Source organism: Zea mays, chromosome 6 (assembly GCF_902167145.1).
Source record: "Zea mays cultivar B73 chromosome 6, Zm-B73-REFERENCE-NAM-5.0, whole genome shotgun sequence".
NCBI classification, from domain to species: Eukaryota; Viridiplantae; Streptophyta; class Magnoliopsida; order Poales; family Poaceae; genus Zea; species Zea mays.
The window spans coordinates 32,288,622-32,360,480 of NC_050101.1; the positions used below are offsets into that span (position 1 = coordinate 32,288,622).

A 71,859-nucleotide genomic window follows, 5' to 3' on the forward strand; every position below is an offset into this window, starting at 1 on the left:
TGCCAATACTGCACTGTTGTAGTTGGTCTTGACAGGTATGAAGTGGGCTGACTTGGTCAAACGGTCCACTACTACCCAAATGGAATCGTAGCCGGCTCGGGTGCGAGGCAATCCGACTATGAAATCCATACCAATTTCATCCCATTTCCACTGAGGGATCTGCAACGGTTGCAACAATCCAGCTGGTCTCTGGTGTTCTGCCTTAATTCTTCGACAACTATCGCACATAGCCACATGCTCTGCGATTTCTCTTTTCATTCCGTACCACCAGAATTTCTTCTTCAGATCCTGATACATCTTCTCACTGCCAGGGTGAATCGAATAAGCTGTCTCATGAGCTTCCTTAAGAATCAACTCCCGAATAGACTGGACATTGGGAACACACAAGCGGTCTCTGAACCATATCACGCCTTCTGCATCTTCTCGAAAATCTTTGCCTTTGCCTTCTAGAATCAGTCGCCGGATCTCACTGATTTTCTCATCATTTTTCTGCGCTTCTTTGATTTCGCGCTCCAAGGTAGGTTCCAATTCAACTGTGACTCCTCGCGAATTGTTCAGAAACCCGAGACTCAACCTGTCAAACTCTTTGGCCAACTCATAAGGCATCGGACGAGCGACCATCAGATTGACTTGACTCTTCCTGCTCAAAGCATCTGCCACTACGTTTGCTTTGCCTGGATGGTAATGAATCTCCAACTCATAGTCTTTGATCAACTCTAACCATCTTCGCTGCCGCATATTCAACTCTGACTGAGTGAATATGTACTTCAGACTCTTGTGGTCTGTGTAAACATCGCATTTCTGTCCATACAGATAGTGCCTCCATATCTTCAGTGCGTGAACCACTGCTGCCAACTCTAGATCATGGATTGGGTAGTTCTTCTCATGAACCTTCAGCTGTCGGGACGAGTAAGCCACAACTCTTCCCTCTTGCATCAACACGCATCCCAAACCTGTGTAACAAGCATCACAATACACAGAGAAGGGCTTGTGCACATCAGGCAAGACTAGGACAGGCGCTGTTGTCAACTTCTCTTTCAGCGCTTCAAAGGCCTCTTGGCATTTCTGGGTCCACTTGAACTCAACCTTGTTGCCTAGCAACGCTGTCATTGGTTTCGCAATCTTCGAAAACCCTTCAATGAATCGCCGATAATATCCGGCCATTCCAATGAAGCTCTTGATTCCTCGAGCATCTGTTGGCGCTTTCCAGTTTAGAATGTCTGCCACTTTCTTCGGATCCACAGCCAATCCTTCTTTGTTGATTATGTGACCCAAGAACAGGACTTCACTAATCCAGAACTCACACTTGCTCAACTTTGCATACAACTGGTGCTCTCGCAATCTCTGCAACACCATCCTCAAATGATCTGCATGCTCTTCTTCGCTTTGAGAATAAATCAGAATGTCATCAATGAATACCACCACAAACTTATCAAGGTAATCCATGAATACGCTGTTCATCAAGTTCATGAAGAATGCTGGCGCATTGGTCAAACCAAATGACATCACCGTGAACTCATACAAACCATACTTGGTAATAAATGCCGTCTTCGGAATGTCCGAAGGTCGGATCCTGAGCTGATGATAACCTGACCTCAGATCAATCTTGGAGAACACACTGGATCCTCTCAACTGGTCGAACAGATCTTCTATTCTGGGCAAGGGGTACTTGTTCTTGATCGTGACTTCATTCAAAGCTCGATAATCGATGCACATCCTCTTGGTGCCATCTTTCTTCTCCACAAATAGGACAGGGGCGGCCCAAGGCGAGGTGCTTGGCCGGATGTAACCTTTCTCTGACAGCTCATCAATCTGCTTCTTAAGCTCAACCAACTCTGGTCCAGATATTCTGTAAGCTCTCTTAGAGATGGGGGCGGTTCCAGGAAGAAGCTCTATAGCAAATTCAACTTTCCGCTCTGGTGGCATACCCGGTAAATCCTTTGGAAACACATCTGGGAATTCAGACACAACCTTGATACTCTCAATTGGGTCTGCTTCACTGCTATCGACAGCCATCTGATAACAACTTCCTTTCTTTGGCTCAGGCGGGACTAACTCGGTCACCACTTCCTTTCCTAGTGGGGACACCAACTTGATTGTCCTTTTATCACAACTGATAACTGCCTGATACTTATCTAACCAATTCATCCCTAGGATGACATCTATTCCCTGAGTACCCATTACTATAAGGTTGGCGGGAAACGCTATCCCCCTTATTTTCACACTTATATTCAAACAAATGCTATCAGCTCGAATTCTACCACCGGCTGAGTCAATTTGAATAGGGGTTGACATGGTAGTAATTGGAAGATTATGTGCTTCTACCCATGATGCAGTAATGAAAGAATGTGTTGCTCCAGTATCAAATAACACTTCTGCAATATGGGAGTCGACTGGGAACATACCTACTATCATGTCGGGGGTCTCCTGAACTGCTTCAGCCTCCAAGTGATTCAGTCTTCCATGATTATAGCGCGGCTGAGAGCGATTGCCTGCTCCAGGCTGAGGCACATTCTGCTTTGCTGGGGCATTGGGGCCTGACTGCTGCTGGGCTGCCTTCTTCGGACATTGCATCACCCAATGGCCTTGCTCTCCACAGTGGAAACATGCCCTGTTTCCAACCTGAGCTGGTGCTGCCTGACTGTTCTGCTGATTTGCTGGGGCAGGAAGGCGAGGTGTGTGCTGATTCTGCCTCTGAAACTGACCTCCTGACTGGTTGCTCTGACGATTCTGGTACTGATGCTGAGGATACTGCCTTTGGAACTGCTGATACTGCTGACGCTGCTGATGCTGCTGAGGTGGACGCTGGTTCTGCCTGAACTGCTGAGGTTGATTGCCTGAGAAACGAGGGCGGCTGCTGCTTCCAGGCTGGGGTCCACTGATCTTGCGCTTACGATCTTCCATCTCCTTGCGCTTTCTCTCCGTCATGATTGCTCTATCAATCAGGTGCTGGAATGTCGGGAAGGTGTGATTCATCAGCTGATACTGCAGAGGGTCAACCAAGCCTCTCAGAAAACGGTATTGTCGCTTGGCATCGGTGTTGACATCTTCAGGAGCATAGCGAGACAATTGCAGAAACTTGTCCCGGTACTCACTGACAGACAATGGCCCTTGCTTGAGGGCCAGGAACTCCTCCTTCTTCACTGTCATCAGACCTGCAGGCACATGGTACTGACGAAAGCTACCTCTGAATTCTTCCCAGGTGATGGTGTCGGGGTTGGCATGGGTGGCGAGGTAAGACTCCCACCATGACTGGGCTGCTCCTCTCAACAGACGGGGACCATACAGAACTTTCTCCCTGTCATCGCACTGAGCGGTATGCAGCTCCCGCTCCACTGTGCGCAGCCAATCTTCAGCATCCATGGGGTCAGAAGAATGAGCGAACGTTGGTGGATGACCTCTCATGAATTCAGCACGCTTATCTCTAGGCATCTGAGGCATCTGAGGCTGGGGTGGAGCCTGCTGCTGCTGCTGCTGCTGAATAGCGGCCAGAGTCTGACCGATGGCTTGAACTGCCTGAGTCTGCATCAGAAACATCTGCTCAATCGACATCGGGGGCGGGGGCGGCAGCTGCTGCTGCTGAGGCACCTCTTCCTGTTGAGCGGCTCGCTCCTGCTGAGCACGCCTTCCTCCTCTGCGCCTGTTCTCTGACATCTGCAGAACGCAACCACACATCAGAACTGATCTGGCAAAGCTTGCAGCATAAGAAAAGAGTATAGAATTCTCCAACAGCACTGAACAGATGAGCATCTTCACTGATCTCCAACACAGACCACACAGCTTCTCAGATAAAGAGGAAAGTAGAATAAAGGTTTTTCCCAACTATATAACTAACTTTATTGACATAGTATGTAAACCAAAATGCAGGGGATACCCACACTCTGGTGACAATCATTACAAAGATCCAAACCAAACATAGTTCATCATGACAAACATAAATGCACAGGATATAGCAAACTGCCCTGTCTAACTAAAACTAACTAAGACCGAGACTAACGCTAAGACTGAAGCTTCCATGTATATATTTATTTCGTATTAATTACAAGATCCAACTCTAACGATCTATGGTTCTAGATTGATCTTGGTCTTGCAGTCGGGATTGCCATAAGACTGGTGTCCACGCTGAGGTGAGCGGTACGGGTGCTGAGTCCCAACGGGAGCGGGGGAACCACCATCCAAGTGACGACGTTCCGCGCGCTCAGCCCGCAGCAGGGCGATCTCAGCACGAGCCCTACTCAGCTCGTCTAATGCATGGTCCAGCTCCGTGTTTAGCACGGCGGCTAGGTTGACTGTGCTGCTCAACCTAGGATTGCCCTCACTGACAGGTGAGACAATCACGCCTCCTGTGCTGCCAGATGAACGGCGGGGGTAATACTTCAGGTCAAGGCCGTCAGCTGCCCCACCGAAAACCGAGCAGTAGTGCGAAAGCGCACGCCGTGCAGCATCTTGCATGGCTGCCTCAGCTGAGTCCCGCTCAGAGATAGAATAGTGCTCTGAGCAAGCCTCCGCTCCCTGGAGACTGTTCTCCGGGCAGCGCACCAAGCAAGTTGCCTCCCAGCGATCTGGGTAGACCCCGCGACTGTGCTGGTAGACCACACAGCGATACTCGACGGACCAAGTATGCCGGTCAAATGCCCGACGTAGCAGGGTGTCGAGCGCATCGTGGAAGTGACACCCGCGAGCGGCGTCGCGAGTGATGGGTCGAGCAACCCATCCTTCCGGCTCAGGGTTAGCAGAGAAGTCGGTGTCGTGGCTCGAGCTGTCGTCGCCATCTCCGTCGTCTGGGTCCCCTCCAGCAGCTACTCCAGAAGCTGGGGCGCCCAGTGGTGGTGCAGGGGGCGGCTCCAGAGGAAGCACAGGGGAGCAGCTCCTCACAGACTCTATCTCCTGGTGGAGCGAGAAGGAAGAGCTCTGCTGCTCCTGTCGTCGACGTTCCTGCTCCTCACGCAGGCGGTGGTGTAGTCTCTCCAAGTGGCTGGACTGTCCGGCCACAGGACGGCGAAGCGGACGCTCAGCAAGGCGGGAGGGTAAGAAGGGGATGACTGACTTTCGTGCAGTGTGTCTAAGTCGAGCCATCTACAAAAGACATCGCAAGCAAAAGGGTGAGAATAGAATTAATATGACCAGCAAGTAATGAATCATAAATAAATGAAGGATCAGAATAAAACATAATTTTCAGCAAGGTATAATATGTAGTAGAACATAGGTTTGGTCAGTAGGACCAACTTTTGAAGGGATACCAAAGTCAAGGCAGGGACAGAGGTCTAAAATCCTTAGAACGACCATTCTACTCTAGGTTAGCGGTCCTACAGTCAGCACGGCTTTGATACCACTTATGTCACACCCGGTTTTTTTTAGAAGGTAAACCGAATGCGAACCATGTACGTGCCAGGATCAGTTATTCACGTACACAGTAGTTACATAATATGGACATCATCACACAGTGCTCAAAATAGTATTAATAAGGGAAATAGTAGTCGATTACATCATACGTCTGAGACGTCCATATAGTTCTTACAATAAATCAAAGTGCGGAAAAGAAACGTAGATAACGCGGCCTTCACAGGCAGCCGACTGGGGGTTGCCGCTAACCCACACCTAGAACTCGTCGTAATCTTGGAACTCCTGGAAGTCTCCTTCCACAGCTTCATCTTCGCCTGAGCAGTGGTTGCAATGCTGACAACCTGGGGGGGGGTTTGGTGTGTAGAGCAAGGGTGAGTACACATCAACATACTCAGCAAGTATCCTGTTTGGCTGTAGTGGACTAGCTTTATGTGGGGATAAGTCAAGCAGTTGCTTTTAGTTGGTCAGGTTATTACTTACTAGTAGAAAGCCAGGTTTTAACATTAACCCAAGTTATTAACCCAATGTATCCTTTCCAAACGGAAAGAATACCACTTACCAATACCATAATCATAACCAGAACCATCAATCTCATTGCCACCTGTACCACAATGTCTCTGATCAAGTATCACTAATCTCTGGAGCTCCCTTGGCCGCTCATAACCGTGAGCACAGCTGATATATCAGTTTCATAACACTCTGCAGAGGTTGTGCACTTTACCCACAAGCCGTGATTCCCTCTTGCCTCGGGCCGATCAAACCCTTAAACACTACCAAGGTGAATAGGCAGGGTTTCACTACGTAGCCTTTACAAAGATTCCCCGGGGCTGTAGCCACCCGTTAGGTTTCCTAAATGCACCGCACTCCTCCCCAAGGGGCGAACCCAAACTTGGCAGAGCGAGCCGCATACACCGAGCCCCATTGACGGCACGACGGCTAAGTGAACTACATCCCGGATCCTCTAATTATTCAGCTAAGGGCACCCCATTCCACCCTCATGGTTGCACTGTTTTCCCGGGCGGTCATCCATAGAACAGGTCCTTACGGAGAGGCACTCGAGAAACCGCTCGAGTCCCCTTGAAAACCACAAGTATAATCATAAAGAAGAACGGGAAAACAGCGTATCATAGATAATCACATCATGTTCATTGATTAGAGTTGAGCAATAGCATCAGACTAAGTAGTAATAATCCGACCCAAATAGGTAAACAAGGACATGGATAACAAAAGCTAGTCAATCCTTAGGTATAAATGTGTAATGCGGGAGGTGAATTAAAGAATGAATAGGACAGAGATAGGTCAAAGGACACTTGCCTCCACCAACCGACTGCTGCTCAGGGGCTTCTCCTGCGAATTCCTTGGGCTCTTCGACCGGATCGTTCTCTATGCGAGCGCAAACATACATACATCCATCCACATATTTAATACAAAAGAACAGTACACCATACAAGATAACAAATAAAGTGAATATGCACCAAGTATGACATTCGATAACGCATTTGTTATGGTTAGAAAGAAACGGGAAAGGTCTCGCAGGGGGTTAAATCTTATGCACTAATGACACAATTGGTTTTTAACAAAATAATTCTGTTATATATATTTATATATACTGATGGAAACCTAATCACTTTTAGTTGATCAACATTGCACAGGGTAAACAATTAACTACGTGAATCAATAACATAACGGAATTTTAAATTAAACTTCCTATTTTCCCATAGCATGAACAGTGATTAGCCTACTTAAAATACAGTAATTATGATCACAGAAAGTAAATAAAATAAAATAAAAAAAACAAAAAAAAACAGAGGGGGGGGCGGTTGAACCGGCCCTAGGGGCGGTTGAACCGGCCCGGGGGCAGGCGGCCGAGCTGGGGCGGCCGAGCACGGGGGGCGGCCGAGCTGGGGCCGGGGGCGGTTGAGCCGGGGCCGAGGCCGGCTGAACCGGCCCGGGACAGGGGGGCGCGGCCAGGGGGCCAGGCGGCCGGGGCGGGCCAGCGGCGGCCGGGCGGGGCGCGGCTGGGCGCGGCCGAGGGCCGGCCAGCGGCGGCCAGGGGCCACGGCGGGGCTGGGGCGGCTGCCGGCGCGGCCAGGGGGCGCGCGGGGGTGGGGAGAGAAGAGGGGAGGGAGGAGAGGGAGGAGGGGGAGGGGGCTCACCGGCGGGGATCGACGGCGAGGGGCGGCCGGCGGCAGGGGGCGGCGCGGCGGCCTAGGGTAGGGGCGGCGCTAGGGCAGGGGGCGGGTAGGGGCGGCGGCTAGGGAGAGAATGAGAGAGGGAAAAAATGAGAGGGAGAGGGAGAGGGTTTGGGGAAAAAGGGGAGGTGGGGGCGGCATGGGCCTATTGGGCCCAAGGGGGGGGGCGCCAGGGGCGGCTGGGCCGGCCGGGGTCGGCCCAGGGCGCGGGAGAGAGAAAGAGAGAGAAAGAAAGATAAAAGATTTTCCGCTTGTTCTCGAAATCCGATTTTTTAGATGAATGCGATTGCACTTTCAAACAACCAAAAATGCAAGGGCGGCATGGTGCATCAAACAACATAAAGTATTTAGGGTTTTTATACATACGGGAATTCCAAACCGAATCCCGCTAAACTTTGAAAAAGGTCAAGGTTTAGCGAGGGGAAAAAGAAAAGGGAAAGGTAACGCCCGAATTTTGGCGAGTAAAGAAAAGAAAAAATTCAACTGCAAAATTCGGGGCGTTACAGAGCTTTCGGCTGAAAACACCGCGGGCCTCGTTCCCTCCAGTACACGGTGGCGGCCGTGACACAAACACGGTTGTTACGGTCTTGCAAGACTCTCGCCCCACTCGGTACAATTACAACGGCTCGCGCAAGAGCCGAGGGGTTGTGTGGTTTATCTAAACTCACTCAACTAACTAGGATTCACCTAGAGTAAGCGCTAGAGCGGTCTAACTAACCTAAGCATTTCGCAAAGCACCTACGCTAATCACCAAGTGGTTCTATTAAGCACTTGGGTGTATGAGCTCTTGGAAATGTGAACTATGTGCCTTGGTATGTCTCTTGGGCTCTCACACCTTGAAATGGTCGGTTGGGGTGATATTTATAGGCCCCAACACAAATCTAGCCGTTGGAGAAAAGATGTGCTCTCTGTGGCACATCGGACAGTCCGGTGGTGCACCGGACAGTGCACTGTTCATTGTCCGTTGCGCCTAGCCGTTGGTCTGACACCGCAGACGACCGTTGGCGCGCAGGCATTTTATACCGGACAGTCTGGTGGTCTTCTCTCCACAGTGCCACCTAGAACTAGCCGTTAGGGCTACTGTTCCTGGCACACCGGATAATCCGGCGTGTAGCACCGGACAGTCCGGTGCTCCAGACCAGACAGTCCGCAAGCAACACTTCCTTTGTTTCTTGGACTTCGTTTGATCTTCATAATGTCTTCTTTTGAGGTGTTGCTTTTCTCAATGCCTTGGTCCAAGTAACTTTAGCATCCTGTGAACTACAAACACAAACACTAGCAAATCCATTAGTCCATAAGTTATGTTGATCATCAAACACCAAAACTTATTTAGCCAAATGGCTCGGGATCCATTTTCCTTACAAAAAGGGTCTGACATCTTGGAGTGGGACTTGAGGGCTTGGAATTTTGTGGTGATGTCGTCATCAGAGCACCAGACATCGTACCAGAAGTTCAGAAGGATGTGATTTTTCTGTCATGGACGACACATGTGGTGATAGAGCGACAGAGGAGGGGCAAGGATGCCCAGTGGGTGCCAGGGAGGTCACCAATGAGGCCTGCCAAGTAGACATGGCTGCAAACCTAGGCATCCAAGAGGATCAAGAAGAAATATAGAGGCGGTGTATCAGCTTAAGGTGGAGACAGTTGTTAAACAATTCAAGGTCTCAGACGTCAAGGCCACCGGAGTTTTTTGCTCTCGAGCACCGTGTCTCAAGGAACAAGGCACAAACAATATCCTTGCCCTGACTAAAGGAAGTCGCGGCGACGTTGATCTAGTTTTCTGATAGCTCCTTTTGAGAGTTGGACATCACTCATAATGTAGTTTAGGTGGCTGTTAAGGTCAGAGTTGATGAGGACCAAACACCCCATGTGGTGATAAGGGCATATACAACCCTAAGACAGTAGAACAGTTTTCTAAGTACAAGAAACAATAAAAAACAGCATGATACAACTCTGAGTTTCCTAAATCACAAATGCAACAAATGCAGCTAAGAGACGATGCGTACGGAAAATCATGTACCCTAAGGTATCGTAGCAGAGGTAGCAGACCATAAAGACCGGCTACAAAGGAACATGCAGATATCGCAGATTCCGGATCAAACCATCAGTTCATTTATTTATCGTCGATGAGATCACTTTTGCCATGTTAACCCCGAACAAACATCCCAAGTCCCAACAATCCAAAAAAAAAGGAAAAACAAACAGTTCCATCGTGCAGAAGACGGACTTATTTTCAATACGGCGATTTTCATAGCTGCAAAACAAAACGGGCCGGTACAAACAGTAGTTTGTTCCATCTCCCTGGAGAGACAGGCAGATCAAGTCAAAGCAAAGCACAGTGATGAGTGATCCGTTCCAGTTCCAGGCGAAGTTATTTGTAGGCACAGCACCGGGCTGTGCAGCGGTTGCCCCCCGTCAACAACCAACCGAAAGCTCTGCTCCTGTGTGCCTGAAACTGAGCCCTTCCGGCTCAGGCATTGAATGAATCAAGACGAGACTCTGTATTAGGGTACGGGGTACATCTACAAGCTCAGTCCAACGTCGTTCGGCGGCGTCATCCTCAGTAATCAGTATAACAAATGCTCGAAAACATGGTCGACGTTGCGTTGCCACTTGGTCTCGTACAGGTTCAGCAGCCTCTCCGCAGGCGTCACTCCTGTAGCAAGTTGAAGGTAATTAGGATCTTCAGAAACAGATAGTCCAACAAACGAATGAAGATGAGGGTGCTGAATAGCATTTGCCTGTTCTCACTACTTCGTCGACCTCTCTAAGGAAACCAACCTCCTTGTACCCTCTTCTTTCCAGTCCATTCTGGGGTTAGGGCAACACAAACGTTATTAGACAAATTTATCAGTACTCGTAGCAAAGTACTCTAATTTACTAACCTTGGCCAGTTTTAGAACTTCCTCAGCTAAATCTCTTACATATCCATCACGAAACGGCGTCTTCAAACCAGTCGATGGTACCTGACCAATATAACACAGCAAAACTGATTAAATATGCTGGACTTTATTCTTTTCTACAAGAGCCAGTTGCTAATCACAAGAATATGGTAAAAAAAAAATCTACTCGACGGTTGTTGTGAGGCAAATTAAATTTTAGTTCCCCATCAAGAACATTTTCTATTGTGCCAAACAACAACAAAAAAAACCTTTTTAGTCCCAAACAAGTTGGGTTAAACCGTTAAACCCAAAATGTGCCACCAACAATAAGGGGGAAAAACTAAAATCACGCGGAAGGAATGAGTGCACAGTTATTTTGATATACCTTCCGTCTTAGCATCTCTCTTTCCTCCTTTGTCCAATCAAAAGTCATGTCTAAAATGCTTTGTAACGATTCCTCGTCGTACAGCAGCCCAACCTGTGGACTCGCATGAAGCCAAATTCTGGTTAAAACTTCTAGCAAAAGCTATAAATAAACTAATACCGTAGATAGCCCATATTCATATTAACTACTGGCTGTCAGAGGCACAGCAGTGCACAGGAATACAAAACGAAGTCAAAGGAAAGCAGATCACAAACCCAAAATGCAGGCAACGCACACAATCTCCTCCATGGGCCACCATCAGCACCTCTCATCTCAAGGTACCTCTTTAGCCTAACCTGCAAGCAGAATGCAGAAGACAAGAGTTATTGCGATACCTAGCAACGACAGATATGCCATCGTGTAAACAGATAAAAGGGTAAACCTCAGGAAAAATTGTTGTTAGATGGTTCTCCCAATCGTTAAGAGTGGGCAACTCCCCAGGAGCCTGTGGAAGCTTTCCTTGCATAAAATCCTGCAAAATAAATACAAATCAAATGGAATGAGTTTTATTAATGAAAACCAGACACTGTGTCATGTAAATGGAGGGTGCAAAAAAAAATCTAAAATCTTCAGTTATTCACAATACAGAACTACATGAGTAAAAGGACGTCAAGGGCAGAAATAGACCCGAAACGACATTCCGGTGCAGTCAATATACTTTTTATTTCGGTACACAAAATACATGGGGACTTCTAATGCATAGTCCACATATTGCTCAAACCTGCACCCCCAAACAGAAACTATGATTAGGACCGCTTCATCTTTAAAGGAAATATGAGGCAATTCAATCAAATTACTGACACTAAAGGTGGGGGAGAGAGGGAGTTCAAAAGGAGAGCTAACCCAAATGAGTCGTCAAAGACAAAAGGGAGCATCCCTGCACGATTATTATCAGTATCTGTCCAGATATGGCTGCAGATAAGGGTAACTGTGTTAATAACTGCAGAAAATGAAATTAAGTATCTATGTACTTAAGGGCTATCAAGTTAATGCCTCCTTAAGCTGAGAAATCCATTTGGTTTTCCTTCTTTGAACGGAGAATTGGCAAATATTGCAGTTGCAATCTGTCAAATGGACAAGACAGGATTGTTTGAGAACAGCAAATAAATTATCATAGAAGACAATAAAAATACCCACAGGCTGCAAAGCGAGGCCAGCGCGAAATTTCCTTATCATATCCTGTTCTGAACTGAAGTCAAGATTAACCTGTACAAAGAAGTGTGAACTTCAGTCAAGATTATCACAATATAAATCAGTTAACTTCTTTAGTGAATCAACTTTGGTCATCGATAGAGTTTCAGGTATCTTTGAGATGAGCTCAAATGGAGAGGGATGTTATTCTGAAAATGGCACTTCACAAATAAAAATAGAAATTCGCTCACCTGCACAGTACATGTCCGGAACATCATATCAAGGCCAAGAGTACCAACTTTAGGCATGTAATTCCTCATTATTTCGTATCTTCCCTACAAACCAATTATTGTTTTCATTAGATGTTACATGAAACAGTAACAGTCATTGCCTAAGGCATATCTGAACAAATCTACAGTATGAGTCATCAGTCATTTTTTTCCCCTAAGTCCTCACCACATTAGCTGGGTAACTAGCAAGTCTATATTGTTGTGTCAAGAATGGGAGGCGTACCAAAAGACAACATTTCTAGTGATAGACTGATAGCACCTTATTAATTATTTATGTATCTAGAATACTATGCTTAAAAGTCAAAACAAGTATGATGGGTTGAGGTGACGCGTGAACAGTAGTTACAGTCCAGGAACAATACAAAGTTCAAAAAGTACAAGTTTACAAGGTTAAAAGGGACAGATCTAGTGCCGGAGCCTCCCACATGAGTAGGGTCTAGGAAAAAAGGGATAGACCGAGGCAAGTCTTCCATACAAATGCGGAGAGGCTGCTTCGAACCTGCCAACCTGGTGACTAAGTGAGACAGTTCTCAACACTGCACCAGGTCTGCTCTTCTCCAAGGTTAAAGGACAGAATTACCTTTGGCATTATTGGTATGTCACTCAGTGCCCATTTTGGCTGAAAGCCAAGCCCAAGAAATCCTATTCCCATTTCCTCTCCAACTGCTTTAACCTGCAAGAACAGGCAAACTTTGGGGTCATACATACCCTAATTGCACTGAAATGCAAGAAAAATGCAATATGGTACCATACAATTCTTAACATTTTCCCATAAGACCCTAGTCGGCATGTTAAAAAATATTACAAAATGAACTCCAACAAGATGTTCACATTAAAGGTATAGTTCTCAACAGAAGTATCACAATAAGCATGCAGGGGTGTCAGTAAACATTTGGTTTGCATATGACTATGAGAGATTGGTACTGTATTATCTCTGACAAAAGAATGGTAACACACACAAACTAAGATCATAGTTTCTGTAAGATGCTGTACAAGGAATGCAATGTAAGAGAAGTTACCTGATAAAGATGCGAATTGACCTCAGCACAAGTTTGATGTAATGTTTCGAGAGGAGCGCCACTAAGTTCAAATTGGCCTCCAGGTTCTAGTGAGATGCTTTGCTTTCCCTACATCCGTAGAAACAAGTAAGGTTGCAAAGATAAACTGAAGCCAGCCATCAGAAGAAAAAAAAAACTGCATAACTTGTGTTTGGCTGTAGCATCTCAAGCATATGAGTGAGGGTGACCCATCGAAATGACAGGCAACGCCCTTTTCATCCAATTTCAATTGTTGGTGGATGATATATCGCCAGACACATTCATACAAAAGGGAAGGAGCAACGGAACCGTACCTGCTTGAGACCGATAACATTGTTTTCTTCCATTATCTTGTCCCAATCAAATCTCTCAGCAAGACCGTTCAGTATGTCACGAATCTGATCATATTTTATAGGGCGTAAAGTGTCGACTTCGAAACCGAACTTTTCGTGCTCCGTCCCAATTCTGTAAAGGACAGACGTTTACTTTGGGGATAAACTGAACAGCCAACTGAAGCATATTTTCCGTTTAAAAAAAAGAAAAATACAGGGACAGCTTCAATAAAACACCAGAATCATCGACGCTAAATTAAGTTGAAAACATGTACAAGATAAAAACGGCGGCCAAGTGATCATCACACTGATGAATTCATCCTAGCACCCAGTACACACTAGAGAGCCGGCTCAAAAAGTCTGTTGTCACTCTCACGAGCACTTGAATGTAACCTCAGTTTCAGAGCTAGACAGCGTTGGTCACTATGAATTACGCGTCCACGTCAAACATTCCACCACGATGGCACTAGGAGAGGAACCAGAACAAAACAACAAAAATAAGAAAAAAGGAGCATACGGAAGCTTCTGACCTCCAATTCTCCTTGGGCTTGCACCCGGAGACGAGGTAGGCGACGAGGTCCTCCTTGGTGAGCGGCTCCGTCATCTGCACGGCCTCCTCCGTGGGAGGGCTGGCCGCGACGGCCCCGCCGCGCCCCCTCCTCCTCACCCAACCGGCGGTCGACGGGAGCCGAACCGCCGCGAGCCCGCTCCTCCCCCTCCCCCCTGCCGCCGCCGCCGCCGCGGGGCGCGCGCCGTCCGGCGACACCCGCGCGACCGCCAGCCGCGACGCCACCGCCATCGAATCCACAACCTGCCGAAATCCAGCACCGGAATGTCAGCGGGAATCGCGCAATCCGACACGCGGACGCCAGCCGTCGGACTGAACCACTCACCTCGCCGCGCCGGCACCCGGAGGCTGGCTAGGGCTCCTCCGCGTCCACTGCTGCCGCCGCCTCTGCTTCCGTCGCGGTACTACCACCGCGGAAGAAGGGAGTAAGAAGAGACGGGGCCAGCAGCGCGAGCTGGTCACTTTATAAAGCGGTGTGGTGGTGGGGCCCGGGCGTCAGGACGGCGCGTTGAAGTGCGCGCATCAATCGCAGGAGCGGGCGAGCGGCATCGGCAGCAGAAGGCAGAAGCCGCCGGTGCGTGCGTGCGGCGGCGGCGGCGGCGGCTTCGTCACTGGCGTGTGGGCGCGGGTGCCCTGCTGATTGCGAGAGGCGAGCCGTTCATTACTAGTAGTACTGAGTTTCAGTGGGAGTCACTTTTTTTTGGGGGGGTGTAGTGGTGGAACGGCCGGCTGGATCCTGCGATTTCCAATCCAATTAACTAATGAATTCGCATTCGTAAAAAAGTGGGGCTGCTCCCACGGTTCTAGTAGAGCACGGACGCTAGCGCTGACCAATACTGGATCGTCGCTGATGACGAAGACGATGATGAGAGGGGTGCCGCGCGAGGATCCTCTGCGGTGGAAGCCGGCACGCAACACTCGACGCCGACGCCGACGCCGACGCCGACTGTCTGTCGAGAGGCGTGGCTTCTCAGACTGCAGTTGTTCGGCCCGGCCCGATCCCTGTCTGTCGAGAGGCGTGGCTTCTCAGACTGCAGTTGTGCAGCGCGAGGGACGGCCGGGCGGGAGGGACCGTCTGGTCGCTGCCGTGGCGATGCAAAATGCCAATTGCCGGCGCCCGCAACCGCAACGAACCCCGGCCGTGCGTCGTCGCTGGCGTCAGCACGCTTTTGTCGGTTCCAGTCTCGAGGATTCGGCGTCCCTCAGCCCCTGCCTAGCTAGTGCGACGATGCTGATCCTTTGCTGGTAGTAGCAAAGTGGTCGACGTGGAACCGCATCATAATATAATTAGATGTTTGGTTTCATTAATCACGTCATCCAAAATAAAGTAACGCATCATAGATTCATTCCTTAAGGGCTGATTTGGTGACAAAAGGATCACGAGAGGATTGGAGGAAGGGGAAATGAACTAATATCCCCCCAATCCCCTCCAATCCTCCCGGGATCCCGGGTCACCAAATCAGCTCTAAGTTTGGCAGGGACTCCATTTCTCATATTAGTACTACTAGCTATGAGGATTGAAGTGGTGATAAATCAATTTATTCTATTCTACAGATCAAACAAAAAAATAAGGAGTGAGAAGATGATAGACTAGCTTATCTCTCAAACCAAATACCATATAAATCTCTCGCGGGAACCGTACATATCACGAAATCGGGAGGAAGAAGGCAGACGAAACGATCGAGTAATGCTTTGTTTAGATGTCGATATTGGAGAGGATAAAATTCAATTGAGTTGAATGCTAAATCATGTATGGAATTGGAATGAGATGTAATTCTAATTATATTGTTTGGATGTCACTAAGTTGGAGTTTGGAATTGTACAGTCTAATTCTATGCAATAAGGGTGAGGCATTGGGAGGGGTTTTGTAGTTATAGTTTAATTCTAGGAAATTAGGTCTCTGATTTCAAATCTCAATTCTACGTACAACCAACAACAGAATTTAGGAAAGCTGATTTCAATTCTTAATTCTTTGCTCCATTATCTACATCTAAATGGGGTGTAAAAATTCCAGCAGTGCTGTGTACCTACCGCCGCGTGATGACTGATGAGCGAGCGGCGAGCGAGAGTGAACCTCGCGCGTTTTCGTGGCCAGGTTCGCCCCGTGCGTCCGCCAGCACATGACGAGCATCAGGTGGAGGCGTGGAGCATGCATGTGGGCGTGGGCTCTCGGCTCTCCGCTGCACTGCGTGCGCTTCTTTGATCCCTCTGACTCTGAGAGACTATCCGGCCTTTTTGCTGTCCTGGGAGGCCTCAGGCCCATACGGCGCAGCAAGGGGCTGGCCACGTGCGGATACAGGTCGCTGCCTGCCCGCCAATTTTTTTTTTTTTTTTTTTTTTTGGTTTGCAGGTGCTCTTTTTCGTGGGAAAATATTAAAGAGTAGCTAATGTTGTCAGCAAAGTGCGCGAACTAAGTTGGTGTTGAATGGGCGCGTCATACCCTAAGAACCTGTTGTAGATGTACTTTCTTGCATGCAACAATGGATTCTGTGCAAAATTCTGTGCGTAGCGTGCGTGGCCAACAGATTCTAATCGCGAATGGACGCTCGGATTAATGAATGCTAAAATCTAGTATGGTCTGGCCAATAGATGGCAGTTTGATCTTAAATCTAGTTATGAGTTGGAGAGAGTTCTTTGCATCAATGTTTTTTTTTTTTTTTTGCAGCGCTGTGCCGGAAAGAATGTCGCCCAACGAGGAATTATCCTCCTCTCTGGCCCATATAATAACTTTCTTTCTTCATTCTGTGGGTTTCGGGATTGTTGGGCTTGGGTCCTTTGGAAAACATGGGCTCCGTCTATTTTCAACTTATGAGGACGGGTGCGTAGCTTACTGATTACAAAAGCATCTGTGGTATACCGAATGATTCTAGAATTTAGCGATGTGGTTACACGACACGTGAGATGATGATACATATGTCCTTCTTGCATATATAGTCATCTTTTGTTTTGTAGCAAAGCAAAGGACTTTGTTATAGAATCCTAAAATAAAGATGGAGTACTTTATTTTTAAGTACTCACGCTGTTCCAAAATAAAATTTGTTTTAAAAAAATAGTGAGTTCATATAACACTTTAAGTATATGGTTTGTATATGTGTCTATTTCATTATCATACATTTAAATATAGGCATAAAAGTCAAGAGCTAAAACGACTGTTATTTTAATACAGAGAGAGTAATTTGCTAATCTAGTTGTCCACCTATCTTATACACCCTTTTTTGTTGTAATTGCACTTAAGGTGGGCCAGGCTATAATCTATATGAGAGCAATTTTCCTCTCTTTTTTTTATCCAAGATACCTAATGCAACGAAAAAACAAAGCATGAATTTCCATAGAAATACGTACATACATAGATAGATCTGCAGATGACAAACAACCTGACTCAATCTGGCCAAGTACAACATGGTCATTTTACTTGCTCAGTGCAAAGACTATTATATTTTTATTGTTTTTGTTGAGAAACCCTAATAAAGGGTTATGTGGGCAAATGTTAGAAAGTTAGGCATTTTTAGTTTTAATTTAATCCAGAAAAACAGTGCGATATATGTGATGACATGTATGTGCATGTGTGTATAACTACTCGCATAAGCAGTAAACAGTAATGAAACATGCACAAATACGAAGAACAGAGTGTACCCAGCGGAGGGACCGATGCTCAAGGCATCAGTGGCTCCATTCACACGAGACATCTCGTGTGTTTGTTCGATGTAGCCGTACGAAGTCGGTGCAGGAAGATGTACGCTGTGCAGTCCCTCGAACGGTCGCCGGGAAGAAGAACAGCAGCACGCGTCAACTCGGGAAGGCGACGAACTGGACAAACAGATCACTCGAGCAGTCGCGAAGACGCTCCCCAAAAATCTGATCGCCCGCACACCCGTGCAAGTGTATCTCTGCGGTCGGTGATTTCGGAGGCCTGCTCTCCCACTCTCTCTGTGCTTGCAGAAGATGGGACGGGAATGTGTTGTTTGCAATTCGCTTGAGATAATTCGCGTCACTGGAAGAGCCCTCCCTCTCCATTCTTATAGGCGGTCAGAAGGAGGGAGAAGAACAACGGACAGAAACGGTCGCGCATTAGAACTGGAAACTGACGACAGTAACTGACGTCCGTTACTAGCCATAAGACAGGAAACGGACGGAGCCACGAGCCACGAGCCACGGCCCGGCCCGGCCGGCGGCGGCGCGCGCGCGCGTGTGGCAGTCCTTCATCCTTTTCTCAACTTCTCAATAGATGCACCAATGGTCCACCTATTTAAGTTGATTGATTTGTCCTTTGAGCTTCCAATATGGTACTAAATAATTAGTACACCATAGCATTAAAGTGGGCCATTAGCATTGACTATTATTGAATATTAATTTGGGCCAAGCCCACATTAATCCAACAATCCCCACCAAATGCTAAGTCACACAAAAAAGCTCTCATCATCTCAAACGTTTGATATACTGGTGTTTCGATGGAGACTGTTAAGTTGAACATCCACCTAGAACTTAGACTACACTTGACCACAACTGCACAATGGACTAGGCCTTGAATTGGCAGTTTTGCGTGGAATGAGTTTCATCTAAACTCTTTACCAGTACTAGATTGCTGAACGCATCCCCTCTGGTTGGAGCATATAAGTCAAACTCCATAGCCTTTCATGGGTATCTAGAAACCACCCAGATCTCATAAACTGTGACTAGCAGTTAACCCATATAGGTATGTTCCTCTAAAGATGTTCTGTAGGACAACATCTTTGCTTCACAAAGCCACTTGGAACATATTAAGGTGCAAACACCAACCTACCTTACAGTAAGGAAAGATATGCATCTGAAATAAGCCTTATTAAGGGTCTTTCCTCTCAGTCTACCACTAGCTTGTTTCACCATTCTAATTCACGGGATCTCCGATCACATAGAACAGGTTACCACTATGATAAACTTTAGGTGGGTCTCATGCCCATCTCACTTGATGCACTATCTATCACACTACGTGATAGCCCCTTAGTAAATTGATCTGCCAGATTTTTAGACGTATGGACATAATCCAACGCTATTACTCCGGAGTTTCTCAATTTCCTGACAGATTTCAAACGCCTCTTTATGTGCCTTGTCGACTTCATATTATCCTTAGAACTGTTTATCTTAATTATCACAGTCTGATTATCACAGTTCATGGAAATAGCCGGCACAGGTTTTTCAACCACCGGTAAATCCATAAGGAGTTCACGAAGCCACTCAGCCTCAACTGAAGCGGTATCTAATGCTGTGAGTTCTGCTTCCATAGTCGACCTCGTTAAGATGGTCTGCTTGCAAGACTTCCATGAAACAGCACCACCTCCAAGTGAAAACACATATCCACTTGTGGCATATATCTCATCAGCATCAGATATCCAGTTTGCATCACAATAACCCTCCAGAACTGTTGGGTACCCGGTATAATGGATGCCTAAACTCATAGTACCCTTTAGATAGCGCAAAACTCTCTCAAGAGCACGCCAGTGATCATCTCCCGGATTTGAAACAAATCGACTAAGTTTGCTCACAGCAAATGAGATGTCAGGCCTCGTAGCGCTAGCTAAATACATGAGTGAACCAATTATTTGGGAATATCTCAATTGATCCCTAGCTATCCTTCGATTTTTCTTTAATAGCTTACTAGGATCATAAGGCGTTGGAGCAGGTTCACATTCGCTAAAACCAAAGCGACTCAAAACCTTCTCCACATAATGGGATTGCACAAGTGTGATCCCACCAATGCCTTCTCTCAGTAGCTTAATGTTAAGAATAACATCAGCTTCTCCCAAATCTTTCATTTCAAAATTATTAGACAGAAAGTCTTTTGTCTCTTTAATCACATCAAGACTCGTCCCCAAGATTAGAATGTCATCAACATATAGGCATAAAATTACTCCCTCGCCCCCACCATACCGATAGTATACACACTTGTCTGCTTCGTTCACAACAAAACCAGCAGATGTCAAAGTTCTATCGAACTTTTCATGCCATTGCTTAGGTGCTTGTTTTAGGCCATATAAAGATTTCAATAATTTACACACCATGCCTTCTTGACCGTTTGCTACAAACCCAGCTGGCTGCTCCATGTAAATTTCCTCATCTAGCTCTCCATTTAGGAATGCTGTCTTAACATCCATTTGATGGACGAGTAGACCATGAGAGGCAGCCAAAGAAAGTAGCACACGAATTGTGGTCAATCGAGCCACAGGTGAATAAGTATCAAAGAAATCCTCACCTTCCTTCTGTGAATAGCCTTTAATTACAAGCCTCGCCTTGTACCTTTCAATAGTACCATCAGGCCTAAGTTTTTTCTTGAACACCCATTTACTTCCAATGGGCTTACACCCATAAGGACGCTCAACCACCTCCCAAGTTGCATTAGACATAATAGAATCCATCTCACTCCTTATTGCTTCCTTCCAAAAGTCAGCATCAGGAGAGGAATATGCCTCTTCAATGGTACTTGGTGTGTCATCCACAAGATATACAATGTAATCATCACCAAAGGACTTTGCAATCCTTGGTCTCTTACTCTTTCGAGTTGATACATTGTCATTTTCCACATGATTATGTATATGGGATTCCTCAGTGTGTTCTACCGGAATAAAATGCTCATGGGGTATCGTTGGTTCATCATTAGACGTATCATGTGTAGCTTTCATGGGAAATTCGTCCTCAAAAAACGTAGCATCTCTGGACTCCATAATTGTACCAACCAACATGTCTGGTACTCCAGAGTTTATAATTAAAAACCTATATTCAATGCTGTGGAAAGCATACCCAAGGAAAACACAATCAACAGTTTTCGGTCCTAATTTGCGCTTCTTGTTAATTGGCACATTCACTTTAGCCAAACAACCCCAGGTGCGCAAATAGGAGATATTTAATTTCTTCTTTTCCCATTCCTTGAATGGTGTGATTTCTTTGTTCTTTGTGGGAACTTTATTCAGGACATGACACGCCGTCAAGATCGCCTCACCCCACCATTCCTTAGATAGCCCTGAAGTCTCTAACATGGCGTTAACCAAATCAGTTAGAGTACGGTTCTTTCTTTCAGCAACCCCATTGGATTGTGGTGAGTATGGCAGTGTCCTCTCATGAATAATACCATGTTCCACACAAAAATCAGAAAAATCACCCGAAAAATATTCTCCACCACGATCAGACCTTAACCGTTTAATTTTCCTCTCGAGTTGATTTTCAACTTCAGCTTTGTAGGTCTTAAAATAATGCAAAGCTTCATCTTTTGATTTTAAGAGATACACATAACAAAATCTAGTAGAGTCATCGATAAAAGTAATAAAATATCGCTTGCCTCCTTTAGTCAATATTCCGTTCATCTCACATAAATCGGAATGTATTAAGTCTAGTGGTGCCAAATTCCTCGCCTCCGCAGCCTTGTGAGGCTTGCGAGGTTGCTTAGATTGCACGCACACCTGGCACTTAGAACCTTTGACTAAATCAAATTTCGGGATTAAATTTAAATCTGCTAACCGCGAGACACAACCAAAATTGATATGACAAAGTCGTGAATGCCAAATATACGACTCATTCGAAACAACATTGTTCACAGACTTATTACACGCATCATGCAAAGATAAGCGGAACAAGCCTCCGCTGTCATAGCCTTTTCCAACAAACGTTCCATACTTAGACAGTATACATTTATTAGACTCAAAGACAATTTTGTAGCCATCTCGACACAATTGAGAGCCACTAACTAGATTCTTTTTGATGGAGGGGACATGCTGCACGTTCTTCAATAGCACCGTCTTTCCCGAAGTAAACTTCAGAATGACTGTACCAACACCAAGAACACGCGCATGTGATCCGTTCCCCATCAGCAAGGCTCCAGTCCCTTTGCACTGATAAGAAGAAAATAAAGAAATATCAGCACACACATGAATATTAGCACCGGTATCAGCCCACCACTCAGGGGATTGACACACTGAAAGAACAGTAGGTAAAAGATTACCATACCCCGATGTTCCTTCTGCAGTCTCGCTAACAACCATGTTTACTGTTTTCTTCTCTTGAGCTGGTTTTTTCTCTTGCTTAAATTTGCGGTCTGGACAAGCGCTTGCCCAATGATCAGTACTCCCGCAAACAAAGCAACCAGCTCCTTTGTTCTTCTTTTTGAACGAGGCTGCCTGCTTGGGCTTCGTGGCATTCTGTTGCTTGTTCTTCTTTTTATTATTATGTGATGCATTGGAGTTCTTCTTTTGTACCATATTGGCACTAGAAGTCTCAACTCCTTTTCCACGAGTGTCTTTTGCTCTCGCCCTCTCCTCAACATCAAGAGAACCAATAAGCTCAGCCACGCTAAACTCTTGTCTCTTATGTTTTAGAGTGGTAGCAAAGTCCGTCCAAGAAGGTGGCAGTTTAGCGATAATACCGCCGGCCACGAACTTGTCAGGCAAGACACATGGGAATTGTTCGAGTTCTTTAGCCAGTGCCTGTATTTCATGAGCCTGTTCAACTACAGGACGGTTTTCCACCATCTTATAGTCAAATAGCTGCTCCATGATGTACAGCTCGCTACCAGCATCAGAAACACCAAACTTCTCATCTAATGCATCCCATAACTCTTTTGCAGATGTGCACGTTAGATAAGAATCAACATACTTGTTGGCAAGAGCGCCAATCACGGCGCCTCGAAACAGGTTATCGGCAACGTCGAACATTCTCTCCTCTTCAGGAGTGAACTGTTCGGGTTTCCCCTGTGCGGCGTGATAGCAGTTCATTGCGGTCAACCACAGTATCATCTTACTACGCCATCTCTTGTAAAATGTCCCATCAAAAGGTTCACTTGGTTTTAACGCAGCAGCAAAACCACTAACAGAAAAATGCCTAATATCAGATTTTTGGATTGTTAGAAAGTTAGGCATTTTTAGTTTTAATTTAATCCAGAAAAACAGTGCGATATATGTGATGACATGTATGTGCATGTGTGTATAACTACTCGCATAAGCAGTAAACAACAATGAAACATGCACAAATACGAAGAACAGAGTGTACCCAGCGGAGGGACCGATGCTCAAGGCATCAGTGGCTCCATTCACATGAGACATCTCGTGTGTTTGTTCGATGTAGCCGTACGAAGTCGGTGCAGGAAGATGTACGTTGTGCAGTCCCTCGAACGGTCGCCGGGAAGAAGAACAGTAGCACGCGTCAACTCGGGAAGGCGACGAACTGGACAAACAGATCACTCGAGCAGTCGCGAAGACGCTCCCCAAAAATCTGATCGCCCGCACACCCGTGCAAGTGTATCTCTGCGGTCGGTGATTTCGGAGGCCTGCTCTCCCACTCTCTCTGTGCTCGCAGAAGATGGGACGGGAATGTGTTGTTTGCAATTCTCTTGAGATAATTCGCGTCACTGGAAGAGCCCTCCCTCTCCATTCTTATAGGCGGTCAGAAGGAGGGAGAAGAACAACGGACAGAAACGGATGCGCAACCGTTTGAAAGGAATATTCGGACCAAGGTCCGATCTACCACGAGCCACGAGCCACGACCACGGCCCGGCCCGGCCGGCGGCGGCGCGCGCGCGTGTGACAGTCCTTCATCCTTTTCTCAACTTCTCAATAGATGCACCAATGATCCACCTATTTAAGTTGATTGATTTGTCCTTTGAGCTTCCAATATGGTACTAAATAATTAGTACACCATAGCATTAAAGTGGGCCATTAACATTGACTATTATTGAATATTAATTTGGGCCAAGCCCACATTAATCCAACAGCAAATACCGAATATGTCCCTGAGGTCTATCACGTCTCAATATATAGAACATGTACCTCCCTCATATGGAATAGAGAAGAAAAGAGGCCAGAGGCCCAACCCTACATCACGTGTCTTGTGTGCTCTCTGTCGTGCTTCTGGTAAGGGATACGGGTCTTCCACATCTTCTCGCGCCTAATTTGCTGATGGGAGGGAAGGGAGCGGATCTAATGATCCGTGATAACGTAGTTCTCGACACGTTATCAGCACACTCTACATCGACGTTGCTGCGGGAATAAATCTGCATCAACTCTTCGTCAATCCGACAGGTCTCCGGCCTAGCCGAACTGTCCTACGCGATAGTCTTCGATTCCTCTACGCAGTAGAGTGGTATGTTTTCTATTCTTCCTGATTCGTTGCGATCAATCGGAAGATAAAGAGGACTGAGATATACAACACCCAAAGATCAAGCCGGAGGCGCCCAGTAATCGCGCGTTATCGGGGAGAATCACCAGAGGCCGCGCCCGCGCACCGAACAGACCAGCGCCGAGCCTCGGCTGGCGTCTGCGGCCTACAGCCGAGTCTCTGGCGGCCGAGCGCTGAACACTGACGCCCCCTGCTGACACATAGGCCAGTCCAGGATCGGGACCGATCGTGCATGCGCGACGTGGGTGACTGGGTGGATGAATTCATCTTCTCTGGCCTTCCTTGCTGCTGATGTTTCCAGAGCCGGATCAATTCCATTCTTTCAGGCCTTGACACTGGGGAAGAAAGCAGCTGCTAGGTACTAGCACGCTTGTGCCATGGCTATGGCAGACCAGGTCGACACCCTGCCGCACGTGCTCCCGTGCGATCCGGTAGAATCTTGGTCAAAACGGTTGCCAGGAAAAGTGGAACCGTGACTCAATGAGTGTTGTGCGGGTGTGGCAACGGTTCGCTCCGAAAAATGTTGTACGCATGTCCGCTGCTCCGCATGTCCGTGAGATCAGGTCTCATACTGCCATGGTCGTGTACTTGCCCTTGCTTAACCAGTGAGAGCGATGTGCACATATGGTTCGTTTCTTTTGTTTGCTTCCCCGTTGAAGCCTAGATACTTAACTAATATTTCAATTTTCCATTTATCATAGTTGTGTCAGTGATGTTTAGGTACACGGATAATTATTTTAGTAAATAATCAACTGAGAATTATTAAAGTACATGTGAATGCTATACTGTATATACTTAAATCGCTTTAAATATTTATGATGCATTGAGTTTTTTGACTTATGCCGAGTAATTAAATTGTATAGTGGGTACTCGACTGCGCTGATCAAGCTACGTTATTAATCAGTTGAGTTATGACATTGACTAAGCATTGGTTGCGCCCTGACAACATGACACAGTATTTGTGTCGTAAGAACTTGGTTGCGTCATGTATTGATGTGTCGCTCTCTCGCTTAGTCGGATCACTCCTGTTGAGTCGGACCGTCATTGCCGAGTCGCGTATTTTTCGCATGCCCTGCACACACTGTCCGTCTGCCGTGATCATCGAGTCATAATTGTGCATGTTGCGTGGACTTATCGTGTACCCCGATTACCGAGCCATAATTGTGCCTGTTGCGCTTATTACGAAGGTTGGCTGTGTTGTCGTAGCCCTGATGGCCGCACACGTGTTGACACTAGATGCTAGAGCTTGTACTCGTGTGGATTGTGGTGGGTTGTTCAAGCCTCTGAAGTCACATTATACGCAACATTCATAAACAATTTTATTTGGCTCTATATTTTATTTGACTGTGTTGTGTGTCATTATATATTTATATATATGGCCAAGTGGCCATAACAACTTTATCAAGCTCTATAGTGCTTGGAAATCTTGGAAAATAAATTGAAATACAATGAAACACAGATAAGTTAATTCTCTGCTCTCTCCTCATGCATAAAGTTTTACCTGAAGTAACCCGAAGATATATAATATAATGCATAAAAGCCTTTTTAGAATTGAAGACATCGTAACTTGGGATTCTGTTAGTAAGCAAAGAGACCTTACGAAATGAATAAAGGCCAGAAATCTCGGTCATACACTGCTCAACCAGATGTTGGCACATTACTATTTGTTGTTGAACGACATGAAGCGAACTTTGAGATAAATGGCTAGTACCCTAGCAACATGAAGTTGCGAGTACATAGAAAGGTTAATAAGAAAAAAATCACTATGTTGGTGTGAAAAATCATTGTGTGTTCTCGTCGAACCACTTTAATTGTCCTATATAGGACATCTATGCTTGTGTTGCATACATCTCTCGGAATTGTAAATACTCATAGTCGCTGAATTAACTCGAGATAGTCCCTTGACGAGTATGGTATACATTATAAGTCAAATGGTAAAGTTCAGTCCTGAATGGACATATAACTGGTTGTAGCAGAACTACATTGGATTCCACCCCTTGGCATGCTTATCATAATCTTACTCTAATCTACCAGAAGTAAAAAGAGTAGAAAAATAGTCGTGAAATCCCACATCACTACACAGCTTGAAGCTAAATTGGAGATTAATTTGTCTTTGGTCTTTGGTGCCGGAAGAACCATAAGTATTGACCACTAGATTGTTAGTGATGGTAATTTGTGACAGAAATATGAAAATCTTATGGAGACCAGATGCATTCGCCCTAGTCTTGATGAATCATTCGTATGGGAGTAGTACTATCTGTTGTTGAAGCCTGGCCCCAGACGGATATCGGTCTTGTTTCGCTCTTGCCAAGAAGTTATCACCATTTGCTTAATCGAAATCTTAGTAATCATGTGATTTTTCCCAGATAAAAGAAATTCTTGGCCTTGTCTGTTCTATTCTAAAGCTTCTCTTTTTGGTGAACAATGAAGAGATCGACATATTGCTATATAGAACAATTTGGTATATAATATGAGGATAAATGTTTGCCCTGCTGGCAACACCATAAATAATTAACTATTATTATAAGTTCTCTCTCAAATTTTTATACATAAAAAATGTTGCATAAATCGATACCCAATTTCAGAACGGTATGAGTAATTGGGTAAACCATGGGCAATAATAAAATGAGCTAGACTATACATCTCTGCATATAAAAATCTCTGCTTGGCAGCATTGGTCTGATGTCGTGCACTTTACCACCATTATCTATGCACATATTCTCCTATGTGCTTGAAAGCACAATGCAACCAGTGAATGTCCTTGTGAGCACTAGACCCTGATGGTTATTTTCCTTGTTGATCTGAAGTCAACTACTTGCTCCAAACAACGAATGGTATGCATGAGCCCCTGAAGGACCCTTTGGATAAAATAGTGTTGAGCATATCAGTCTAAATCTTAATGATTGACTATGCATTTGGTAATAATAACAATAAGTTTGCAGAATTGTAACCATGAAGCAACTTGTTGTTGCGTGTCTCGCTGGATGTTGGGACTAACCCTTCATGCCGCTACATTAATCTAAGTCCATAGCTCACTGCATAAAACCCCTATCTGTAATGTGCGTAAGATTTTCCAAATAAATCACCACAATATCATACATTGCCCACAACTGGATGATTGTGGTTGGGGATTTTATCTATATGCTTTTAGAACATCTCGGCATTAGGAGGAGGAATGCCCATATAGTGTAATGCCTCAATATTCTATTAAACACACAAAAGCCAAACTAAACCTGTCGTTCGGTGTGTACTCCTGTGTATATGGAGTTCGCCAGAAATCATTGAGGAGTAACCATATTGGTTTGAATGCTTCTACCTGATGTAGATGTGGATATACCCAGGATTAATATCATATCCACATTTAAATTATTGACACTTGATCTATTCTCGGGGACGCCTGCGAATATGATCCATTGGTCTTAGTCAAAGCATATGTTCTGATTGCAGATTCACGTGGTCTGTAATAACTCTCCTCCGATGAACTCGCCCTGTTGGTGATTTGCCTCACGAAGATGTTCATCTTGACGATGAAATTCCTAGCAATGTGCGCAATATCATTGTGCTAGGAATACAGAACAATGAATCTTTCTTTTTTGGAAATGACGAAGATCATTATTAAATGTGGGAGACAAATGTGTCGACACATATCTTGCCTCTCTAGATTGCAAAGGGATCAAAAACAAAGTCCTAGGCGTGAGTGCTTGAAGCTCTCTTATCGGGTCATTGATAAATGCAATCGAGGCTGAACCAATAACCGCAAAATGAAAATCACGAGCTTGAAGTTCGAACATTTATGGGCACTATTGAAATAATGTGTGGTGAATGTGATGATTCAAGTGGTCTTGTGAGAGACCCATCCCTCATATGTGTTGAATAAACATTGTTTCGCTATGTAATATATCTGGTAAATGACATGAATTAAAATATGCAATTAATAGGATTATGAAGATCCATCATGAGATCCTAGGAGGACTCATATCTTTGAATTATAAATATACAACATATAAATCTCATACCGAATAATACATTCCTGACGAATGAACACTCTCCTATGTAGAGAGAATATCTCCTAGATGAGATTATAGTTCCTTGATGGAACCTTTCTAGAAGAAATAAAGTCTGTGTTAAACACCAAAGTTTGATAATCCCTATAAAGGGATAAAGACCCATACAGACCCGAAAAGGAATAAGATGAGGTACCAAAGGACTTGAAGATCACTGAATAAGCACATGTGCATTCCACGATCTTTACTCATGGTATTTTCCACTAGATGTGGAATTACGGTATCCTCTAAAGCCCCAATGGCAAAAACCTATAAGGTTTAGGTGTTTTAGGCAAAATATCCCCCATTATGCCAGAATGACAAACTATAACGATGTATCTGATCGATGAAAATCCCTGATGGATTACGATCTTTGATGGACATTTGTTACACCATCATATAAGTTGTAATGAATGAACGCCTGGAGCGATGAGTCATATCTAGAATATGTACTATTACAACTATAGTATCCCCTGAGTCCTGTGGAAGGACAAGTTATTTGTTTTGCACAACTATGTATACATTGCAGTGCATGATAGAATGAAAGGTGTGGCTCCCTAGCCCCATCCATGCTCATTATTCCATATGAACATTGACACATATCTTGAAGATATGTATAAGTTATGAGGGATAATGACTTTGATGGATGTCATCGTCAGGGAGAGCGGATGCTAAATCTTGATCACAGTTGTGAGACACTGAATGTCATATTGTATGCCCTGAAGGCGTCAGTTTGATCAATATGTGAACCTTTATGAAAGTTTCTATCAAATATGTAGAACTAGTCGATCGAACAACACCAGTCGAAGTGACTTATTTATGTTGATACGTGCACTTACCTCGTGTATCCTAGAAGTGAGTTGAGGTGAAATTCCTAAAATAATCCTTGCAACAGTATGCAATTTGTTTGCTAAATCAATATGTGCATAACTGCATATACTTGCTGAAGAAGTTATTTAACCATACTGAGACAATTTTTTTGCAAGGATCAGGGGGAGCACATTTCTAAAGTTAGCCTTTATAGAAGATTCAATGGAATCTAGATCTAGAAGATCGAAATATGTCCTGATGATAGTTGTTGTACTCTTTTTCCTTGGTGGGTTTTCTTGAAGTTTCTCACAAGAGGTTTTTAACGAGGCAACAAAGTGCAAATGCAATATGCGTCACCATGCGCTCTTTCTCCATATTTTCCCACTAGGTTTTTGGGAGTTTTAATGAGGCTTGTGTTGGTTGCGGTATTCGCCCAAGGGGGAGTGTTGAGAAACCCTAATGAAGGGTTATGTGGGAAAATACCGAATATGCCCCTGAGGGCTACCACGTCTCTATATATAGAACATGTACCCCATCATATGGAATAGAGAAGAAAAGAGGCCAAAGGCCCAACCCTACATCATGTGTCTTGTGTGCTCTCTGTCGTGCTTCTGGTAAGGGATATGAGTCTTCCACATCTTCTCGCGCCTAATCTGCTGATGGGAGGGAAGGGAGCGGATTTAATGATCCGTGGTAACATAGTTATCAATAGTTTTGTTTCTCGTGTGTACCGTGGTAGCTTTTGATTTCCTGAAAATGGACATCCGGATACTATTGTGTTGCTTATTGTTGGGCCACTGCAACCAATGATCCTTTCCAAATGGTTGCAAGTAAGTTTCCCCCCTCTAGAATAGAAAAAAAAACTACGTGAATGTGACACAAGTAGAAATCTCTACTTACTATTAAGGCATTAGTGTAGACTGCCCCCGCCCTCCTCTCTGCGCGTGCTTCCCTCCCCCCCGACCCCAAGCCGGCAATGGCAGCTGCATGCCCCCCCCCCACAAACCCCTCCCCCCTGCATTCCTCCCCGTCCTCTTCCTCGCCTCGTGCGCTCCGCCCATCACGTAGTCCTCGCGGAGCTTCCAAAGTCCCCCGTCCCCCAATAGACTCATCCCCATCCGTGCTCCGTCATAGCTCACATACTCCGCCTGCATCTCCAAAGCACACTGCTCCCTCTAGCTTCCCACCTCCTCTTCAGCTACTTCGCGTCCCGACGCCCCCTCATGGCCATCGCCGCCGCCACCACAGCAGCAGTTGTCTCCTATACGGCTGCCCCACGCGCCGGGGCCGCTGTCGCCTCCCACCAGGGGTTCATCATGTTTGGTGGAGGTGCCGCCCGCTTCTCTCCCACGCTGTGGTCCAATCATTGTTGTGCCACACATTGAGCGCCAGCAGCGGAACAGTGCCGAGGAGGAGGTTGATCCACCACGCCCAGTCCACCGCCGTCACCTGTGCCTGCATCCACATCGAAGTGGCCTCTGTCACTCACCACTCTAGCGTGCGGCAGGCAGCAGCGGGTGGTATGCTCGACGGTTCACAGCCGGGCTTGTGGGAGCAGGACTGGACCGCTACTGCTGTGTCGCCGCTTGTGCCTGAGAGCACCTAGAGGGGGGGTGAATAGGTGATCCTGTAAAACTTAAACTTATAGCCACAAAACTTCGATTAAGCGTTAGCACAGTTAATGCCAAGTGGCTAGAGAGAAGATCTTGCACAATACGATAATCACAAAGAATTCAACACAGAGAAGACACAGTGATTTATCCCGTGGTTCGGCCAAGTACAAAACTTGCCACTCCACGTTGTGGCGTCCCAACGGATGAGAGTTGCACTCAACTCCTCTCAAGTGATCCAATGATCAACTTGAATACCACAGTGTTATGCTTTTCTTTTCTTATCCCGTTCGCGAGGAATCTCCACAACTTGGAGCCTCTCGCCCTTATACTTTTGATGTTCACAAAGAATCACAGAGTAAGGAAGGGAAGCAACACACACAAATCCACAGCAAAATGCGCACACACACGGCCAAGAATCGAGCTCAAAAGACTATCTCAAAGTTCTCACTAGAACGGAGCTCGAATCACTGAGAATGACAAACGAATGCGCAAAGACTGAGTGTGGATGATCAAGATTGCTCTAAGGTTGCTTGGTTTTGTCCTCCATGCGCCTAGGGGTCCCTTTTATAGCCCCAAGGCAGCTAGGAGCCGTTGAGAGCAATTCTAGAAGGCTGATCTTGCCTTCTGTCGTCGGGCGCACCGGACAGTCCGGTGCACACCGGACACTGTCCGGTGCCCGATTTCCTTCCTTAAATGGCGAAGCCGACCGTTGCAGATGCGGGAGCCGTTGGCGCACCGGACATGTCCGGTGCACACCGGACAGTCCGGTGCCCCCTTCCGACCGTTGGCTCGGCCATGTGTCCCGCGCAGATCGCGCGGCCGACCGTTGGCCCGGCCGACCGTTGGCTCACCGGACAGTCCGGTGCACACCGGACAGTCCGGTGAATTTTAGCCGTACGTCGTCGGTGAATTCCTGAGAGCGGCCACTTCGCTCGAGGCAACCTGGCGCACCGGACACTGTCCGGTGCACCACCGGACAGTCCGGTGCCCCAGACCGAAACAGCCTCTTGGCTGTACACAGCCAACTCTTCTCTTTTCTTCTTCTTTCTGTTTCTGATACTTAGACAAGTATATTAGTACACAAAACCAATGTACTAAGACTTAGAAACATACCTTTGCTCTTGATTTGCACTTTGTTCATCCATGGGCATAGATTCACATTTAAGCACTTGTGTTGGCACTCAATCACCAAAATACTTAGAAATGGCCCAAGGGCACATTTCCCTTTCAATCTCCCCCTTTTTGGTGATTTATGCCAACACATCATAAAGCAACTAGAACAAGTGCAATATCACTTCAAATAAAAACTCAAATTCATTTTGATTCAAATTGGCATATATGGATCATCCTTTGCCACCACTTGGTTTGTTTTTGCAAATCAAACTCAAAATCCTATCTCTAAGTCAAATCCACTTGTAGAGACATAAAGAGAGGTTTTCCATAGAAAATTGATTCAAGATTCCAAAAACTCCCCCTTTTTCCCATAGTCAACACTTCTCCCCACAAGAGGCCAACTTTTGACAAAAGAGACAATGCAAGAGTTTTGACAGACCAAAAGCTCTATCCTACCGTTTTCAAAGTTTCTCAAGTGGTAGCTGATCCATTTATTGCTTTGGCCTTTATTTTCTCCCCCTTTGGCATCAAGCACCAAAACGGGATCAGTCTTGGCCCTTTAACCCCATTGCCTCACCAAAATCTTCAATTAAGAGCAAATAGGCAATAAGAGTTAAAAGATGAACTTGGAATAAGTTACCCTCTCATCGGAGTGCGGTGGAAGTCTTTCATGGTCCAAGTCCACCTTTTCCCTTTCAATCCTCCTTCGAGACTAAATCATCAAACTCAAGCACATGGTTAGTCTCAAAGGGTCAAGTTGTAACACATCTCCCCCTAAACATGTGCATCACTTTGCAACGGACTTGTGAGGTCCAGGGAGTGTTTGTACAACTTGAGCACCATAATAAGCAACAAAATGCAAAAAAGGAACATGATCAAAAGCATAAATACATGTATGCTATAATTCAATCCAAGTTCCGCGAATCTAAGACATTTAGCTCACTACGCAACCTGCAAAAGGTCTTCTCATCTAGAGGCTTGGTAAAGATATCGGCTAGCTGGTTCTCGGTGCTAACATGAAACACTTTGATATCTCCCTTTTGCTGGTGGTCTCTCAAAAAGTGATGTCGGATGTCAATGTGCTTTGTGCGGCTGTGCTCAACAGGATTGTCCGCCATGCGGATAGCACTCTCATTATCACATAGGAGTGGGACTTTGCTCAGATTGTAGCCAAAGTCCCTGAGGGTTTGCCTCATCCAAAGTAGTTGCGCGCAACACTGTCCTGCGGCAACGTACTCGGCCTCAGCGGTGGATAGGGCAACGGAGGTTTGTTTCTTAGAGTTCCATGACACCAGGGACCTTCCTAAGAATTGGCACGTCCCCGATGTACTCTTCCTATCGACCTTACATCCAGCATAGTCGGAATCTGAGTATCCAACCAAGTCAAAGGTAGACCCCTTTGGATACTAGAGCCCGAAGCAAGGCGTAGCAACCAAATATCTAAGAATTCGCTTCACCGCCACTAAGTGACACTCCTTAGGATCGGATTGAAATCTAGCACACATGCATACGCTAAGCATAATGTCCGGTCTACTAGCACATAAATAAAGTAAAGACCCTATCATTGACCGGTATGCTTTTTGATCAACGGACTTACCTCCTTTGTTGAGGTCGGTGTGTCCGTCGGTCCCCATCGGAGTCTTTGCGGGCTTGGCGTGGCGTCCTTCATCCCAAACCGCTTTAGCAGATCTTGCGTGTACTTCGTTTGGGAGATGAAGGTGTCGTCCTTGAGTTGCTTCACTTGGAACCCAAGGAAGTAGTTCAACTCGCCCATCATCGACATCTCGAATTTCTGCGTCATCACCCTGCTAAACTCTTCACAAGACTTTTGGTTAGTAGAACCAAATATTATGTCATCGACATAAATTTGGCACACAAACAAATCACCATCACATGTCTTAGTAAAAAGAGTTGAATCGGCTTTCCCAACCTTGAAAGCATTAACAATTAGAAAGTCTCTAAGGCATTCATACCATGCTCTTGGGGCTTGCTTAAGTCCATAGAGCGCCTTAGAGAGCTTACACACGTGGTCGGGGTACCGTTCATCCTCGAAGCCAGGGGGTTGCTCTACGTACACCTCCTCCTTGATTGGCCCGTTGAGGAAGGCGCTCTTCACATCCATTTGGTACAGCCTGAAAGAATGGTGAGCGGCATATGCTAGCAAGATACGAATTGATTCTAGCCTAGCCACAGGAGCAAACGTCTCCTCAAAGTCCAAACCTGCGACTTGGGCATAACCTTTTGCCACAAGTCGAGCCTTGTTCCTCGTCACCACCCCGTGCTCGTCCTGTTTGTTGCGGAACACCCACTTGGTTCCCACAACATTTTGCTTGGGACGAGGCACCAGTGTCCAAACTTCATTGCGCTTGAAGTTGTTGAGTTCCTCAAAAATTAACTAATCGAGATCGAGTAGTTACTCCCTTGCTAATGTCACCCAGAATTTGGTCGACGGGATGATCCCTTTGAATCATCGCTCGAACTTGGGTCGGAGGTGCCGGTTGCGCTTCTTCCTCCATCACGTGAACATCTTGTGCTCCCCCTAGATCACACGCCTCCTTTTGATGAACCTGTTCATCATCTTGAGGTGGGGGATGCACCGTTGTTGAGGAAGAAGGTTGATCTCGTTCATCTTGTTCCTGTGGCCGCACTTCTCCAATCGCCATGGTTCGTATAGCGGCCGTCGGAACATCTTCTTCATCTACATCATCACAATCAACAACTTGCTCTCTTGGAGAGCCATTAGTCTCATCAAATACAACGTCGCTAGAGACTTCAACCAAACCCGATGATTTGTTGAAGACTCTATACGCCTTTGTATTTGAGTCATAACCTAACAAAAACCCTTCTACAGCTTTGGGAGCAAATTTTGAATTTCTACCCTTCTTCACTAGAATGTAGCATTTGCTCCCAAATACACGAAAGTAAGATACATTGGGTTTGTTACCGGTTAGTAGCTCATACGAAGTCTTCTTGAGGAGGCGATGAAGGTAGACCCTGTTGATGGCGTGGCAAGCCGTGTTCACGGCTTCCGACCAGAAACACTCGGGGGTCTTGAATTCTCCAAGCATCGTCCTCGCCATATCGATTAGCGTCCTGTTCTTCCTCTCTACTACACCATTTTGCTGTGGTGTGTAGGGAGCAGAGAACTCGTGCTTGATCCCTTCCTCCTCAAGGAACTCCTCCACTTGAAGGTTCTTGAACTCGGACCCATTGTCGCTCCTTATCTTCTTCACCTTGAGCTCAAACTCATTTTGAGCTCTCCTGAGGAAGCGCTTGAGGGTCCCTTGGGTTTCAGACTTATCCTGCAAAAAGAACACCCAAGTGAAGCGGGAAAAGTCATCGACAATAACTAGACCATACTTACTTCCCCCTATGCTGAGATAGGCGACGGGTCCGAAGAGGTCCATATGCAGCAGCTCCAGAGGTCTTGAAGTGGTCATCACATTCTTGCTGTGATGCGCTCCTCCCACCTGTTTACCTGCTTGACAAGCTGCACAAGGTCTATCTTTTTCGAATTGTACGTTAGTCAAACCTATCACGTGTTCTCCCTTTAGAAGCTTGTGAAGGTTCTTCATCCCCACATGTGCTAAGCGGCGATGCCACAGCCAGCCCATGCTAGTCTTAGCAATTAAGCATGCATCTAGATCGGCCTCTTCTTTTGCAAAATCAACTAAGTAAAGCTTGCCGTCTAATACACCCTTAAAAGCTAGTGAACCATCACTTCTTCTAAAGACAGACACATCTACATTTGTAAATAGACAGTTATATCCCATATTGCATAATTGACTAACAGATAACAGATTATATCCAAGAGACTCTACTAAAAACACATTAGAGATAGAGTGCTCATTAGAAATTGCAATTTTACCTAACCCTTTTACCTTGCCTTGATTCCCATCACCGAATATAATTGAATCTTGGGAATCCTTATTCTTGACGTAGGAGGTGAACATCTTCTTCTCCCCCGTCATATGGTTTGTGCATCCGCTGTCGATAATCCAGCTTGAACCCCCGGATGCATAAACCTGCAAGGCAAATTTAGGCTTGGGACTTAGGTACCCAACTCTTGTTGGGTCCTACAAGGTTAGTTACAATTTCCTTAGGGATCCAAATGCAAGTTTTATCACCCTTGCATTTTGCCCCTAACTTCCTAGCAATTACCTTTTTATCCTTTCTACAAATTGCAAAGGAAGCATTCAAAGCATGATATATTGTAGAAGGTTCATTAACTTTCCTAGGAACATTAACAACATTTCTCCTAGGCATATTATGAACAACATTTCTCCTACCAACATTTCTATCATGCACATAGAAAGAACTAGAAGCAACCATGTCATGAGAATCATAAACATATGAATCAAAAACATTATAACTTCTATTTGCATTTCTAGTATGTCTCCTATCATGATACATAAAAGCATGGTTCTTTTTAGCACTACCAGCCATAGGGGCCTTCCCTTTCTCCTTGGCGGGAATGGGAGCCTTATGGCTTGTTAAGTTCTTGGCTTCCCTTTTGTAGCCAAGTCCATCCTTAATTGAGGGGTGTCTACCAATCGTGTAGGCATCCCTTGCAAATTTTAGCTTGTCAAATTCATTCTTGCTAGTCTTAAGTTGGGCATTAAGACTAGCTAATTCATCATTTAATTTGGAAATTGAAACTAAATGATCACTACAAGCATCAATGTCAATATCTTTACACCTATTACAAGTTTCAACAATTTCTACACAAGAATTAGATTTACTCGCTACTTCTAGTTTAGCATTTAAATCATCATTAAAACTCTTTAACTTGGCAATAGTTTCATGACAAGAAGATAATTCACTAGAGAGCATTTCATTCCTCTTAATTTCTAGAGCAAGAGATTTCTGAGCTTCTACAAATTTATCATGTTCTTCATACAACAAATCCTCTTGCTTTTCTAAAAGTATATTCCTATCATTCAAGGCATCAATCAATTCATTAATTTTGTCTACCTTGGTTCTATCTAATCCCTTGAATAAGCATGAGTAATCTATCTCATCATCATCACTAGACTCATCCTCACTTGAAGAAGCATAAGTACTAGTATTATGAGTGCTTACTTTCTTCTCCCTTGCCATGAGGCAAGTGTGTCGCTCGTTGGGGAAGAGGGATGACTTGTTGAAGGCAGTGGCGGCGAGTCCTTCATTGTCGGAGTCGGACGAAGAGCAGTCTGAATCCCACTCCTTGCCAAGATGAGCCTCGCCCTTTGCCTTCTTATAGTTCTTCTTTTTCTCCCTCTTGTTCCCTTGGTCCTGATCACTATCATTGTCGGGACAGTTAGCAATAAAATGACCAAGCTTACCACATTTGAAGCATGAGCGCTTCCCCTTGGCTTTGGTCTTGCTTGGCTGTCCCTTGCGACCTTTAAGCACCGTCTTGAATCTTTTGATGATGAGAGCCATCTCTTCATCATTAAGTCCGGCCGCCTCAATCTGTGCCACCTTGCTAGGTAGCGCCTCCTTGCTTCGTGTTGCTTTGAGAGCAAGGGGTTGCGGCTCGTTGATCGGACCATTCAAGGCGTCGTCCACGTACCTTGCCTCCTTGATCATCATTCGCCCACTAACGAATTTCCCAAGAACTTCTTCGGGCGACATCTTGGTGTACCTGGGATTTTCACGTATATTGTTCACCAAATGAGGATCAAGAACAGTAAATGACCTTAGCATTAGGCGGACGACGTCGTGGTCCGTCCATCGCGTGCTCCCGTAGCTCCTTATTTTGTTGATAAGGGTCTTGAGCCGGTTGTATGTTTGCGTCGGCTCCTCCCCCTTATCATCGCAAACCGTCCAAGTTCGCCTTCCACCAACTCAATTTTGGTGAGCAAGGTGACGTTGTTTCCCTCATGAGAGATCTTGAGGGTGTTCCAGATCTGCTCGGCATTGTCCAAGCCGCTCACCTTGTGATACTCGTCCCTGCACAAAGAGGCTAGCAATACAGTAGTAGCTTGTGCATTTCTATGAATCTGTTCATTAATAAACATAGGGTTATCCGAGCTATCAAATTTCATTCCACTTTCCACAATCTCCCAAATGCTTGGATGGAGAGAAAATAGGTGAGTACGCATTTTGTGGCTCCAAAATCCGTAATCCTCTCCATCAAAGTGAGGGGGCTTGCCAAGTGGAATGGGAAGCAATTGAGCATTTGAACTATGCGGGATGCGCGAATAATCGAAAGAAAAGTTTGAGTTAACCGTCTTTCGTCTATCGTAGTCGTCGTCGTCCTTTTGGGATGAGAAAGATTCGTCGCTGTCGTAGTAGACAATTTCCTTGATGCGCCTTGTCTTCTTCTTCCTCCCGTCTTTTCTTTTGTGGCCCGAGCCTGAGTCGGTGGGCTTGTCATCATTGAGTTCGTTGATGAAGGTCTCCTTCTCCTTGTCGTTGATCACCATCCCCTTGCCCTTAGGATCCATCTCTTCGGGCGGTTAGTCCCTTTCTTGAAGAGAACGGCTTTGATACCAATTGAGAGCACCTAGAGGGGGGGGGTGAATAGGTGATCCTGTAAAACTTAAACTTATAGCCACAAAACTTCGATTAAGCGTTAGCACAGTTAATGCCAAGTGGCTAGAGAGAAGATCTTGCACAATACGATAATCACAAAGAATTCAACACAGAGAAGACACAGTGATTTATCCCGTGGTTCGGCCAAGTACAAAACTTGCCTACTCCACGTTGTGGCGTCCCAACGGACGAGAGTTGCACTCAACTCCTCTCAAGTGATCCAATGATCAACTTGAATACCACAGTGTTATGCTTTTCTTTTCTTATCCCGTTCGCGAGGAATCTCCACAACTTGGAGCCTCTCGCCCTTATACTTTTGATGTTCACAAAGAATCACGGAGTAAGGAAGGGAAGCAACACACACAAATCCACAGCAAAATGCGCACACACACGGCCAAGAATCGAGCTCAAAAGACTATCTCAAAGTTCTCACTAGAACGGAGCTCGAATCACTGAGAATGACAAACGAATGCGCAAAGACTGAGTGTGGATGATCAAGATTGCTCTAAGGTTGCTTGGTTTTGTCCTCCATGCGCCTAGGGGTCCCTTTTATAGCCCCAAGGCAGCTAGGAGCCGTTGAGAGCAATTCTAGAAGGCTGATCTTGCCTTCTGTCGTCGGGCGCACCGGACAGTCCGGTGCACACCGGACACTGTCCGGTGCCCGATTTCCTTCCTTAAATGGCGAAGCCGACCGTTGCAGATGCGGGAGCCGTTGGCGCACCGGACATGTCCGGTGCACACCGGACAGTCCGGTGCCCCCTTCCGACCGTTGGCTCGGCCACGTGTCTCGCACAGATCGCGCGGCCGACCGTTGGCCCGGCCGACCGTTGGCTCACCGGACAGTCCGGTGCACACCGGACAGTCCGGTGAATTTTAGCCGTACGTCGTCGGCGAATTCCCGAGAGCGGCCACTTCGCTCGAGGCAACCTGGCGCACCGGACACTGTCCGGTGCACCACCGGACAGTCCGGTGCCCCAGACCGAAACAGCCTCTTGGCTGTACACAGCCAACTCTTCTCTTTTCTTCTTCTTTCTGTTTCTGATACTTAGACAAGTATATTAGTACACAAAACCAATGTACTAAGACTTAGAAACATACCTTTGCTCTTGATTTGCACTTTGTTCATCCATGGGCATAGATTCACATTTAAGCACTTGTGTTGGCACAAAATCACCAAAATACTTAGAAATGGCCCAAGGGCACATTTCCCTTTCAGTGCCACATCACACTAGCTATGTGTTTGGCGTTTCATATGTAGAGGAGGAGCAGAACCCCACATGGCCACATATGCATTGAATAGAATATTATAAATTAAATAGAAGAAAGATGACCAATAATGTAATAGTCATCGACCGGATTATTAAGTGATCACAGATGATGGTTCTGTTAATATAGGTGAGATGGAAACAACACGCAGATGGCTATCCACCTGTAGCTTGATGATCCATTACAGTTATGTGAATATAAGTCATTTAATATAAGCATCTAATGATATCATAATCTAGATATCTCTACTACTTCATAAGGCCTAATGTGGACGTTCACAATGCTTCACCATGCCTCCACCTACCTCCGCCCCCGCCACACCTAGCACCCAAACCGCGCCCGCTCCCCGCGCGATGACCCCTCATCCCGCCGCCGCACCCACGGTTCCCCCACCGCCCACCTCTGTCCCCCTACACGCCCGCGTCGCCAGCACCGTGTCGGCATGCGGATCTCACCCACGCCTGGAGGCTCCTAGCCCCTGCTGTGCACGAAGATCTCGCTCCCGCGCGGATGGAAGCGGATCTCGCCCACGCCCCATAGGCTCCCAGCCCCTGTCGTGCCCTGCCCTCCTCGTGCCCGTGGATCTCGCTCCCGCCTACGTAGGCTCCCAACCACCACCGTGTCCCTGCCCCGACCCAGAACTCACCGAATACGACGCCGTCAGCTCCTCAACACCCTCCACCGACTCCGACACCGTCAGGTCCTCAACATCCTCCATCGCGTCCCGCTCGCCGTCCCCCCGCGGCGTGCTTTCTGTTGGGCTCCCCCTCTCGCCTTGCGATGCTCAAAGACATCGATGAAGACGAGGGCGGCCTGCTCCCTCAGATTTGAGTTCGGTGACAAAGTGCTCCCCTCCACCGGCAACGGGGTGCTCAAGATCGTCATCGCCCAGTTCCTCACCGAGCTCCCACGTGGCCATGTTGAGCCATGTCCATGTTGCGCCCATGTGGCCTTCTTGGAAACTGGAATGAACCCTCGAGTTTTAATGGCCTTCAATTTTTGCTACTCCGTAGTCTCCGCCACTGCGTCACACCACCGTGTCACAGCAATGCCGCCGCCACGGCGAAAGCGGAAGGCGGCCCCATCCGAGCCACGGCGGCACCCACCGTCCCGCCTGGAATTTCATGCCATAGTGGACGGCGCGTGGTACGAGGCACGCGTGGCTATGTGAGAGCACCTAGAGGGGGGGTGAATAGGTGATCCTGTAAAAACTTAAACTTATAGCCACAAAAACTTGTTAAGTGTTAGCACAATGATTGCCAAGTGGCTAGAAAGGAGTCTCAACAAAACACAATACCACGAAAGATAAATCACAGAGATGACACAGTGGTTTATCCCGTGGTTCGGCCAAGACCAACGCTTGCCTACTCCACGTTGTGGCGTCCCAATGGACGAGGGTTGCAATCAACCCCTCTCAAGCGGTCCAAAGACCCACTTGAATACCACGGTGTTTTGCTTGCTTTTTCTCAATCCCGTTTGCGAGGAATCTCCACAACTTGGAGCCTCTCGCCCTTACAATTGAAGTTCACAAAGAACACAAAGCAAAGGGGGAATGAGCAACGCACACAAGACTTCAAAAGATCAGAGCAACAACACGCACACAAGTCGCAACAAGAGCTCGCAACACAACTCAAAGAGTTCGCAACTCAACAAGAGCTCTAGATGCTATCACAATGAAACGAGTGCGTGAGATCGATGTCTTGGTGCTTAGGAATGTTGTAGGAATGCTTGGTGTTCTCCTCCATGCGCCTAGGGGTCCCTTTTATAGCCCCAAGGCAGCTAGGAGCCGTTGAGAACAAATCTGGAAGGCCATCCTTGCCTTCTGTCATCGGGCGCACCGGACAGTCCGGTGCACACCGGACAGTGTCCGGTGCCCGATTCCTTTCCTTAAATGGCGAAGCCAACCGTTGCAGATCTGGGAGCCATTGGCGCACCGGACATGTCCGGTGCACACCGGACAGTCCGGTGCCCCCTTCCGACGTTGGCTTGGCCACGTGTCGCGCGCAGAATCCGCGGTCGACCGTTGGCCTGGCCGACCGTTGGCTCACTGGACAGTCCGGTGCACACCGGACAGTCCGGTGAATTTTAGCCGTACGCCGTCAGCAAATTCCCGAGAGCGGCCTCTTCGGCCGAGGCAGCCTGGCGCACCGGACACTGTCCGGTGCACCACCGGACACAGTCCGGTGCTCCAGACCGAAGCAGCCTTCTGGCTGTACACAGCCAACTCTTTTCTTTTCTTTTTATTCCTGTTTCCAATACTTAGACAAGTATATTAGTACACAAAACCAATGTACTAAGACTTAGAAACATACCTTTGCTCTTGATTTGCACTTTATTCATCCATGACATAAATTCACATTTAAGCACTTGAGTTGGCACTCAATCACCAAAATACTTAGAAATGGCCCAAGGGCACATTTCCCTTTCAATCTCCCCCTTTTTGGTGATTTATGCCAACACAACATAAAGCAACTAGAACAAGTGCAAAATCACTTCAAATAAAACTCAAATTGATTTTGATTCAATTTTGGCATATATGGATCGTCCTTTGCCACCACTTGGTTTGTTTTTGCAAATCAAACTAAAATCTCTATCTCTAAGTCAAACACACATGTTGAAGCATAAAGAGAGTCATTCCAAAAGAGATTGATCAAAGATTTCAAAAACTTCCCCTTTTTCCCATAATCAACATTTCTCCCCACAAGAGGCCAACTTTTGACAAAAGAAACAATGCAAGAGTTTTGACACACCAAAAGCTCTATCCTACTATTTTCAAAATCTCTCAAGTGGTAGCTGATCCATTTATCGCTTTGGCCTTTATTTTCTCCCCCTTTGGCATCAAGCACCAAAACGGGATCAATCTTGGCCCTTTAACCCCATTGCCTCACCAAAATCTTCAATTAAGAGCAAATAGGCAATAAGAGTTTAAAGATGAACTTGGAATAAGTTACCCTCTCATCGGAGTGCAGTGGAAGTCTTTCATGGTCCAAGTCCACCTTTTTCCCTTTCAATCCTCCTTCGAGACTACCTTATCAAACTCAAACACATGGTTAGTCTCCAAGGGTCAAGTTGTAACACATCTCCCCCTAAACATGTGCATCACTTTGCAACGGACTTGTGAGGTCCAGGGAGTGTTTGTACAACTTGAGCACCATAATAAGCAACAAAATGCAGAAAGAAACATGATCATAAGGCATAGATACATGTATGCTACAATTCAATCCAAGTTCCGCGAATCTAAGACATTTAGCTCACTACGCAACCTACAAAAGGTCTTCTCATCTAGAGGCTTGGTAAAGATATCGGCTAGCTGGTTCTCGGTGCTAACATGAAACACTTCGATATCCCCCTTTTGCTGGTGGTCTCTCAAAAAGTGATGCCGGATGTCTATGTGCTTTGTGCGGCTGTGTTCAACAGGATTTTCCGCCATGCGGATAGCACTCTCATTATCACATAGGAGTGGGACTTTGCTCAGATTGTAGCCAAAGTCCCGGAGGGTTTGCCTCATCCAGAGTAGTTGCGCGCAACACTGTCCTGCGGCAACGTACTCGGCCTCAGCGGTGGATAGGGCAACGGAGGTTTGTTTCTTAGAGTTCCATGACACCAGGGACCTTCCTAAGAATTGGCACGTCCCCGATGTACTCTTCCTATCGACCTTACATCCAGCATAGTCGGAGTCTGAGTATCCAACTAAGTCAAAGGTAGACCCCTTTGGATACCAGAGCCCGAAGCAAGGCGTAGCAACCAAATATCTAAGAATTCGCTTCACCGCCACTAAGTGACACTCCTTAGGATCGGATTGAAATCTAGCACACATGCATACACTAAGCATAATATCCGGTCTACTAGCACATAAATAAAGTAAAGACCCTATCATTGACCGGTATGCTTTTTGATCAACGGACTTACCTCCTTTGTTGAGGTCGGTGTGTCCGTCGGTTCCCATCGGCGTCTTTGCGGGCTTGGCGTCCTTCATCCCAAACCTCTTTAGCAAGTCTTGCGTATACTTCGTTTGGGAGATGAAGGTGCCTTCCTTGAGTTGCTTCACTTGGAACCCAAGGAAGTAGTTCAACTCGCCCATCATCGACATCTCGAATTTCTGCGTCATCACCCTACTAAACTCTTCACAAGACTTTTGGTTAGTAGAACCAAATATTATGTCATCGACATAAATTTGGCACACAAACAAATCACCATCACATGTCTTAGTGAACAGAGTTGGATCGGCTTTCCCAACCTTGAAAGCATTAGCAAGTAAAAAGTCTCTAAGGCATTCATACCATGCTCTTGGGGCTTGCTTAAGTCCATAGAGCGCCTTAGAGAGCTTACACACGTGGTCGGGGTACCGTTCATCCTCGAAGCCAGGGGGTTGCTCTACGTACACCTCCTCCTTGATTGGCCCGTTGAGGAAAGCGCTCTTCACATCCATTTGGTACAACCTGAAAGAATGGTGAGTGGCATATGCTAGCAAGATACGAATTGATTCTAGCCTAGCCACAGGAGCAAAAGTCTCCTCGAAATTCAAACCTGCGACTTGGGCATAACCTTTTGCCACAAGTCGAGCCTTGTTCCTCGTCACCACCCCGTGCTCGTCCTGTTTGTTGCGGAACACCCACTTGGTTCCCACAACATTTTGCTTGGGACGAGGCACCAGTGTCCAAACTTCATTGCGTTTGAAGTTGTTGAGCTCCTCCTGCATGGCCAACACCCAGTCCGGATCTAGCAAGGCCTCCTCTACCCTGAAAGGCTCAATAGAAGAGACAAAGGAGTAATGCTCACAAAAATTAACTAATCGAGATCGGGTAGTTACTCCCTTGCTAATGTCACCCAGAATTTGGTCGACGGGATGATCCCTTTGAATCATCGCTCGAACTTGGGTTGGAGGTGCTGGTTGCGCTTCTTCCTCCATCACGTGAACATCTTGTGCTCCCCCTTGATCACACGCCTCCTTTGGATGAACCTGTTCATCATCTTGAGGTGGAGGATGCACCGTTGTTGAGGAAGAAGGTTGATCTCGTTCATCTTGTTCCTGTGGCCGCACTTCTCCAATCGCCATGGTACGTATAGCGGTCGTCGGAACATCTTCTTCATCTGCATCATCACAATCAACAACTTGCTCTCTTGGAGAGCCATTAGTCTCATCAAATACAACGTCGCTAGAGACTTCAACCAAACCCGATGATTTGTTGAAGACTCTATACGCCTTTGTATTTGAGTCATAACCTAACAAAAACCCTTCTACAGCTTTGGGAGCAAATTTAGAATTTCTACCCTTCTTCACTAGAATGTAGCAATTGCTCCCAAATACACGAAAGTAAGATACATTGGGTTTGTTACCGGTTAGTAGCTCATATGATGTATTCTTGAGGAGGCGGTGAAGGTAGACCCTGTTGATGGCGTGACAAGCCGTGTTCACGGCTTCCGACCAGAAACACTCGGGGGTCTTGAATTCTCCAAGCATCGTCCTCACCATATCGATTAGCGTCCTGTTCTTCCTCTCTACCACACCATTTTGCTGTGGTGTGTAGGGAGCGGAGAACTCGTGCTTGATCCCTTCCTCCTCAAGGAACTCCTCCACTTGAAGGTTCTTGAATTCGGACCCGTTGTCGCTCCTTATCTTCTTCACCTTGAGCTCAAACTCATTTTGAGCTCTCCTTAGGAAGCGCTTGAGGGTCCCTTGGGTTTCAGACTTATCCTGCAAAAAGAACACCCAAGTGAAGCGGGAAAAGTCATCAACAATAACTAGACCATACTTACTTCCCCCTATGCTCAGATAGGCGACGGGTCCGAAGAGGTCCATATGCAGCAGCTCCAGGGGTCTTGAAGTGGTCATCACATTCTTGCTGTGATGCGCTCCTCCCACCTGTTTCCCTGCTTGACAAGCTGCACAAGGTCTATCTTTTTCGAAATGAACATTGGTTAGACCTATCACATGTTCTCCCTTTAGAAGCTTGTGGAGGTTCTTCATCCCCACATGTGCTAAGCGGCGATGCCACAGCCAGCCCATGCAAGTCTTAGCCATTAAGCATGCATCTAGACCGGCTTCTTCTTTTGCAAAATCAACTAGGTAAAGCTTGCCGTCTAATACACCCTTAAAAGCTAGTGAACCATCACATCTTCTAAAGACAGACACATCTATATTTGTAAATAGACAGTTATATCCCATATGACATAATTGACTAACAGATAGCAAGTTATATCCAAGACTCTCCACTAGAAACACATTAGAGATAGAATACTCATTGGAGATTGCAATTTTACCTAGCCCTTTTACCTTGCCTTGATTCCCGTCACCGAATATAATTGAATCTTGGGAATCCTTATTCTTGATGTAGGAGGTGAACATCTTCTTCTCCCCCGTCATATGGTTTGTGCATCCGCTATCAATAATCCAGCTTGAGCCCCCGGATGCATAAACCTGCAAGGCAAATTTAGGCTTGGGACTTAGGTACCCAACTCTTGTTGGGTCCTACAAGGTTAGTCACAATTGTCTTAGGGACCCAAATGCAAGTTTTGTCACCCTTGCATTTTGCCCCTAATTTCTTAGCAATCACCTTTCTATCCTTTCTACAAATTGCAAAGGAAGCATTCAAAGCATGATATATTGTAGAAGGTTCATTAACTTTCCTAGGAATATTAACAACATCTCTTCTAGGCATATTATGAACAACATTCCTTCTACCAACATTTCTATCATGCACATATGAAGAACTAGAAGCAAACATAGCATGAGAAACATAAGCATGTGAATCAAAAGCATCATAACTTCTAAAAGCATTTCTAGAATTTTTCCTATCATGATACAAAAAGGCATGGTTCTTTTTAGCACTAGTAGCCATAGGGGCCTTCCCTTTCTCCTTAGCGGGAATGGGAGCCTTATGGCTTGTTAAGTTCTTGGCTTCCCTTTTGAAGCCAAGTCCATCCTTAATTGAGGGGTGTCTACCAATCGTGTAGGCATCCCTTGCAAATTTTAGCTTATCAAATTCGCTTTTGCTAGCCTTAAGTTGAGCATTAAGACTAGCCACTTCATCATTCAATTTAGAAATTGAAACTAGATGTTTACTACAAGCATCAACATTAAGATCTTTACACCTAGTGCACGTTTCAACAATTTCTACACAAGATGTTGATTTACTAGCTACTTCTAGTTTAGCATTTAAGTCATCATTAACACTCTTTAAAGTAGCAATGTTTTCATGACAAGAAGATAATTCACTAGAAAGCACTTCATTTCTTTTAACTTCTAAAGCATAGGATTTTTGTGCCTCTACAAACTTATCATGTTCATCATACAACAAATCCTCTTGCTTTTCTAAAAGCCTATCCTTTTCATTCAAGGCATCAATCAATTCATTGATTTTATCAATTTTATTTCTATCCAATCCCTTGAACAAACTAGAGTAATCTATTTCATCCTCACTAGACTCATCGTCACTAGAAGAATCATAAGTGACATCATTACGAGTGATTACCTTCTTCTCTCTTGCCATGAGGCAAGTGTGACGCTCGTTGGGGAAGAGGGATGACTTGTTGAATGCAGTGGCGGCGAGTCCCTCATTGTCGGAGTCAGACGAGGAGCAGTCCGAATCCCACTCCTTGCCAAGATGAGCCTCGCCCTTTGCCTTCTTATAATTCTTTTTCTTCTCCCTCTTGTTCCCTTGGTCCTGATCACTATCATTGTCGGAACAGTTAGCAATAAAATGACCAAGCTTACCGCATTTGAAGCACGAACGCTTCCCCTTGGCTTTGGTCTTGCTTGGCTGTCCCTTGCGACCTTTAAGCGCCGTCTTGAATCTTTTGATGATGAGGGCCATCTCTTCTTCATTAAGTCCGGCCGCCTCAATTTGTGCCACCCTGCTAGGTAGCGCCTCCTTGCTTCTTGTTGCCTTGAGAGCAAGGGGTTGAGGCTCGTTGATCGGTCCATTCAAGGCGTCGTCCACGTATCTTGCCTCCTTGATCATCATCCGCCCGCTTACGAATTTTCCGAGTACCTCCTCGGGCGTCATCTTCGTGTACCTAGGATTCTCACGAATATTGTTCACGAGATGAGGATCAAGAACGGTAAATGACCTTAGCATTAGGCGGACGACGTCGTGATCCGTCCATCGCGTGCTTCCGTAGCTCCTTATTTTGTTGATAAGGATCTTGAGCCGGTTGTATGTTTGCGTCGGCTCCTCGCCCCTTATCATCGCGAATCGTCCGAGCTCGCCCTCCACCAACTCCATCTTGGTGAGTAAGGTGACATCATTCCCCTCATGAGAGATCTTGAGGGTGTCCCAAATCTGCTTGGCATTGTCCAAGCCGCTCACCTTGTGATACTCGTTCCTGCACAAGGAGGCTAGCAACACAGTAGTAGCTTGTGCATTTTTATGGATCTGTTCATTAATAAACGAAGGACTATCCGAGCTATCAAATTTCATCCCACTTTCCACAATCTCCCAAATGCTTGGATGGAGAGAAAATAGGTGTGTATGCATTTTGTGACTCCAAAATCCGTAGTCCTCTCCATCAAAGTGAGGAGGCTTGCCAAGTGGAATGGGGAGCAAATGAGCATTTGAGCTGTGCGGAATGCGCGAATAATCAAAAGAAAAGTTTGAGTTAACCGTCTTTTGTTTGTCGTAGTCGTCGTCCTTGTGGGAAGAAGTAGACTCGCCGCTGTCGTAGTAGACGATCTCCTTGATACGTCTTGTCTTCTTCTTCTTCCCATCTTTACGTCTGTGGCCCGAGCCAGAGTCGTTAAATTTGTCATCTTTTGGCTCGTTGACGAAGGACTCCTTTTCCTTGTCGTTGATCACGATTCCCTTCCCCTTAGGATCCATCTCTTCGGGCGATTAGTCCCTTCTTGAAGAGAACGGCTCTGATACCAATTGAGAGCACCTAGAGGGGGGGTGAATAGGTGATCCTGTAAAAACTTAAACTTATAGCCACAAAAACTTGTTAAGTGTTAGCACAATGATTGCCAAGTGGCTAGAAAGGAGTCTCAACAAAACACAATACCACGAAAGATCAATCACAGAGATGACACAGTGGTTTATCCCGTGGTTCGGCCAAGACCAACGCTTGCCTACTCCACGTTGTGGCGTCCCAACGGACGAGGGTTGCAATCAACCCCTCTCAAGCGGTCCAAAGACCCACTTGAATACCACGGTGTTTTGCTTGCTTTTTCTCAATCCCGTTTGCGAGGAATCTCCACAACTTGGAGCCTCTCGCCCTTACAATTGAAGTTCACAAAGAACACAGAGCAAAGGGGGAATGAGCAACGCACACAAGACTTCAAAAGATCAGAGCAACAACACGCACACAAGTCGCAACAAGAGCTCGCAACACAACTCAAAGAGTTCGCAACTCAACAAGAGCTCTAGATGCTATCACAATGAAACGAGTGTGTGAGATCGATGTCTTGGTGCTTAGGAATGTTGTAGGAATGCTTGGTGTTCTCCTCCATGCGCCTAGGGGTCCCTTTTATAGCCCCAAGGCAGCTAGGAGCCGTTGAGAACAAATCTGGAAGGCCATCCTTGCCTTCTGTCATCGGGCGCACCGGACAGTCCGGTGCACACCGGACAGTGTCCGGTGCCCGATTCCTTTCCTTAAATGGCGAAGCCAACCGTTGCAGATCTGGGAGCCGTTGGCGCACCGGACATGTCCGGTGCACACCGGACAGTCCGGTGCCCCCTTCCGACCGTTGGCTTGGCCACGTGTCGCGCGCAGAATCCACGGTCGACCGTTGGCCTGGCCGACCGTTGGCTCACCGGACAGTCCGGTGCACACCGGACAGTCCGGTGAATTTTAGCCGTACGCCGTCAGCAAATTCCCGAGAGCGGCCTCTTCGGCCGAGGCAGCCTGGCGCACCGGACACTGTCCGGTGCACCACCGGACAGTCCGGTGCTCCAGACCGAAGCAGCCTTCTGGCTGTACACAGCCAACTCTTTTCTTTTCTTTTTCTTCCTGTTTCCAATACTTAGACAAGTATATTAGTACACAAAACCAATGTACTAAGACTTAGAAACATACCTTTGCTCTTGATTTGCACTTTATTCATCCATGACATAAATTCACATTTAAGCACTTGAGTTGGCACTCAATCACCAAAATACTTAGAAATGGCCCAAGGGCACATTTCCCTTTCACTATGCAGTGCGGCGCGCTGCGGGTCATGTACGAGGAGTTCCTCGAGGAGCAGGACGAGTGGTACGACCCCACCGCGCTCGCCGCTTCCTCCGCGTGGGATGTAGCCAAGCTCCGTGCCAGGTTCTGTGTGCCATCCACACCCCTAGAAGACACCCAGTGTCGCGATCTCCATGCCGGCGCGCGGCTCTATGTCTCTTGTTCGCTCGACGACGACAACCTCAAGTTCTACGACGTCGTCCTCGATTCGGTGCGTTCCTTCCCTTTCATCATTGCACATAATACGTAGATGCAAATGACAACACCGGTTGTTTTATTTCTTGTTTGGTGTTTGAGATTTGAGACCGTGAGAGCTGGACACGCTGATGCAGGTGTTTACAGCGGCTCACCAGATCGCTAATGGCATGGAGCGGTGCGTGTGCCGTTTTGCGGTGCAGTGGTCAGATGGACCGCATGCTGGGAGCATGGAGGAGGTCAGCATTGAGCGGGTTTGCTGCTTGCAGTCCTCGCCGGTGCAAGATCCAGTGCTTATCGAGTTCCTAGACGGCGTGACCAAGCTGGTCGGGGATACCAACGGGGAAACGATGTCTCAGGAGATCCGCGCCGCACCGGCAGCCGAAGGCGGCGTCCCTGCAAACGCGCCACCGGGATTTCAACGGAAATTTGGGTCCAGCAAGTAGGCAAGCAGCAAACGGTTTGATGTGCGTGGTGCCGAGGCTGGCTATTTGTTGCCTTTGATTTTGTGTTGCTGCAACAATCTGATCATGCACATAAATCTTCTCTTCCAAATTCTCTATCCACTTGGTTTGAGTTCATCCATTAAAATACTAACTAATGTTTCGTTCATGGATCATGGTTACTTGGACGCCCGCGCATGGGGACCCGGACCCGGACCCGGAGCGCAACGTGGCCACGTGGAACACCATGCTACTCGTTCGGCACGAATGAGTGGATGACGGCCAGAGGTTGTTCAGCAAAATGCCTGAGAGGAACGTGGTTTCGTATACAACCATGGTGGACCAGGACCCGGCCTCGTGAAGGCTGGGAAGGCCGAAATAGATCCCACAGTTGAGATCGACCTCGCCGACACGCAGGTAATCGTCATGATCTCAGTGAATGTGAGGGCGAGGGAGAGGGAGCAGGCCAGTTTCATTATGCTTGTGTGATGAGGGATCAGAGTTTATGCCTCATGTGTATTTTGTTGTACAGGAGCTGCATGTTGTCATTGAACATCTTTCTATCCATCTGCAGCCACTATATCCTGCTATCTGAATAGTTGTAATAAGTAGTCTTGGTTTATAAAAGAAAAAAGGCAGATTCATGTAATTTGATCTGGTGGTTAACAAGCAAAGGAAACTCTGGAGGCCTCAGTCTTTCCTCCATCATATTAATCGTTTGCTCATTTTCCAGTGAGCTATATTAGCCAATTGTTCATTTTTTGGCCTATATCTACTTTCATCTATATCCATAGTGCTCGCCTATGGCCATAGCGCTAACGGATATTACTTAGTTTAGTAAACAATTTATATGGCATTGCCTAATTTGAGTGCCATCTTTACAAGTAGTAAATTCGAAAGAAGCAAGAGATATCTCCAAGGGTTCATTTATGTTTTTAAGGTTTGAAGCTCGTGACTTTCTTCCAAAAGATTAGTACAAGTTTTGCAGTTTTGATCCCTAGATGTAGTTAGTAATCCTGGCTGTAGTTGGTAAATTTGTGTTTGGAAATTAATCCTGGCTTGTGCTTTTAGTGTCTGTCCATGTAAAAACACAGTTAGGTCTTATTACTTTCCATTCCTCGCTCTAACAGAATGACTTGCCAGACTATTCTATGATGTTAGTTTTCATACTTGTTAAGTGGGTGTATATTTGGGATTATAATCTATATAGATTATATAATCTAACAAATTTTGAACTAACACTCACGTTGTAAATTTGTTAGACTATATAATCACAGATTTTATCATCATCATTATACTCACGTTGTCTGTCACTAGGGTCCTGAGCTATTGGAGGCTCATCAATTTGTGTTCCGTGGCATCGCACGGACACGTACATAGTGTTCTTATAAGACTATTCCTAATGTATAGTACCACATTCCTTTAACTTGTGCCATATAGGACAAATTGTTGATGTGGCATGTGAGTTAAAAGAGATAATGGAATAAAGTGATATCATCCTGGAGATACAGCTCTGGCTATGTATCCAACATATTGGTTTTCGGATGATACTGCACTGGGGTGCGTTTTTTTCATTTCCAATGTATATTTGACCATAGAACATGCATCAATTTGGTATACACATGATGCCTTAACTACTGCATGATACTATACACTAGGAAGGGTATTTTATCTAGAGAGTTTGATACAGTGTATTCTACGTGGCAGTCTTGGATTTTGGAAGATGACACCATTAGGGGTGAAAACAGAACGGTATCGGATACGGGTAGCAAAATAATCCGAATTTTTGGATACGAATACATGTATTTTTGTTATCGGGATGGATACAGATACTGTCTAAATAATGTACTCTCGAATACAGGTAGGATACAGAGTCACTATTACCCATAAACTTAGGATCGGATATGGGTATGGACGGTCAGGTACCCGGTGGGCTCACCAATCTCGCACCGTGGCACCCGTGCAGATGTGCGCCTTGCGGTCTGGCCCATTAGGGCATGTACAATAGTGTTTATTTTAGTGGCTTTTGAGGTGTCCAAAGGAGTTTTTTTGCAAAAAAATCGTGGAGTCGTCTCTCCACGAAGAGACACCTTTGGCTCGTAACCCAAGTAGCAACAGACGCCTCACTTCCCACTGTATGAAGTCGTCGTCTGTTCTATCGATCCGATACTATATAAGCGCATTTACTTCTGTATTTATTAGTGGGCTACATTTATAGACACTCTATTGTATAATAGAGTATCTTAGTTGTCTCTTGTGCTTGGAGAACCGTTTTGGTGTCTCTCCACTATACATGCCCTTAGCCATTTAGGCGTGTGTTTTGTCCCTCTTTCAAGTATTTCAGATTATTTTGTAACATTCCAATAAATGTTTATATGCGATTTTATATTCTCCTTGATAATATACATTAAATCCAATACTTATCTTGAATAATGTCTAATATTATCTTTTAACTAGCAAATATGCACGTTTTCCTGTTCATATCTTGATTAACTTCTAGTATTATCTTTTAAACTAGCAAATACGATCTGTAGTGTTGCAATAAGATAAATAAGCTCAGCATTTCCAAAAGACTGTTCATTTTTAGGTCTCTATTTGACTATCTATTTATCTTTTTATAAATATTACACTTTATATACAACATCTCAATTCAACAAACTATCTATCTAATTCGGCTAGTTAGGTGGCTAGTCAAATTTGGCTAGTGAGAGAACCAATTTAGAGAGCCGAATAGCTTGGCGAGTCAGATAGCTAGTATGTTGGAGAGTTATTTTGCTGTTGAGTAGCCAAAATTTGGTTTGACGAGTCATTTAGCTAGTCTCTTAGAGATGATCAAGGGCGTGTTTGTTTCTCTCCTAGATTATATAAGTTAGATTATTGTGAAAGGATAGGAGGATTATGACGGAAGAGTAGGAGGGCAAAATATCACTATGGGAGTACAAATAAGCTAGTAATGAGTAGCTTATTTTAGTTTATTTGTAATTTCAAAGTGATATTTTATCCTCGTATCTTTCTACCATAATCCAGCTTATACAATCTAGCAGGGAAACAAACGAGCCATAAATATTCATGAAAAAATATAAGATGAATATAGCATATAATAAGTTAATATCGGCAAAAAAATAATAGTGTCCTATAAACTTCATATCAGATTTATAAAGTTCATGTCAGATTTATGAAAAAAATGTATGATGCTGTTTTTTTGAAATTGTTTTGTTTACAATGTCCTTGTCACCGGTGCCTTTGAGCTGCATGATGTTAACTTTGTAGATATAATTTTCTATATTTTAGCTATCATATGCATGATTACATATTTATTATTTTATTGCTTTGTTGAACTTTTTTATCACTATAATTATTGGGACAAACTATCTGGCAAATATCCGTTATTGTTGAATAATTAGACAAATTCCAAATTAAATTCCGAATATAAATCATGACCAAATCAGAAGAACTGAAATAAAAGCCAAATCAGATGATGCGTACTGATTAGACTTACTGATAGTTGGCGCGCGCCGGAATCAGCAGGGTCGACGATGTCGAAGTAGCGAATCAACAGGGTCGACGAGGTCAGAAGATCACGAGCAGTCGCGTGAAGACGCTTCCCAAAAACCTTATTCGCCCTCTCCCCGTGCAGGATCTAGAAGACGAAGGGTTTCGGAGACCTGCTCTCCTGATCGCAGATGCACCTCTGCGGTCGGGACGAAGGGAACTAAAAGGCGGCTCAACTATGAAGAGAGGCGAAAGCTAAACTGGGATGATTTGGAGGCTGGCTGCCGGGCTCCTTTTATAGGGCCGAGTCCGCGACCCCCGAGCTTATCCGCCCACGAAAATCTCGCAATCAGTTGAGATTTTATAGCGATCGGTTAGGATAAGCGTAACAGCCAAGTAACCAAAAAATCAAACGGCAAAAGGAAGTCGCGCCCCTGCAAGGCGAGGGGCCGGATTTCGGCGGACCATTCACGCGCATGTCGTGCGCCCGCGCCCTTCGCCCCGCCCTGCCCAGGCCAGGCGAGCGAGCGCGCGCGCGCGTGTGGCTCTCCACACTCTCTCCTCTCATCCATGACTTGGTGAGTGAGTGGTGGCTTCCATATTTAAGCTAGCTCTACTCCACTAGAACTAGCAATATGGTGCTATTGGTTCCACCAATTCCCTAGCCATCCACTTGTATGGGCTTTTGAGATTTTCCTGGGATTTATTAGAATTTCTTAACTGGGCCAAGCCCATAAATCCTAACAATCCCCACCAGATCTCAAATGCCCATCTGCAGTTTTCGCCACTGTTCACTACTGTTTAATATACTAGTTTTTCAGCAGAGACTGTTAAGTTGAACTTCCGCCTAGAACTCCAAGCTACACCAACCCACAACTTGGACAATGGACTATGCCTTGAATTGCAAGTTTTGCGTGAATGGGTTTCACTTGAAGTCATGAACAGTACTTGGCTACCAGTAGTCCCCTTCTCGGGTGGAGCATATACGTCGTACTCCAAGGTCTCTTCATGAGTTTACTAGAGATCACCCAAATCTCATAGACTGCGACGTTAGACAGTCTAACTCATATAGGTGTGTTCTTTCAAAGAATGTTCTGCAGGACAACATCTTCGCTAATACAAGCCAACAGAACCCATTAAGGCACAAAGCCAACCTGCCTTACAGCATTTGAGAGTATTGTATCTTTACTTAGAGAGGGTCAAAGGTTACTCTCCTCAGTTCACCAATGGCTTGTTCTTCCCAGGACCTAATTCACGGGATCTCCGATCACATAGACTGGGTTTCCACCATGGCAACTTTATTCGGGTCTCATACCCATCTCTCTCGATGCGATTTCTATCACATTACGTGGTAGTCCCTTGGTAAAAGGATCTGTCAGATTTTTATCTGTTGAAATATAAGTCACACTTATAACTCCGGAGTTTCTCAACTTTCTGACAGACTTCAAACGTCTTTTGACATGTCTTGATGACTTTCCATTATCCTTAGAACTCGTCACTTTAGCAATCACTGTCTGATTGTCACAGTTCATAAGGATAGCTGGTATTGGTTTCTCAACCACCGGCAAGTCCATCAAGAGTTCACGCAACCATTCTGCCTCAACGGTTGCTGTGTCAAGTGCAGCTAGCTCGACTTCCATGGTTGACCTCGTCAAAATGGTCTGCTTGCATGACCTCCATGATACCGCACCTCCACCAATAGTAAAGACATAACCACTAGTGGCATAAAGCTCGTCTGCATCAGATATCCAGTTCGAATCACTATATCCTTCAAGTACTGCATGCTGACCAGAATAGTGAATTCCATAACTCATTGTACCTTGCAGGTAGCGCATAACCCGCTCAAGTGCATGCCAATGATCAGTCCCGGGGTTTGACATGAACCTACTCAATTTGCTCACAGCAAACGAGATATCGGGCCTTGTTGCACCAGCAAGATACATGAGTGAACCGACAATCTGAGAGTATCTCAATTGGTCTAAACTAATTCTCTTGTTCTTTCGCAGTGTCACACTGGGATCATAAGGTGTTGGAGAAGGTTTGCACTCAGAGAAGCCAAATCGCTTCAAAACCTTTTCAACATAGTGAGATTGCGAGAGAGTAATCCCACCATCTGCCTTAATCAGCTTGATGTTTAGAATCACATCAGCTTCTCCCAGATCTTTCATATCAAAACTCTTCGATAGAAAAGACTTGACTTCATTGATCACATCAATGTTTGTGCCAAATATCAATATATCATCAACATATAAGCACAATATAACTCCTTCGCCCCCACCACAGCGATAATATACACACCTGTCTGCCTCATTAATGGCAAAGCCTGCAGACGTTAGAGTCGTGTCAAACTTCTCATGCCACTGCTTTGGTGCTTGCTTCAGACCATACAAAGATTTCAATAACTTGCACACCTTGCTTTCTTGACCCTTTACTACAAATCCATCAGGCTGTTCCATATAGATTTCCTCGTCCAGCTCTCCATTAAGAAAAGCTGTCTTTACATCCATCTGATGAACAAGGAGACCATACGAGGCAGCCAAAGAAAGTAGTACTCGAATAGTGGTCATTCTAGCAACAGGTGAGTAAGTATCAAAGAAGTCTTCTCCTTCTTTCTGAGTATAGCCTTTAGCCACAAGCCTAGCCTTGTACTTTTCAATTGTACCATCAGGCTTGAGCTTCTTTTTAAACACTCAATAGGTGTACTATGTTCAGGAGTTATCTCAGAAGAGTATCTAGAATTGCTATGAATGTCTTTCATTGGAAATATATGTTCAAAGAAAGTAGCATCACGTGATTCCATAATAGTATCAACATACACATCAGGAACTTCAGATTTAACTACTAAAAATCTATATGCTATGCTACACGAAGCATATCCAAGAAAGACACAATCCACTGTCCTTGGACCAAGCTTGCGCTTTTTATTAATTGGTACATTGACTTTCGCCATGCACCCCCAAGTGCGCAAGTATGAAAGTGATGGTTTTCTCCCAACCCACTTCTCATAAGGGGTTTTCTCTTCTTTGCCCATAGGAATTCTATTCAGAACATGACATGAAGTCAGGACTGCCTCCCCCCACCATGCCTTAGATAAACCACAAGTGTCTAACATGGCATTCACCAGGTCAGTCAATGTACGGTTTTTCCTTTCAGCAATCCCGTTTGACTCGGGTGAATAGGGAGGAGTCCTCTCATGAATAATGCCATGTTCTGCACAGAAATCATCAAAGACTTTGGGAAAGAACTCGCCACCACGATCTAATCTAAGACGTTTGATCTTTCTCTCTAGTTGGTTTTCAACTTCAGCCTTATAGATTTTAAAGTAGTCTAAAGCCTCATCTTTAGTTTTTAGCAAGTATACATAGCAAAATCTAGACGCATCATCAATCAATGTCATGAAGTATCTCTTACCACCTTTTGTCAACACACCATTCATCTCACAAAGATCAGAATGTATGAGTTCTAGCGGTGCCAGGTGTCTCTCCTCAGCAGCCTTATGAGGCTTTCGAGGTTGCTTCGACTGCACACAGCTATGGCACTTAGAACCTTTGACTATGGTGATATTCGAAATTAAACTCATGGTTGCAAGCCGAGACATAGAGCCAAAATTAATATGACACAAACGAGAATGCCAAATACTCGCAAGATCATCAACATTAGCACAAATATGGTTCACAGACTTATTATTGAAATCTAACAAAGAAAAGCGGAACAAGCCTCCGCAATCATAGCCTTTACCAATAAATTGTCCAGACTTGGACACAACTAATTTATTGGACTCCAAAACTACCTTGAACCCATCTCTACATAGAAGGGTTCCGCTAACGAGATTCTTGTGTATAGAAGGGACATGATGCACGTTCTTCAGCTGCACGATCTTTCCCAAAGTAAACTTTAGATCCACCATGCCAGTGCCATGAACAGAAGCATGTGACCCATTCCCCATTAGCACGGAAGAATCCCGGGCGCCCTGATAAGAAGAGAACAAGTTAATGTCAGAACACACATGAACATTAGCACCAGTATCAAGCCACCAGCTAGGTGATTGAAATACTGAGAAGATGAAAGGTAAATTACCATACCCTTTGTCTTCCTCATTGCTAGCGACCACTGTGTTGATATTGCCCTTTTTGCCACGGCGATCCGCTCGATCGGGACAATCCTTGGCAAAATGACCCGCCTCGCCACATGCGAAACATGTCAATTCATCCTTGTTCTTCTTCTTCTTGAAGTTGGTAGTTTTGTTGGGCTTGTTAGATTTTGGCTTTCCTTTCCCCTTGTTGTGGTTCCTTTGAACCATGTTGGCGCTGGAGTGGCCCTCGCCTCCTTTAGATCCCGTGTCCTTAGCCCGAGCTTTCTCCTCAACATCCAGAGACGCTATCAGATTTTCAACTGATATCTCCTGTCTCTTATGTTTCAGAGATGTGGCGAAGTTCCTCCATGTAGAAGGCAACTTTGCAATAATGCACCCAGCCACAAATCGGTGAGGAAGGACTATCTTAAGGTGGTCAAGCTCCTTGGCTATACACTGTATTTCATGAGCTTGCTCTACAATAGAGCGATTATCAACCATCTTATAATCATGAAAGCTCTCCATGATATACAGGTCACTGCCAGCATCTGATGCACCATACTTAGTAGTAAGTGCATCCCACAACTCTTTTCCGTCTGTGTACTGAATATTCGCATCAACCAGACGGTCAACAAGGGCGCTAAGAACGGCTCCCGTAAAGATAGTATTGGCATGGTCATACTCTTTCTCCTGTTCAGGAGTCAGTGGACCCTCAGGTCTGCCTTTACTAACATGGAAGACATTCATAGCAGTAAGCCAGAGCGTGGCCTTGACTTGCCATCTCTTAAAGTGCATACCATTAAACTTTTCTGGCTTCAGCGCGTCGGCAAAAGCAGCAATAGAAAAACTAGGAAATTGTCTACAATAAGGTTTTTGGATTGTTGAATAATTAGACAAATTCCAAATTAAATTCCGAATATAAATCATGACCAAATCAGAAGAACTGAAATAAAAGCCAAATCAGATGATGTGTACTGATTAGACTTACTGATAGTTGGCGCGCGCCGGAATCAGCAGGGTCGACGATGTCGAAGTAGCGAATCAACAGGGTCGACAAGGTCAGAAGATCACGAGCAGTCGCGTGAAGACGCTTCCCAAAAACCTTATTCGCCCTCTCCCCGTGCAGGATCTAGAAGACGAAGGGTTCCGGAGACCTGCTCTCCTGATCGCAGATGCACCTCTGCGGTCGGGAAGAAGGGAACTAAAAGGCGGCTCAGCTATGAAGAGAAGCGAAAGCTAAACTGGGATGATTTGGAGGCTGGCTGCCGGGCTCCTTTTATAGGGCCGAGTCCGCGCGACCCCCGAGCTTATCTGCCCACGAAAATCTCGCAATCAGTTGAGATTTTATAGCGATCGGTTAGGATAAGCGTAACAGCCAAGTAACCAAAAAATCAAACGGCAAAAGGAAGCCACGCCCCTGCAAGGCGAGGGGCCGGATTTCGGCGGACCATTCACGCGCATGTCGTGCGCCCGCGCCCTTCGCCCCGCCCTGCCCCGCCCAGGCCAGGCGAGCGAGCGAGCGCGCGCGTGTGGCTCTCCACACTCTCTCCTCTCATCCATGACTTGGTGAGTGAGTGTGGCTTCTATATTTAAGCTAGCTCTACTCCACTAGAACTAGCAATATGATGCTATTGGTTCCACCAATTCCCTAGCCATCCACTTGTATGGGCTTTTGAGATTTTCCTGAGATTTATTAGAATTTCTTAACTGGGCTAAGCCCATAAATCCTAACAGTTATATACCCGAGTAATATTTGATATCCGTTTCTTATCCATCCGAATTATTACTCGGTCTCGTCATGTATCTGTCTCGAATTTTAACTATTCGTATCCGATTCCGCATTGGAGAAATTATATTAGGGTAGGATACAACACGAGATGACCTAGTTAGGAATAGCCTAACCATAGTTAAAATATATCGTGGTTATAGTGACCTCATGAGTTTAATGAAGAAGCATGTCATGTTACATCAACTACTGGAGTGAGTGACATGGAAAAGCTTAAACTTGAGTACGACTTGACAAAATATATAGTACGCAGGCGCAGCATGATCGTAACCATACCTTTCGATCGCCGCCACTTATTCGTTTGCTAGTCGTCGGTATCTTTGAGGATAGATAGAGCTCAGCAACCTTTTCACGTGCGTTAAGTTTCTAAGAATTTCCGCGACATGCATGTCAATGAGAGCGCATGGATATAAGTATAGATGGCCAAAAAGCACGAGCCACGTGAGCCCGGTACGAAGCCCGCTTTTTGGGCCCGGTCCGAGCCCGGCACGGTAGAATAAGCGGGCGGGTTTGGACAGAAAACTATACACGGCGGGCTAGCCCGGCACGGCCCGTTTACCTCTAAGTCCGTTTTTTTACACTAAAACGTGCTTATCGGTCTGTTTAGCCCGCTTTTCGGCCCGTTTTTTCGTGCTAAACGAGCCGGCCTAGCCCGTTTAGGCCCGCTGCGGGCCGGGCTTGGACAGAAAATTAAGCCCGCTGGCTCAGCAGGCCCGGCCCGATTTTTGGCTGGGCTTTACCGGGTCCGGGTCGGGCGGCCCGTTTGGCCATCTCTAGATATAAGGGTCTGTTTGATAGCGCCTTTTTCTATTAATCATATGTGGAAGACGATTTTCTGTGAGGATTGTTTTTTTCCGAACAAAATGTTTATCCACAATTATTTAGGACAAACTATATTGTGCCTATAGTGACTCATGATAGACTACTGTTTTTTTTTCAAATCTCAGCATCATCATATCCTAGTTTATTTTAGAGAACAATTTCACAGAAATCGACATTAAGTTATTTCTTGACAGAGAAGAGCTATTTATTTATTTATATATATATATATATATACGGCGCTGCTAAAATGCACCTGGGTGCATTCTCTATATTGAATGCACCCAGGCGTAAGTCCTGTTTCGCGCGCCTCCCCGCCCCCGCCGCCGCCGCGCGCATCCCTATCCCCGCGCCGCCGCCGTCTCCTCCTTCTTCCTCCGATCCTCTAAACCTAGATCCCACCGCCGCCGAGCGCCTCCCTGTCCTCGCGCCGCCGCGCGCCTCCCTGTCCCCGCGCCACCGCGCGCCTCTATGTCTGCGTGCCTCCCTGTCCCCCGCATTAGGTGGGGTTGCAAGCCCGCATTATGTGTGATTGCAACTGTTGTATAATTTTACTCAAATATCTGTTAAAAAATGTAAACAAAATGATTGCAACCGATGGTGTGTTGTAATTGCAACTGCTGGTGTAGTGTGGATGCAACTGCTGAGTTGCTCTTATGTGATTGTAAGTACTGAATAACTCTGAAAAATTTTGTTAAAAAATATGATTGCAACTGCTGGTCTGGTGTAATTGCAACTGCTGGTCTGGTGTGATTGCAACTTCTATATAACTATGTCCAAAAATCTGTTAAACAAACAAGATTGCAACTACTGGTCTGGTGTAATTACAACTGTGGGTCTGTTGTGATTGCAACTTCTATATAACTATGTCCAAAAATATGTTAAACAAACAATAATTGCAACTGCTGTCTGGTGTAATTGCAACTTCTGATCTGGTGTGATTGCAACTTCTATATAACTATGTCCAAAAATCTGTTAAACAAACAATGATTGCAACTGCTGCCTGGTGTAATTGCAACTGCTGTTCTGGTGTGATTGCAACTTCTATATAACTATGTCCAAAAATCTGTTAAACAAAACAATGATTGCAACTGCTGTCTGGTATAATTGCAACTGCAAGTCTGGTGTGATTGCAACTTATGTGAAGAGGTTGAGCCGTTCGCGGAGGAGCCGTTCACGGAGAAAGAGGGGCGGGGGCGGGAAAATGAAAAGGTTCTGTCCGGAGCGTGCGGGAGGGATGAAACCGGCCTGGGTGAGACGGTTGGCTCGAACCTGGCACATAGGTTCGGCCTGGGTGCATTCTCTATATTGAATGCACCCAAGTGTAATATAAATATATATATATATATATATATATATATATATCACCTCTCTGACAAATAAACCCTAATTCCTCCGCTTTAGCGCCAACATTGCAAACAGGCCGTTTCTCGACATTGCAAACGTGCACGTTTCGTTTCTCGAGTCATCAACGTCAGACCTATACCCCCAGATCGAGAGTAGCTTCTAGAGAAATACACGATCAATCACACTGCTAGCTGCTGTTCCAGTTACACATGACGTTTTCAAGCAGAAAAGAGAGAGAGAGAGAGAACAGAAACGTAAGCAAGTCGAATTTGGGAACTCCACGGGGAGATGAGAAAGCAGCCAAGCAGGTAATGCCGAATGATGCATCACATCCGATGCTGGCCTCTGTCTGCATGCAGATTGCAGTCTTGCTAAACTATGATGACTCATGAGTGATCAACATGTTTGGATTCGCTTTTTGCTGAGCAGCTTAATTTTCAAATAAGCCGGTTGTGAAGAGAAACTGGTTACGGAGAAAAGTTGACTAGTAAGAATCTACATGTTTGACAACCTGGCTGTCACGGAGTTCACCCTGGGATCTCTCTGCGTACAACCACACACGGAGTTCACGTAGTGCACGTCCAATTATTTGCGGTTGATGTGTCAATGTCTAGGTGTAGTACTCGATAACCAAATAAATAAAAAAACAAACAAATTGTTGTTTATAAACATGTCACGATGTGCAAAAAACGCGCGTGTGATCAGTTCATAGCAGCCTCCATAGCCCTTTGATGTATCACATGTGAAGGGTAGTGCACACCCTCACTTATAAATTGGTAACCTTGTACTACCTTCGTTCTTGAATATTTGTCACCCGCTAGTTCATTTTTAAACGAAATCATAACAAATAAAAAAGAACGGAGGAAGTATATGATAAGTGATATGATACTAAAGCACTCATGACATTTCTACACACCATATTGGCTTCTTAATATGAATTGGGCCACCCACAAGTAGGCTAAGTAGACCCAATTCCAACCGTTTCAATCGGGAGAAAATCTCTTCAATGGCAACCGAATTTATAGTTTCCCTTCAATGCCATCAAATTTAAATTTTAATCCCTTAAATGCCATTGCCATTAGTTTGAAGCTAACGCCGTTAGTTCTATTTAGAGTCAATCTCTACAATGCCATTAAAATCTATATCGATCCCTTCAATGCCACTAGAAATTCGTTCGATCTATTTGATGTTTAAAAATTCCATAATAAAAAAATATGGATCGGATTTTTAAAATTCTACGATTTTTAAAAACTTCAGTACATACTTTTTTGTGAACCCTAAAAATTACTCCGCTATATCAGTTCGGTCTATTTGATTCCTAATATTTTTTCAAACTAACAACAAACACTAATGATAACAAATGGAGATAAATTCTAAAAATCAATGTGGTATATTCGCGTTTCCAAAAAAATTGGGTTCTAAAAATGTGGATTGAAGTTCTAAAAATATTTAAATAATTTTTAAAAATTTCAGTACATATTTTTTTAGAACCTAGAAAACTATGTGGTTATTTGTTTATAGCAATTTGATCTATTTGGGTTTTCATATTTTTTCAAAATTATTAGGAAGCAAATAGATCGAAGTAATTTTGGAGTCTTAAAAAGTATGGACTGAAGTTTTAAAAATCGTGGAATTTTAAAATTTTGGTCCATATTTTTTTATTCTGGAATTTTTAAAATCCAAATAGACCGAACCAAATTCTAGTGGCATTGAAGGGATCCATATAGATTTTGATGGAGATTGACTTTAAATAGAACTAACAGTGTTAGCTTCAAACTAACGGTGATGACATTTAAGGTATTAAAATTTAAATTTGATAGCATTGAAGGGAAGCTATAAATTCTGATAGTATTGAAGGGATTTGTATAAGTTTGGATGGTATTGAAGGGATTTTTTCTTCAATCTGCTCTTGCTAGCATAGCAAATCCATTTCTGTTTTTTTTTTAAAAATAGTGAGAGACTTAGATTTGGTCTAGGTCTTCGTGGCCTGCAACGTCTACTTTGTTTAACGTGTGGTGAATTCCACACGTACGTACTTGGAGCCTGGAACGCAGTGGCAGTAGGTGACGGCCAGCTCCGTGGAGCAAAAAAAATCGTAGGTTCTCAATAAAGTAGTATAGATTAGTAGCGAAAATAATTGGAGCAAACGATGGTATCACTGCTATCCTCCACCTTGTGGAGCTGATCTGCGAGTGTTTCCTTCTTCCTTTGCCGCCTTCACCTGGATGGCTTCAATAAAGAAGAGGGCTGCACCTACTGCTGCGTCGTCACTTGCAGTTTAAAATCAAAGGTGGCATGGGCTAGAGGACGGCGCCATGACCCCATGCATGAGTGCAAACTGAAGTCGTCGTACCTACGCTTAGATCTATTTGGCGTCAGCTGTGCAGGAAACAACTACACACTGTCGAGTTCCAGTGCTGATGAGAGTGACAGCAATCAGCATTCAGCAGGTTGATGGACATCTTTTTCAGCCATCGTGTTTGAGTGTTTTTTTTTGCGTGTGTGTTTAATTAATATAAATATACTACTACTAGTCAAGCCTGATAAAGCGCAAAGGGCGCATGCTTTTAATTTCATTAATTAAAGAATACGACTAACTAGTGCTGCCACCAATTTATTTACTAGTATTTGTTAACATAAGGAGTAAAGACGCCGTTACTACAGTAATCTGACCCCGATTAGTGCGCGCGACGTTTCTCTAGAACTTTGTCAGCAAGACCCGCAGCATGCGTGGTAGTGGTGAAGCTCGAGTAAATCACAGGGATGTATATTTGCACTATAGATACTTACAATTAAGCCGCAATATGGTGAAAAAAAATGTCCTACTTAATGGCAATCTATTTTTTTTCTTGGGTTCATTTTCACCCATAGTGTCATACCCGGATTTAAGGGCAAAACCGGACGCAGATCAAATGTGTGTTAAGATCAAGTCTTTATGTAGTGATCCTTGATGCATCATAACTCTTCTTAACTCGATCAACCTTAACTTTGCAAGTCTTCTTCTTCACCCCTGGCTTTGGGTTCATGGTCTTCTTGATCTTCTCCCGTGCACTCGGTACCTCGAAGCTCTTCTTGCCTCCATCCTTGGCTTGATCGGTTGTCTATGAGTTACGCACACCGAGTCTCACTTAAACAATGTTCATCTTACTTGTGATGTCCATTATCTATAGATAATCAAGTCTTTGGACCATCACACTTGTTCACTTATGTTGAACTCTGTTAGCTTTGCATTAAGCACCTGTTCAACACTTAGCACACTTGTTAGTCCTTTAATTGGGTTGTCATCCAAACACCAAAACCCATAAGAGAGCTTTCAACATCGTGCCTGATGAGGTGCTTCAGCAGCGGCAGGCAACATCATGGTGTGAGTAACTGTTGGCGTATTTTTTGGCTGAAATTTCCTTGTTGTCTATACATATAGTAAGTCAATTATATTGTCTCTGTATCTTTATTTGCTATTAATAGTTGTACCGCAGAAGTCCCATTATTCCCTACTCCTCTATCTGTTGAGAAATAATTTCTTTGTTTTTTTTATCTCTACTTGATTCACCTAGACCATTTTGCTTTGTGTATATGTAATTGATTCTATCTCTTTTAACATTACGTGGTGCTAGGAAATGAATCAACTTATGTTACATCTATCTGCCAACTTCTAATTGTGTTCTTAGTTATGGACTTATATTACCAAAGATCTGTCTCTGTAGACCTGTTAAGAACAGTGTAGCATATATACTAACTTTTGTTGCCTTATCAGGTTTTAGTCGCCGGCGTTATTCCTTCTCTATATGTTGCATTACAATATCAATTTCCATCTCTTGACCATGCGCAGGAGGAAACATATTTATTTGTTTCATACCAAATATAAGAATTTTCCTAATCTTTACCATCAACATTAACCTTCACACTAGTGTGTGTAAATGGCAATGCAATTGGAGACGGTAGAAATGCTCTGGTATTTAACACGCACAAAAAACGCCAGCCTTTGATTCGGGCTGTTTCCTCATTTCTCTCCTCATTCGATGGCTGCATCCGGAATTCCGGATAGATTTTTGGCATGTAAGAAAGGAAACCAAAAAAAGCGCCATTTCTTTTTTTTGGTCTTCAACGATCACAGACAGCTCTTCTTGTACACAGCTCTTAAATAATATTAGTTGATCACAGACAGCCTTTGATTCGGGCTGTTTCCTCATTTCTCTCCTCATTCGATGGCTGCATCCATCATGTTAGAAAGGAAACCAAAAAGGCGCCATTTCCATTTTTTTTTTTTTGGTCTTCAACGATCACAGACAGCTCTTCTTGTATGGTTACTTGTCAAGTACCGTACCGTTTGTTACGAAGGGACGGCAGCGCCCGCACATGCATTTTGGGATTACAACCTGCTTTTCAACCGAAAGACAAGTAACCGCAGACATGGTTTGGTTTTGGTTGCATTGCATGACGAGATTTGGATCACAGCTGGTTCGTTTTTTTAATTAAAAATTAAATTATAAATTATAAAGACTACCACGTCAATTGACACGCGGAGTCGCGGACACTCTCTGATCCGAACGGCCAAGTAATAAATTATAAAGACTGCCCTCCCTCCTCAAGGCTCCAGCTTTGCGTCTGTGGCCAACCAGGCGCCTCCCTCCCACCACCCGGCTCTCCACGCCGCCGCCGCCGCCGCCACAAGCGACCGCGCATCCGCTCTTCTCCCTCCCTTCGCTCTCGGCGGCCGGCGATGGGGGAGACCGTACGGGCGGGCGACGTTGCAATCACGACTCACGAGGTACGCCCACTGGCCCCGTCCCCCCTTCCTTCCTTCCTTCCTTCTCTGACGAGCGGCCTCCGATCTGACGCGACCGGCGGCGACTTCGTTTCCGGGTGGGTAGACGGTGTTGTACGGGAGACTGCGCGCGGCCGCGACGACGGATCAAAAAAATAAAAACAAAAACAAACGAATCTTCCGTCCCCTCGATCCGACAAAGTGCGTGGGCGCCGCGGCGTGGCGTAGTTGGCGCCCCCGCGCGCGCGCGCGCATAGCCTGCCTTGCCATGCCACAGTCGCTTTCCCCCCCTCCCTTATCAGTTATCACCCAGCCAAAAGCGAGGCCAGGGAGGGGTGGTGGGGACTCGGTCTTGTTCGTTTCCGCCGTCGGGTTTATTCGCCGGGACCGCGGTTCCATTGCTCTCTGCTTCTCTAGACACCGGCGGCCGTCGCCGTCCTCGCCAGCCAGTCCTACTCCTACCACTCGCCCGCTCGTCCGCGAGCGAGCTGATGGGTTGCGTCGGTCGGCTCGGCTGATTGGGTTCCGTCTTCCGTCCTCTCAATCATTCGGTTCCGCGACCTGGGGTCCTAAGACCTAAGCGTCGCGTCCGTCCAAGGCCACGGAGAGTCCTGGTGGCCGTGCGGGCACTGTGCGCCCGTGGAGGTGTCGTGTCTCGGTGCCCACACGACAACGACGCTCCTCTGCACCCCCGTCTCTACAAGTACCACCTGGCTGACTCCAGTTTCCCGACGCCATTCCACGTATCTCTTGTTTAGGCCGGGCTCGAGAGAGTTGGGCTCCGAATCCTGGGTGGGTTTGGAGTTGGAGAATCGCCTTCGTCGCTCGACCCAGAAAGATTCGGTACCGCATCCTCTTTTCCCATACCGACCTTCAGGAATCTACTTTTTCTTCTTCTTTTGTGTGTTTGTGCGCTTTCGGGATAACAGACGATGCCTGAGGAATCTACTTTGTTGTTCTTGTGCCTTCGGGATAACAGATGCCTTCAGCCATCTTGATCCTGCCTGCCTGCGCGTGCCTATCTGGTGATGGTATACGAATCTGTTTATGAGGTTTTACTTGCCTTGGCCTTTGTTCCATTGGTTTGCTTCGATCGGGGAGACTGTAATGTAGCTTTGTCCGAGGGCATAAATAATCTGTGTGGATATTCGGTTCCTGTCCATTTTTAAGGGCGCTGCTTGAATCTTGTATCCGTTTTTTTCATGCACTTGTCTGCACTCAGAGATGGTGGAAATAGGAAGGGAAGGAAAAGACAAATGGATTTTTTTTACTTGTCTGCTGTTCTGCTATCTTCTGAACTCCCTCACTTGAATACTCTTCTTTTTTTTAGTTTTGTTCCTTTAGTGACACACATATTGCTCGCCTGATCTTCATTCCCACACTAGCTTTGGGAGGAACTGGAACGCGTATAACAAGTTTTTCTAGACTCTATGTCATTTCAGCTGTGCATCTACATCATCTTTGTTGTTGTGTATTGATTCCCACGCTAGCTTTTTGCAGGAATTGGAACGCGTGTAACAAGTTGTTATTCCATTGTGCATCTACATAATCTTTGTAGTCGTGTACTGACTGTCCCAGTATCCTATTTTCAGATGGAGAGCCACAACCCATCGCACTCTCAGATCGCCGAAGTGACGATGGACATCGCAGCGTCAGCTTCTGGAGCGGCAGGGAGCAAGTTCTGCAAGGGCGCAGCCTGCGACTTCTCCGACGCCAGCAACTCCTCGAAGGACGCCAGGGAGAGGTCGGCGTCGATGAGGAAGCTGATAGTCGCGGTGGTCCTCTGCGTCGTATTCATGGCGGTGGAGGTGGTGGGGGGCATCAAGGCGAACAGCCTGGCCATCCTGACCGACGCGGCGCACCTCCTGTCGGACGTGGCGGCGTTCGCCATCTCGCTGTTCTCGCTCTGGGCCGCCGGGTGGGAGGCGACGCCGCGGCAGTCGTACGGGTTCTTCCGGGTGGAGATCCTCGGCGCCCTCGTCTCCATCCAGCTCATCTGGCTGCTCGCCGGCATACTGGTGTACGAGGCCGTCGTGAGGCTCGTCGGCGAGAGCGGCGACGTGCGGGGGTCGCTCATGTTCGCCGTGTCGGCGTTCGGGCTGGCCGTCAACGTTCTCATGGCCGTGTTGCTGGGCCATGACCACGGGCACGGCCACGGCCATGGACATGGACATTCGCATGACCATGGCCACGGCCATGGGGATTCGGACGATGGCCATTCCCACCACGACGACGAGGAGCAAGAACAGGGCCGTGTCCATCACCACGAGCACGGCCATGGAGGCGCTATCACTGTCACAACCCACCACCACCACCATCATCACGATCACGATGTTGAGGAGGCGCTGATCAAGCATGAGGGTACCCAGTCTGCTGGCAGAGCTGGTAAGAAGCCTCGGCGGAACATCAACGTGCACAGCGCATACCTCCACGTGCTCGGGGACTCCGTCCAGAGCGTCGGGGTCATGGTGGGCGGGGCGATCATCTGGTACAAGCCGGAGTGGAAGGTCATCGACCTCATCTGCACGCTCGTCTTCTCGGTGGTGGTGCTGTTCACCACGATCCGGATGCTGCGCAGCATCCTCGAAGTGTTGATGGAGAGCACGCCCCGCGAGATCGACGCCACCAGGCTGGAGAGCGGGCTCTGCGGGATGGAGGGCGTGGTGGCCGTCCACGAGCTGCACATCTGGGCCATCACGGTGGGCAAGGTGCTGCTGGCGTGCCATGTGACCATCGCCAGGGATGCGGACGCTGATGAGATCCTTGACAAGGTGATCGGGTACATCAAGACGGAGTACAACATCAGCCATGTGACCATCCAGGTCGAGCGCGAGTAGGGAGCTCTGTCTTTGGCTGCTGTCTTGGGCATAAATGGCTGGCGCCATTCGAGCTCTGGTGTGCTCGGTGGTGTTGTCTATTGCTAGTCTATTAGGCAGGCCGGGGGAATTATTTGCGTGGTGGTCGTCAGTCAGTCAGTCGGTGCATAAACAAGGATGAAATTTTCGGTAATGCTATTGACAGCATCGTGGTTCATCGAACTGCATATTCTAGTACGCTGTGCCGTCACATCTTGTGTAAGGTCACGTTTCTGTGCTGCGGTATGGAAGATGTGAAGTTCGTGGTTGGCATGTTGCTATTTGTTCTGAGCATGCCTTGTCGTTTCAGTCGAATGGACTTGTGGGAAAAAAAACTCGGCCAGATGGTGGCGTGGAGGTACGCCTGTGGATGGGTTATATCTATATTTATTACTTTTATTATTAAGGGCCTGTTTGGTTGGAGTGTGAGTGTGAAAAAAGCTGCTGTGAGCTGTGAAAAAAGCTATTGTGGGTTGTGAACTGCTAAAAAGCTAAAAACCGTTTGGTGGAAACCACTAAAAGTCGCTAAAAATTCTTCTATATATATTTTCACAGTTCCATCTAAAAGCTGCTAAAAGCAGATCCAGAGGTGCTTTCAGTTTTGTACTTAAAAAAAGTCGGCTTTTAGAAAAAGCTGCTTTCCAGATTTAGCCCTTTGGTTTGACTTTTGAACTTTTAGGAGGCAAAAGCCAAAGCCAAAAGCTAAACCAAACACACCCTAAGAAACCTAATATACACATGCTACAATCACTTCATCCTCTCCACATCCATCGCCATATAAAAAATACCCTCTGTACCAGAAATTTAAGACTAACTACCAGAGCAATCAAACCTACGTCCCTTGCTTCAAAAACTATTAGACCACACGTACCTCATTATTTAAAAATAAACAATAATTATATTTACAGCCTAGACATCGCTTCTATTCCCTGTCTTGTGGCAACTCAGGTGCACACACATACCTAGTAAACTCATAAGCAGAAAGGGACTCTAAATTCACGGACTAATAAATTTGAGTTCATTTTAGATTCCCCAATAATTAGGGCCGAATTAGATGAGGCCATTCCACCAAGAGCTGGCATGGATCGATCATCAAACACTGCCCAAATATGTCCGCGTATCGAACCAAAAGGGCTATGTCTCAATGTCTCAGGCGCTGCTTACGGGGAGGCGACGGCACGCTGCTCGCAGGGAGGCGTGGCGCCGGCACCTACACAGGGAGGAGGGAGGCGATGGCGCGCTGCTCGCAACAAGGAGGAAGGCGCGACACGCCACCTGCGTAGGGAGGAGCGGCACCTGCGCAGGGAAAGGGAGGCGACGACACGCTGCTCACAATGAGGAGGGAGGCGCCGCACGACACTTGCGCAGGTAGGAGGGAGGCGCCCTGTGGAGACGCTGCACAGGTGTTGTTCTTTCTCGTCACCCTTGTCAAAATATTTGGTTCATGTCTTCCGAATCTTCGTCTTCAAAAGATTTGATCAAAATCAGGTGTTGCTCCCATAGGCGCTGACAATAGATCCTGAGTCTGTCTCATATTCTTCATATTGTCATGGATTTTATCCATGGTTTTATCGACATCGTTAAAATATTTCTGTAAAAGCGACATGATTTTACTTTCAATAAAGAGGAAACAAATATAGCATACCCAGAAATCAAGAACTAAAAGTGATCGCTTTTGATATTATACTAGACTCACCTAGTGGCGGACGTAGGACAAGAACTCATGAGGGGCAAAAAAATCACACGAAAAAATTAAGCAAGACCATAAAAACTATTAAGACAATAGTGTAGACCTGTGGGAACAAAAGAAAAAAAACTCGGCCAGATGATGGTGCGGAGGTAGGCCTAGGAATATTAACTATTAATAATAACTATTAAGACAATAGTGTAGACCAACCATGACACGACTCGCCTCCCCCCTCCCCCCCCACACGCACGTGCCCATGCCCGTGGACGTTCCCCTCACCAAGCCAAGCGCCCCATTCGCCCCCTCGACGCATGCCACGCCACGCATGGCAGGCCCGCCTACCTCTCTGCGTACACGGGCGTTCTCGTCCCTTTCACTAGATCCACCCCATGAGGTCCCTCCCCGCGCCTCGCCGAGATGTCACCCCCGTCGACCACGCGAGCTGTTGGATCCCTTCCCTTCTTCGTAACCCTAGCCCCCACCCACGTCCGCCTCCACCGCCTGCGATAGCGGGCCTCCCTCACCTCATTCCTCTTC

The 71,859-nt window shown here is 45.9% G+C and overlaps 3 protein-coding genes across 8 annotated transcripts; 2 read left to right on the top strand and 1 right to left on the bottom strand.

Moving 5' to 3' along the window:
* Positions 1–9,624: 9,624 nt before the first annotated feature.
* LOC542026 (gamma-glutamylcysteine synthetase 1) lies at positions 9,625–15,169 on the bottom strand. Of its 2 annotated transcripts, XM_008650063.4 has the most exons (17): positions 15,031–15,169; positions 14,525–14,935; positions 14,162–14,442; positions 13,614–13,764; positions 13,282–13,389; positions 12,843–12,935; positions 12,224–12,307; positions 11,979–12,047; positions 11,835–11,905; positions 11,685–11,753; positions 11,469–11,562; positions 11,224–11,313; positions 11,057–11,137; positions 10,803–10,895; positions 10,421–10,501; positions 10,277–10,346; positions 9,625–10,191 (listed from the first exon to the last, which is right to left on the bottom strand). In XM_008650063.4, the coding sequence occupies exons 3-17, from the start codon at positions 14,428–14,430 to the stop codon at positions 10,103–10,105; spliced, it is 1,512 nt and encodes a 503-aa protein (XP_008648285.1). In that variant the 5' UTR covers positions 14,431–14,442; positions 14,525–14,935; positions 15,031–15,169; the 3' UTR covers positions 9,625–10,102.
* Positions 15,170–40,745: 25,576 nt separating this feature from the next.
* LOC103629166 (uncharacterized) lies at positions 40,746–50,502 on the top strand. Its single transcript, XM_008650343.1, has 4 exons — positions 40,746–40,864; positions 41,961–41,964; positions 49,833–50,072; positions 50,194–50,502. The coding sequence occupies exons 1-4, from the start codon at positions 40,746–40,748 to the stop codon at positions 50,500–50,502; spliced, it is 672 nt and encodes a 223-aa protein (XP_008648565.1).
* A 16,127-nt stretch (positions 50,503–66,629) lies between these two features.
* Positions 66,630–70,039, top strand: LOC100192051 (uncharacterized). 5 transcript variants are annotated; one of them, XM_008649097.4, is made up of 3 exons: positions 67,015–67,623; positions 67,760–67,832; positions 68,373–70,034. In XM_008649097.4, exons 2-3 carry the CDS (start codon positions 67,809–67,811, stop codon positions 69,615–69,617), a joined length of 1,269 nt encoding a protein of 422 aa, XP_008647319.1. In that variant the 5' UTR covers positions 67,015–67,623; positions 67,760–67,808; the 3' UTR covers positions 69,618–70,034. The 5 variants fall into 5 exon arrangements, with proteins under 5 accessions (NP_001130946.1, XP_008647319.1, XP_008647320.1 ...); XM_008649098.4 differs by having other exon boundaries at positions 67,760–67,811; XM_008649101.4 differs by having other exon boundaries at positions 67,760–67,805.
* Positions 70,040–71,859: the final 1,820 nt, after the last annotated feature.

Excerpts from the sequence above, each read along its gene's own strand:
- LOC103629166 (XM_008650343.1), top strand. The coding sequence starts at position 40,746 with ATGCCGCCGCCACGGCGAAAGCGGAAGGCGGCCCCATCCGAGCCACGG. Across the intron at positions 50,073-50,193 it reads ACGACGTCGTCCTCGATTCG|GTGTTTACAGCGGCTCACCA; the intron begins GTGCGTTCCTTC and ends ACGCTGATGCAG.
- LOC100192051 (NM_001137474.1), top strand. The coding sequence starts at position 66,736 with ATGGGGGAGACCGTACGGGCGGGCGACGTTGCAATCACGACTCACGAG. Across the intron at positions 66,784-68,372 it reads TTGCAATCACGACTCACGAG|ATGGAGAGCCACAACCCATC; the intron begins GTACGCCCACTG and ends TCCTATTTTCAG.
- LOC542026 (XM_008650063.4), bottom strand. The coding sequence starts at position 14,430 with ATGGCGGTGGCGTCGCGGCTGGCGGTCGCGCGGGTGTCGCCGGACGGC. Across the intron at positions 12,936-13,281 it reads TCAATTCGCATCTTTATCAG|GTTAAAGCAGTTGGAGAGGA; the intron begins GTAACTTCTCTT and ends CTGTTCTTGCAG. Across the intron at positions 10,192-10,276 it reads CGACGAAGTAGTGAGAACAG|GAGTGACGCCTGCGGAGAGG; the intron begins GCAAATGCTATT and ends AACTTGCTACAG.